The sequence below is a fragment of the Falco peregrinus genome, chromosome 6 (genome assembly GCF_023634155.1).
Source record: "Falco peregrinus isolate bFalPer1 chromosome 6, bFalPer1.pri, whole genome shotgun sequence".
Lineage (NCBI taxonomy): Eukaryota > Metazoa > Chordata > Aves > Falconiformes > Falconidae > Falco > Falco peregrinus.
In genome coordinates this window covers 76,937,750-76,999,254 of record NC_073726.1, presented here as the reverse complement: position 1 = coordinate 76,999,254, position 61,505 = coordinate 76,937,750, and the positions used below count along the sequence as shown (strand labels likewise).

The 61,505-nt window shown below is 41.5% G+C and overlaps 1 protein-coding gene across 2 annotated transcripts; it reads right to left on the bottom strand.

The window, feature by feature from the left end:
- Positions 1-8,695: 8,695 nt before the first annotated feature.
- STK38L (serine/threonine kinase 38 like) lies at positions 8,696-59,407 on the bottom strand. Of its 2 annotated transcripts, none has more exons than XM_055808087.1 (14): positions 59,256-59,407; positions 30,152-30,296; positions 28,333-28,384; positions 26,955-27,077; positions 26,292-26,375; positions 23,521-23,644; positions 22,797-22,951; positions 21,877-21,979; positions 21,020-21,081; positions 19,298-19,415; positions 18,764-18,887; positions 15,907-16,002; positions 14,163-14,254; positions 8,696-12,605 (listed from the first exon to the last, which is right to left on the bottom strand). In XM_055808087.1, the coding sequence occupies exons 2-14, from the start codon at positions 30,283-30,285 to the stop codon at positions 12,478-12,480; spliced, it is 1,395 nt and encodes a 464-aa protein (XP_055664062.1). In that variant the 5' UTR covers positions 30,286-30,296; positions 59,256-59,407; the 3' UTR covers positions 8,696-12,477. The 2 variants fall into 2 exon arrangements, with proteins under 2 accessions (XP_055664062.1, XP_055664064.1); XM_055808089.1 differs by lacking the exon at positions 59,256-59,407 and adding an exon at positions 58,902-59,123.
- Positions 59,408-61,505: the final 2,098 nt, after the last annotated feature.

Sequence of the window (61,505 nt, the reverse complement as noted above, 5' to 3'; positions counted from 1 at the left end):
GGGACAGGCCAGGCCACGCCACGCCACACCAGGTGTGTTGAGTGTAATGGGGGTGCCCCCGCACCCTTCTGGCATGTTGGAAGAGCCAGGGTAGGTGTGGGCCGCTTCTGACCTTTGCAGTATGAGGGGAAATCTCCAAATGGCTTTGCCTTGGCCTGTGTACCTGTTACATTTTCAGGGTGCTGTACAGAGGACACCTTGTCTGAGGAAGAATCAACATCTTGCCATCGTTCTGGTGGGGAGAGGCCTCTCTGGGTTATTGGGTCCAGTGTGTGGTCAGAGCAGGGCAGAGAACAGGCACACATAATCAGTAAAAAGCATAAAAATAGGTTAACTTTTACCAGTATATTATATTGTGGTAATAGACCTGGATTACACTAGATGCTGAGGCTGTAGCTATGTATTTTGCCAATAGCAGGAGTGCAGTTTTGAAATGAACCTACCTATCATCCGCATTGGGCCTTGGTTTGCATCCTGGAGTAGTCTTGGTATGTGCAAAGTGTATTCCTTTGCCACAAAGAGCTCAAGATGCGATTGTAAGAGGTTAATGTATTCCAGCAAACCTCACTAGAGCTAGTCTGAAATGAAAACTTCATCACATGCAGTGTGTGCACCCAGGCCCGTTCAACTTGGCAGAACCTCTCTTACTGTCCTGCCCTGCTTGCTAATACTGATGTAGCCGGGGCTTGCTCGGTTCCGGTTGTAGGTGTGGCAGAATAGGCTATTGCCTAGACTCACGCACCCTTACCTGTGCCATCTTCATGGGCTGCATGTGTGTCACCTTCTATCTGTCGCACTTGGGTATGAGGGAGCTTAAATGTACAGTGCAGCTGGTATTGCTCACCAGTAAGGCTGGATCTAGGTGATCGGTGATATGTGTGAAGAAAGCTACTTCTGCAGGTGTACTGTTCAGTGGGCTTTCAGAGCATCTGTCTGTTATTAGTAATGGGGGGTCCTTCGGAACTAATAAAAGTAGGTGTAGTATTTTGGAAGGTATATTACATTCCTTCATCATCTGTTCTAGTGGTTAATATCTCAGTTGTCAAAACTTACATCTTTGATATGCAGACAAGTGATTGGGTTTTTTGAGCTATGGACATAATAAAATTACTCAAGATAAAAATAAAACCATCCTTTGCTAAAAGTTAGTAAGGTAGTGTGACTAAATACACAAAGATCCATGTGGTTTTAATGAAAGCAGGAATATTATTTACAGAAGTGTTTCCATCATTGACTACGTTATGCTGAGGGGAAATATATGTATGGGAATGCCAGTTATGTGTCCAGGTCAAAGGAAGTTGCAAGCTTGCAGTGGCTTAAACCAAACGTGGGTTACAAAATTGCTCTGGCAGAAATAAATTGCTTGAAAGATAGTTTTCTGACAGGCTGTTTTCTCCAAGAGGATAGTCACATGCAACAGCAAAATGGGTCTGGAGCTGTAGAAACAGTGCAGAGGAACCTTTGCAGTAATGTTTATAAGCATGTTACCACTGGTGGTAAGACTAGAAGTGATCATGGTTATTTATAAAATTACAAGAGACTGTTTACTGTTGACTCTCTTTAAAAAAAGAAAGCTTTTTTCCTCCTTCAAAATTAAGGAAACTTTGAAGTCCTACTAAAGATTCTTACTATAGTTTGATCTACCTGGACAGAAACCTCCTATGTGTAAAACAGCTGTTTCTATGTCTGTTTTCTCTGTGTAGGAAAGTTAAGTGTTTTATCTTGGGAAAGCTAGTACCTTGGAACCCAAGTCTCATCAAACCTTTGCTTCTCTGCTTCCATCATTCCATCTAAGACAGCAGTTCAGTACTGGTTTTACTTTAATTATGTATAAACATCTATGTCTGCCAAAACACTCTCTACAACTACTTGTAAGGAGGTTGTAGCAAGGTAGGTGTCAGTCTCTTTTCCCAAGTAACAAGCGATAGGACAATAGGAAATGGCCTACCATTGCACCAGGTGAGGTTTAGATTGGATAATAAGGAAAAATTTCTTCACTGAAACGTTGTCAGGCATTGGAACAGGCTGCTCCGGGAGGTGGTTGAGTCACCATCCCTGGAGGTATTTAAAAGACGTGTAGATGTGGTGCTTAGGGACGTGGTTTAGTGGTGGACTTGGCAGTGCTGGGTTAACGGTTGGACTCAATGATCTTAAAGGTCTTTTCCAACCTAAATGATTCTGTGATTCAATGATTCTAAGAACCTGAGAAAGTAAATCCTCACAAAATTACATGGCCAAATGCATTTGAACACCTATGAGTTTAATGTATTGTGGTGGAAGATCAGTAACTTGCCTACTCAATGACAGAGCTGGGAAACAAATCCAGAAAACAAGGATGTGTTTCCTTCATAGCTTTCTGAGATTTAGGCAGAATTTACTTGCCTGAACTCCAGACTATAATCCTGAGAATGATTACTCTTATGCAGTCCCAAACTCCATTTGTGCCATCTTTTATACTTCAAGCTCCCAGCACATTTCACACTCAGCTGGGAAGCACCCCCTCTGTATGGGAGTGGGCAGCTCAGGGTTCAGCCAGGCATATGGAAGGGCCAAGCGGGTGAACTGCTCTTACAGAATATGCTTACCTGGCCAGGGAATTGTGGGTTCCAGTTGGGGATGTTGCTGAAATATAAATAAGCTACTGCAACAGTCTCAATGCACACTTCTTCATAAGGTACTTTCCTCCCCTTGCAAATTCAACTTTTCATCTCAGAATTTCAAGTTATGTGTAATCCTGCAGTTACCATTGCAGTGCTATATGTATTCCACCATGCTGGGTTCAGTTAGTCTTACAGAATTTGTATCGGACAAAATCAATTACAAACCATTTCTGCCCAAAATGAAATAAAAAGCAGCAGGAAGAGCTAAAACCCAGAAGTTAGACAGTGTTGCCATCTTTGAGAAAATCATTGTCATTAATGCATATTTGTTTTATTCATATACTACAAATTATATTGAAAAAAATTTCCAATAATTTGTTAACAGGAAGCTTAAATGTCATGTTTGGCCCTGCTAAAGTACTCTTTTGGCCCAGTTTTGAAGCTAGGAGCTCCCTCCTCCAGGTTTGCATCATCAGTGGACACTGAAATGTTAAGGAGATTTCAGCAGAGTGAGTCAGCCACATCGACTAAAAATGTTTCAGAGACTCAGTAACCACAGAAAGTTGCAGATGGCCATTGTTACAAAGCTCAATGAGTTAAAGATTTAAATAGCTCCAGAAAACTGTTCTAACAACCTTAATAGCTATTAAATACAAACCCTCTCCGTATGGGAACATTCAATGAGGATATTCGAAATGCAATAGTTTTGGGTTTTTTTAATCTGACTCACTAGAAACAGAGCTAATGCACCTTATTCACATTTTATCTCATATTTTTTAGTGTAACAATAGAAGTACTTGTAATTCAATGAAGAATTTTTTGGCACTTTATGATATGTCTAAGTCAGGAAATCAGATCAATCTCAGCAATATTTCTGCCTGTCATGCGAAAGCATGTGTACTTCTCATCCATGGTCAATGTCACATATCCTGGCACTTAGAAAGTTCTTATAAACATAATGCACTGCCACTTCATTAACACAGGTTTTAAACACCATTTATTATACCGGTTTCTTATTCCAAGGCGATGATTGGTCTCTTCACTGATAATTTCATACATTTCATGTAAGTCATTAGCCTTAAACCTTGGCAGAGCAAGATCCCAGTTTATGTAAGGCACCGATTTTGAGTAGGCCACACCTGATATTTTTGCCCCATTTTTAGGTGAGCACTTTCTCTTGAGTAGCTTTTAGCTATAAAATAGAGAACAGAATGCTTTATGTAAGCAACAGATAGCCTCTTTTTTCCAAACAACTTATACAACAACTTGCTAAAGGGGTAAAAATAACAATGAGACCTCAGAGCAGTTAAATAATAGCCTGAGACAGCAGTGAAAGAAAGGTGTCTGTATTATTACTCCTTTTTCTTTTCAGTAAATGATTAATGACATCAAAAGCATGTCTTAGCTGTTACAAAGGACATGAAGAGCATCCAGCCAGCAATTCTCTGAGATACCATCCTGAAGAGGATGTGGATTTCTGTGTATTTGCTGGTGCCAAGCTAGGTTCACGCACGCCACGCTTAAGAGACCTGTTTCAGAACTGAGAGCAGCTGGACAGAAGTACTTTCCTCCTCTGAGGGAACACTGAGAGTCACTATGTTATTAGAGTGACTTGTATTGCTTCACGCTTAGGTGACTGCTTAGGGTGAGCTAGCTAACTTTTTCCTACTGAAACTTAATAGCAGTAAACTGAAGTTACTTAGCGTACTTGTAAATACAAATACAATTTTTTCACAGACTTCTCTTCCAGAACGCAAGTTATTTATGGTTTCCTCTCAGGCCACAGCATTACATGGCTCAAAGTAACGTGAAGAACAATACCAGTATCCTGAATCACTTGTGTTTTTATAGATTACCTGTGAACAGGCTAGCTAGTTCGAAGAATGAATAAAATGAATAAAAAAGTCTGGTTTAGTCTGTGGTTTGTGCTTGAAAGTCACTGGATTATTTTTAAGGGCACCACAAGCAATTGGTTGACTTTGCTATAAATTCTGTGTCTGTGCATCAAAAACCTGCTACCCTTTTAAAGCAAAAGTTCCTCTCCCAATCACAGAGTCTTTTGCTTCAAAAGTTATATAAATAGCATAATTACACTGTAATCAGCCAATAATAAAAATAAACTCCTTAAAGTTATTTCTACTCATTAATTGGCGCAGAAGCCCTTTGAAGAAGAAAAAAAAACCAACAAAAAAAACCCCAAACCAAAACAAAAAAAACCCCAGCACAAAATAATTCAGGCTTTGCCAGCAGTGAGCTGTGCTATACTGACACAATACAGTGAGTGAAGTTGTATGGATTATGATATGCAGTATGTCAGACTGGATTGTGATAGTGATATAGTCTGGCCTTAAAGGTCTGTGAGTCATGGACAAATTCCTTGCATGATGAAACAAGTTTAGTTTGAGAAAGAGCTTCCAAATCCTACTTGCTTTCCCTCTCTAATCTCAGTATTGGAACCAGTACGATGACCAATTTACTGTGTGGTTTTCTAACAAAACTAAAACCAGTGAAAAAGATCAGCATTTTCCGAAGTGCCTGCTTTATTTTGGAGTCCTGGCTGATGAGATTTGTGCCCACAAAGGAATATGCTTGCTTGTAAATCTCTTACCTAAAACTCTCTGTGCTTGATGATGCGTGCCACTTTTGATTTGAAAACAAAGTAATTTTCTGTTTTTAAATAGCCATTTCATTCTTGGCAGAAACTGGTATTTCCTGAATGCCTAACAAGAGCCTAATGTCTTTGAAAAACAGTATTGCTGTTACAAATCTCTACACAAGGATAAATAAAGCTGTTTAAGGGGCCTGTTGAAATGAAAAGCAATTGAAATGTGCCCATGGTGCACAAGGGGCAGCCCCCAAGCTGAGCCCTACCTCTCCAGGATCAGTGAGACCCCACCCAATGCCTTTTCTGCTCTGGCTAAAAGAGAACAAATCCAGCTGCGAGGGCAGCGTATCTCCAAGGCCAAAACAGCTTTTCTTGGGTTTGCACAGAACCACTCTGTGAACCTCCTTCGCTGCAGCTGTCTCACCCATCTTGCCTGCAAAGGTCCTGACAGTGCCTTACATCACTGCCTGAAAGCCTTCGCCTTGGTTAAAGCAGACTTGTCGCCCCCAGTACAGATTACTGGTCTTTTCAAATGTTAACAGCCTCATATGAAACAACTGGTACAGGAACAATGCAAAGATACAGAAATGTAAGGCACCTTCAGTCTGTGCCACTACTCGAGGCAGAATTAACTGAAAAGAGAAACCAACAACTGTTGCACAGAGTGGGCCCACAAGATGTGTAACGTTACTCAGCAGAACCGTGCCAATTGCAGGTGTCGCATTCGTTGTTCACTACCTGTGAACTTCACAAATCAAGAAGTCATGCCAATCTGGTTCATAGAATATGAAAAATCCATACTGGGGCCCAGTAACGTACTATGCTACTTCAGAAAAAGGTATTTAAGTAAATTGTATATTTTGCAAAGTTTCCTTGAAGTATTAGTTTGTTTATAAAAAACCAGGTAATACCTTCTTCTTTAATAGCGTAAGTACCATGCAAGTTTCTCACCACTGTATTTGAAGCCAAAAGGCATCCTCTTCACGTACTGCTTTTCAACCAATTGAATCGTACAGACAGTAAAATCTTTTTGTCTCATTTGTAAAGACCACAGAAGCATGGCATCAGCAAACAGCTTGCTTTTGAGACCATGCTTGTTCACTGGTTTCTTTGGGCTTTAGATAGGGATCTTCCGCTGACGTCAGTGGGAGCTGGATGAGACCTCAAAGGCAGTCTGCTGGATTGAAAATCTTGACACGTGTCTGGTTTTACCAGTGATTCACTCAGTCATGACCAAAAAGTCACTGAAGTTCTCATCTGATAATTCGTTATTATTAATTAGATATATTGAAGTCAGAAGCAGACTTAGTATGGGAATTGTCAAAGACTAGCAGAGCTATTGCTGTTTCTGAGTAAGCCCTAACACTAGGGAGATGCCCGTTCAAATCGGCACTCCCATTTCATGTCACGAAGCTTTGTAGATGGCTGCACATGCTTAGACGTAGCTGAGGGGAACGTCTTGGCACCTGCTTCCTCTTGGAGCTCCATTACCTTCATATTCCAGGCTGCACACCCACACTGAGGGGCAGATTCGGCCTGCATCCCTGGAAGGAAACAAGGTGTTACATAGACTTGGTGTTATAACACTTGCTATCTGTAGCTGCCGTCTCTTTTTCAAAATGTGGAGCAGGGGCTGTGGTTACGCCATTACACAACAGCTTTAAGGTCACAGCACTTAATCTGCTGATAAGCTGCCCTCTCCACATCATTTAGTTTCGCGGGCTGGAAACGTACAGGCAAGGGCAAAGATTTTGTCTTTGGAGGGGGGAGGATGGGCAGAGACATCTGGAGGGGAAGGAACCGCTACCAGCTGAAGGTGCACTGCCGGGGGACAGCACGCATAGAGAGCACGTATTCCTGGAAGAGAGAGAAGCAGCAGCAGATGGTGGCTCACTAGGAACAGATTAAAGCAGCTGGTATGGGAACAAGATGTGGCATCAAGGGTCGGTTCAAACCAGAAACAAACTGTTCCTAGCAGTACTCTGACTTGATTGAGAAATTTCTCTCCTCGGCATGGAGAGGTTCAAACCCACATGCCCCATTTCCCCAGAGAACAGTAACCTCCATGCTACCAAATAACCTGGCCAGAGGTGGTGGGAGGAGGTGGCGGCAGTGAGATCAGTTCTCTCTGCACGTATAAAGATTCATTTCCCCTTACACCAATTGTAGAAGTGCTCCTGTGCAATGAAGTGTACAGATCTTGGTGCCATTACTATTGGCAGTAAATTCATTGTATTATATAGACATTAACTTGCCCTTCAGCTGTCCCAGTAGGGCCACTTCAGGTGGCAGCTTCTTTTAGGCAGAAAGGCATTCTGCGGCAGAACCCAGCACGGCTGACAGGTTACAGCCTGCTGGCACCCGTATTTAAAACCTGCTTTCATCTTTGAAATTCAGCTATGGGACAGGAATTTTAGAACCTCTGTGATATTTAAAATTTACATGCATGATAAATAAAATTACCTTAAAGAAGTACATTACACACTTCCTGAACTGCAAATACATCTTTGTCTAGTCCACAGCTGGGAACCGCTATTGTCATGACTCCCAACAGCAAGACAGACTGTTTCAAATACTCCTCCCTTCTCTTTCCATAGGACGATTGTCAGAAGACCTTTTATCATCCAAAGCATAATTGTTTTGCTTATGTACAAGGCACACTGTGCAAGAATAAATAAATGAAAAATGCACAACAAATATTTGCAGTTTTACAAACACTAAACTGTAAAATATTATTTAAGTGGTTGATTTAAAAATATTCTGCACATGGTGAAGGCATAGCCTTTATATTTGCCGTTAAAGTGCTGTGGTTTTGAGGAACAGCTAATTTGGTAATGCAAGGAGATAAGGAACTAAGCCCCCATTTCCTTATGATATGTAGCTCTGAGATATAATATATATGGTTACTGGAAGACAAGTGTAATCCCATTAAATAAAAATTGTAAAACTCTTAAAATTGTATCATTCACTGAGCTCAGCAATTCCCAAGTGGAGGGAGAGCTGTTGTTCACTGGAGGGCTCCAGAGAAAGCCAGTCGCCAGCTGCTAGCTCCCCTTTGCTTTCAGCTGCTCAACTCTGTAATAATTTTTTTATGTGACTATTTCACAACTGCGTCTGCTGCCACTACTCTGAACTCAGCAAGGAACAGGGAAGAGCAGGACAAAATTGTTTCTATTCACTATATAGTGAATTGAAGGACACAACTGGCTGTGGAAGCCTTTCTTGAATAAATTATGGTCTGCAGGGAAGGCAGCAAGTCTCTTGTGAACAGCAATAACCGTTTTAGAAGTAGCTTCACATGACGGCAGTTGGTACAAGTTAAGCAATTTTTGCGCTCTCCTTGGATTAGAGTAGCAACACCGGGGTTTTCACTGTCTGTGGAATTCAAGATGAGAATACACAAAATATTGTCTCAATTCCTTAGACGTCTCCCATACCAGAAGATAAAGAGATCCAGTACACTGGTGTGAAAAAAAATCAAACTGGCAACTTTAAAAAAAAATGCTACTTTTATTTTCAAATGCTGTAAAAAGCCTCATATAAATTTTTATAATGCTTCTATGTAACTTTCCCAACCACAACTAATGAAACAGTCTAGGAAAAATATAGCAGTTGCCATTTTGACTCCAAGAACGAGCTGCTGTAATATATCAACATTAAAAGGACAAAGTACAGTATGTTACAATGCTTGTAATTGCTCGTATTATTGAAAAAGTGAGAGCACTTCCTAAGCATTAGAGTATAACCGGGCTAAACTGCAGTATTCCCTACTTGCTGTTGCAGAGGAGGAAAATCACCTCTTTAGAAAGAGCCGACACAACACCCTTTGTACTGCTTATGCCCATTTATCTTGGTAGTGTGGAGAGCTTTCAGCAAGCCCCTTTGCACTTAGGTGAATTCACCCACGTCAGATGCTATTATTCCATACTGTATCCAACGGCTCAGGTGTTTAACAATTGACCTATAAAAATAACACTTATATAACTCTCCAGCAAGGCAAATTTAACAGTGCAAATGCAGTATCAACAATATTTGATTTCTGAATGCTGGCAATTTTAACTCCTTTTGCACATGGAACAACCTCTGCTGATGTCCTGTACCTAAGGCCACTCACTCATGCTGATTGGAGATGGAACAAAGTGCAAAAGCTCAGCTGCATTTCCCAATCCAAGCTTCCTCCCCAGTTTCAGGGTATTCAGGTCCAGAATTTGGATTCAGGCTTACCACTTCCATCGATGCACTCAAGTTTTACCTGCTGGAATAGGTTAACTTCCCAGCAAACCTCTGGTAACAATTTGCATACACAATTCCACATTTTAACAAAAGTTAACAAAACATACTTCCAGAAAATAAATTTTCACATGGTTGCAATCATCAAGCCATTTCAGGATCTTTGGTACTCCAAGAATAAGAAAAATAAATGGCACAGTGACAAACATTGCCAAAGGAAAAACCACAAGCATCCAAAGGTATGAGGCAAAAATAACAAAACAAAAGATATGCTGCACTTCCATTTTTTGAAAGCCAGTGTAGATTAACCTTCTGTTCTCTTTAATTCATTACAGTGTCACAGTTTCACCTTTAAAAAAAATTCTATCATCCTAAAAGCAGTAGTTAATACTTTGTTTAACTTGACTTACTGATTAAAATAATGCTATGTTTAAAAAAAATTAAAAAATCAACTACTACCACAATACAGGAGTTTATGCTAAATAGGCTGCAGGCTGTTTCCCTATGGATATAACTCCTATGTGAGCACTGATATGATTAATCATCCGCAATTTTAAATGAGTATTATCTTTAGTGTTACAGATATAGGGTTGAGCTTTTTCCCCAAGTTTGTAAACCAGTGAGTATGTACAGACATAGTTGTTTAATAGATAGCTTTAAATTAAGTGTGTATTTATCTCCCCTCCCGCCAACCCCACAGGAAAAAAAATAATAATAAAATCAGCAGTATTACTGAGCATTTGCAGTTTCCATGAAACTTATCTTGTCTTGGCAAGTTCAAGCAAAGACTTCTTTTAATACTACACCAATAGGGTTACTGTAGTCTTTTGAAATGTGCTGTTCGCAGGAATTCCACTTCTGGTGTACACAGTGCCCCATGAGTGAGACTGGAAAGCAAAACTAATAAAAATTCTCTTTTCCATAGTGATGTCCTTTGAGGCCAAGTTTGCATCTCAGATGTTTTCTGCCCAGGCTCCTCTGTCTTGGTAGAATGGATTGAAGCCCTTAGAAAAGGAACTTCCTTTCCTGAGAAGCCTCCAAAACTGCCAGGGTACTGGCAGAACAAAGTATGAAAGTGTAAAGGTGGATTTAAGTGAGTGACTGCTTTGGGACAGTCTTTGGATGAACACAGGTTGAGCTTTGCTACGTTGACAAGGTAAAGAACAACACCAGAGAATTTCTGAGGGATCTTGCCTCAACAGCAGTAAAGGGGTGCTAATTAGTGTAAGGTCTGGGAAATAAAACTGGGAGATCAATAAGCTGTTCCCATGTAAAGTTCAGCATAGCCAACGTTCTGATATAACTGTATAAATTGGATGGGCCCTGAGGCACTGGCTACTCCTCTTTGGTGAGCTGAATACTCAATTTTTTTGTAGAAATGCAGAATAAGTAACAGATATCAGGTGCTTGGAGAAAGACAAAATATTGGAGGAAGGACATCACTGAAGTCCTTGAGGAAACTAATAGCTGTTGGATCAGGGAAGACTACATGCACATATGCAGCAGATGAACATCCCAGTGTGTTCTTCAAGCATAAAAATAATTCAAAACAGCTGATACCATGGTGCCCAACAGCAATAAATATTTCTGTAATGGCTTCATAAATAGTCACTTCCATTTTGCTGCAAAAGCCAGTCTAACGGCATCTTCCCTACTACATGCCAAAACATTCTCTGCTTCACTCCAACGGGTGCTGCAGAGGCTTTAGAGCGCTTTTCACATGCATTCAGAGGAGGAAGACTGCAACAGTGACTCTGCTTGTTCAATTACTGGGCAATTGGTCATTGCTGTAAATCTATTTTGTAACCAGAAAATTATGTCAAAGATCTCTACTGTATTGTGATAGATTCAAAGTACTGCAGATAATATGCTAGATGCTAGTACAGGCAGAAATATACACAAATTTTCGTGACCAGATAACTGTAAACTGTTCGAGAAGTGCAATTCAATCCTGAACTGCTGCTGGGCTGAGAAGCCAAACCATACTCTGCGTACAGAGGGATTTGTGCTTCAGTTTCCTCGACCTAGGAGAAGGAGACCTGTCTGCTGTCAGTTTGTCACCATCCTGCAGACTGGGGAGAATAGCATTTAGATGCCCTGCACAATTCAGTCGTGGTTCCTGGAAACTGGGCTGCAGACTCAGCTGTTCCTTTGTAATCCCATGGTCCATGTTAGATGGAGATTCTAGAAGAAGACAGAGCCAAGAAGAAGACAGGAGAGTGGGTCTAGCTGGGCACTCAGTTTCTTCCAGCTTGGCAGAGGCTGCTTTGGGATATTCTGGAAAGAAAAGGCTAGAGCAGGACCGCTTCTGCCTGGAACTTCTTAGGGAGACAAAAAAGAAAAAGCAGCAACTATCATTTAAAGCAGAAATGCTACTGAAAAGATCACAGGGACTGTCTCACCACCACACACAGTGGAAAAAGGAAAAAAGAGAAGGGATGATGAGCTGATAAAGCCCTCCAGTGGGGAGAAGTGAGGGTAGGCAGGGTACAAGTAGACCCCACAGGACACTGCTGTTGAAAATAATTCAGTGTTGACACACTCATGGGATATCTGCCGACCACAACTGGAATACCCTTGAGCAACTGCTCAGAGAATTTTGCAAATGTGGGCAATGTATTTTTTATACTGCGTATCTAAAACCCACCAGGTAAGCAGTATAATAACAATGCTGCATAAAATGATATGTTTTACTCCTGGGTGGATTAGATGGTTTACAGTACAAACAAAGCCACAGTACAGAGAGGCATCATTAACTGTTATACACACATAGGCAGTGCAGTTAAAGGGATGTACGTTCCTTTTATTCCAGTACCTTCGTATAATAAAGTTAACAAAAATATTCAAATATTTAAAAAAAAAAAGCGAGCTGGCACTGCCAACTAATTCCTGTAGTAGTCTTAGAAATCCTAATCCTGTAGAATTTCCTTGTGAAATTGATGCGCACCAGAGTCAATGTATTGATAACTAACGCCAAGCGGGTCTGGTGATGCAGCTACCTGAGGTTTGTATTTTTATTTCTTTTGTGGGTTTGTGTTTGTTTCACAACTTCCCGGCTTTCATGTATGAGGGGATTGAGCCACGCTGTGTGAGCCCTTCAAATCTCTTGTAGGTATAATTGAGGAAAACCCAGTCTTTGGATTTGTAGTCAGGTTCTGTTGTGTTTGGCACTAGAATTCAGAAAAAAAAAGGAAAAAACAAAACAAAACAATTAAAACCAGAGCTGCTTCTCACAGGACTTTTAACACTGCATTGACATACGCAGCCCTGAACTCTTACTTCCCTAGTCAGCAAAAATTCCTTGAAGAAATCCTGTTTCTAATCAGGTCAGTCACCTTTTGTCAATGGTCTGAGAAGAATTATAATTTCAGCTTGTACCACTGAAGTGGAAAAAGGGGGTTTTTGTTTGTTTGGGTTTTGGGGTGTGGATTTTTTTGGTTGTTTTTTTTTTTTTTACACACCGTAACAGGCTCCCATACCTTGACAGGAACTTCTAACACACCCACAGGGGATATACCATTACAAAAATCATAAAGTTTGGGATGTTCCATGCACAACAAACGCATGTACACGTACTATGTTATCCTCACCACAAAGAGAAGAAAAACATATATCCAAGTTTTCCTGTGAGAACTACACATATCATGCACACATTACTCTTCTAGGACTTCCTCTTCACTTCTGGCTTCAGCAAGGCTCGTACAGCCTCCTTTTATATTATGAACAGCCCACATGACCGGTGTGCTGCACATGGACACTCACTGCAGTGGGCTTCTATATTTAGCTCTCTGGTTGCTGCTTTTAGAGTTCTAAGCAATATTTTCAACTCAAGATGCCAAACACACAGACAGAAAAGTTTGTATTTAGGTATCTAGATGTACAATAATATTTTCATTGGGTCTGAAATGCCAAAACCAATACAAATGTACTTGGCATTATCCAAATATAGAGTTATACAGCTTAACTTAGGCACTGGAAATTGATTGCTTTTGCATTAAAAGGACAAATTTCTTTGCCATTAAACAAAAGCCATTTCAGAAAAAAGAAAACAAACCACCCAGCTTTTTGATAATTCTTACGGTAGTTCGTGCATCTACACTTATCTGTCATCAATTAATCATTTTTAAATATCTGCCTATCTTTAAGCCATTAATAATTAAATGAAACAGTGGAAGCTGGGAGAATCCGGCATGTCAGAGAATCAAGGCTTTTATGTATAAAAAATTCCTACTACTTGCCAATAAAAATGAACAACTAAAAAAACCTTAAATGACTTGCAGAGCCACTGAGGTTCACAAATCATTATGTTAAATAATCATCTGTCTGAAAATTTTTGCCCACAAATATGTGAACATTTATGTTTGGCATGAAACTCAAAAGTCACTAAAGATCAAAAGCAAACCAGTGCCTAACGTTTTACTACAATTGGGGTAGACAGAGTGTGTGATAGAAAACTATATAGGCTGACTACATAGGCAAACCATTTTTACCAATAGATTTAATTGTTAAAATCAGTGGGCTTCTTTTCCCTCTAAAATTCTAAGGAAGCAGAAGTTATGAGAGATCATAGGTTTACATTTCTATTTGAAAAAGTCTCTAGAGCAAGTCTGTATATTACCTTGATTAGGGTATCAGAAAAACTAATATAAACAACAACAACAAAAGCATCTGTGGAGTATTCTAGCATGTCACAGACAGAAATTTAGAATTTATAATGGCAGTCTCACCTGGCTGTAAAATATCAGATTCGGGAAATTCATCAAAGTTAGAAGTATCATCAATACTTTTGATTTCTATAGGGATTGCAGCTGGTCTTTCCCTGTGAATAGAAATAAATGCCAGCCTAGTGAATACTAGGAAAACATCCATTTAAGTTCCAGTTTTGTTTAACTTAGTTTTTCAAAGTTACAACATCCCTTTAATTTAAAGCACAAAGTTTCCACTGAGTCCATCAGAGATGTATCTGACTCGCCTGTTTGCTGACGCCACGAGGAGATTTTTTGGTTCCCTATCTAGCATTAGTATCTTCTTGGCAAACTTGAGGAAAACATAATTTTCTCATTAACTGAAACAGCATTCCACACTTAGCTGCCATACAGCTATCACTACAATCTTGGCTGTCACCAAGAACTGCTGTGGTTACCTTCCTTTCATAAACCCAGCCTACCCAGCTGAGCAGGATTCTACTCGCATTTGGAGCCATCAGATGTGTTGCTTTACAATTCCAGCACTCAACAGCCTGGACCTCATCCAAATACCTTTTGACTATAGCTCCTATTTCTGACACTCAGTCACCAGCATCTCTTGTCCAAAATAGGCTGGCTCTGACATGCTACTGCTTTATCAGCTCAACAATTAGGCAGCCCTTTAAGAAGTTTTAAGGTGGCTTTCAAAGTTTCTTATGTGATCTGTCCCATGAAAGCATTCAAACTGGAACATGGCACTGTGGGAAAGTCATTAATTAGCACCTGTAAACTTAATACTGTTGTAATTATTACAATTAAATGTACTTATGGGCGGAACAGGGAAACCATTTTGCCAGGTTGCCAGATGCAGCATGAATAGATATGTTACTGCTCTTGCTGCTTATTACTGTCTCCCACACTGATAAGTTAAATGAGGCTTTCTGCACCAGAGGAAATGAGAAGTACAAGAGCTGGACAATCACACGCCCACAGTATGGATGTTCATGTAGAAAACTGCAGTATTGCTGAAGAAGCAGATCACCTCAGACCTTAAAGACAGCTGAACAGTAGCCATCATTTCAACTGAAAGTATCTGTAGGGCCATCAAAGTCTGCTCTAAAGGTGTTACCATTTTGGATACATGCAGATGTTTCTCAGCATCTGCAGGCACAAGTTCAGGTTGGAACTGGTACAGCTGCCTTGGCCAGGCCCTCTACCCAGGCCTGACCCAGCAGAATTTGGCCACAGAGGCTACGACTCTGAGGTGAGTCAGTGCCTCTGCCCAGCACTCTGTAGACATACCGGTTCACTCAGGTGTAGTATCTGCAGCGTGCAGTAAAGACATGCCCTGTGTTTTCCTCCTACTTGCTGCCTCTCCTCTTCATTCATCTATTTCCCCTGCATTTTTGGAATAGAGTTTGCTTTTCTTGTGCTCCTATTATAAAAAAAGTCAATTATAGCAATAGCTGCAGAGCCCACTGCTACTGGAAGAGGAGCTCTCCGATGATATCAAAGCATACATCAGGAATAACACAGCCATCCTACCACCATTTCTTTCCATCCTGGGCACTCTGGGGCAATCTGAGGCATCTCAAGGCAGTTAAACTCTGATCACATCTATGAATGTCAGCAAGGCCTGAAAACCTTTGCTGTCATGCACCTACTGCCAGTAGCTGCCTTTCAAAATAAAAAATGAATGGAAATAATTATCCTTGACTCCATAGTACATGAAATTCTTGCTTTTATTCTCTCTATAAAATGTGTATATCTATATACACACACATACCTGATATGTCCCCAGTCCACACCTTCAAAAAATGGATGACTTTTTATCTCCTCTACTCCATTACTACCAATTCTATTTTCTGAGTCAATACAAAACCTGAAAAAGTGAAAAAGGTAAGGGGAACGTTACAATAAATGTAGACAGAAGCAACAGCAAATAAAACTGTCACGGTATCCTACATCAGGAATTTGAGGAAGTTCTTTCAAATTGTTCCATTACTCTGGGTAACGTAAGAGCAGCCCATTGCATGTAGAAGAAAAGGGAAATGGAACCAGAATATTGCTGGAGTCCCAGAACAAAAAGCTATGATGACAATAACTTGTAACTTCTTACAGGTTTGTGAAAAGCTGCTGCAAGTTCTAGCCCTGCAAGATTAGCCTGGAATTGAGGCTTAAGTCCCTACCACTGAAAACTCCTCTGCATGTTCTCAACTAACAGACACACCCAGTGAAACAGGACCACTCTCTGATGTCACATTTTGGAGCTACAATGAGCCAGACACATTCAAAACATAGCACATCCCTATTCTGCCAGCCACTCCCTCTCCCCACTCCTTAGAGGCCCAGGTGCTGGTGGTACCGAGACCCAAGGCCTATTTCTGATATGGCCCAGCTGCATAACCTCAGGTCATACTCCAGAAGAAATTGCCAATTTATGAGAAGCAGCTGTGGGAAAGCCCGTAGAGTCAAGTAAGAAGAAAAAGGTGAAACTGGAGACAGATGGAATTGTTCAGATGGAGACAGTTACCTGCTCCAGTAGGCAGGAGGAAAAACACCAACCAGGGAAAGTATAAAATCCGAATGAAGAAAAACAGGGAGGTGGAAGCTCTCTGACAGCAACTTGGGGACATCAGGGATTTGTTCCAGCGAGCAGCAGAGGCTGACCCTTCTTCTCTGGAATGATGCCTGCCAGGGCCAATGCCTAGCTGGCTGCAAAAGACTCTGAAGTATCTCACCAAGGAGACGATGAGCATACCCCAATGCTTAGCCTAGAAGTTCATTAAATCCTAGCCATCCTTTCTATGTGTTAGCAGAGACGTAACTGCTTTGTATTTTTCGCTGTCCTTGCAATCTCTTTGAGGATGGCAAAAGATGTCAACGGTGACACGAAGAGGGAGTTTACAGAAACAGGAAACAATGCCCATGCCAAAAAACCTGCTTGGTCTTGCCAAGTGTGGAGTCACCCAATGACCTCCTGGCAATGGGGAGTACCTGGTAGCATGGGGATGTGGGCCTCCTGTTGCTCTAAAAGTCAGCTGACCTTTGTTAAATGAAATCCTGTTTGCCTAGATGAGCAAAGCCTCTGGTTGTTGATTCAGTTATCCTGAACTCATAATCTCTCCACACAATCACGTCATCCAGATTTGAAGGCACTCTCCACATCAATGCATTGCAATACAAAAAAAGGTCCCCTTCTTGATAGTTCAGTGAAATTTTCAGCAGGTAATTCAGTAACATAGCAAGTTAGGCTATAAACTGTCTCCAATTAGACTGTAATGTTCTTTTACTTGTAGCTGAGTGTGACTTGGGGAAAAAAAACAACCTGATTATATTTCTGTTGCAGCCCAGCCAGTTGGTTGATGCCAAGTACTAATAATAGACCTCAAACCTTGTAACAACAGTTAGACAGACTAGGTCTCAGGATTTGTCAAGGCTATGTCTGAACTTGAGCTCATTTTAGTTAAAGAAACTTTAGCATTGTCTGCAACTTCCTTTAACTGAAATATATTTTAACTCGTCCAAGCTGCAACAGACAAAGGACCCAATGGCCAGGTGTTTGTTGCCTAACCTGCTGTTTTGACCTCATTTTAGTAAACTGTAACTAAACATGTTTTACCCTAATGTAAATCCTTCCATATAGGGAGAAAATCGAATAAATTCACATAGTCATTGTCTAACTAAATTCATGAGCAAGAAATGTTAACAAATAAACTGCCTGGAATATCTAAAAATGCCCCAAACTCAGCCAAGACTGAGGAGGAAGAAATCCTCAGCAGCAACACTTCCGAAAACTTTCCAGCTACTCTTTCCAACAAAGAACGCAGGATACTGACAACACACAGGAGAGGTTAAGCGTAATGCTAGTGAAATAGATACTGAAAACACAATAAAACTGTTATACACTAACTTATTAATGAGGATTAGCAATAATCAAATAATTTGAACTGTTAGTATCACTGGATTAAGAATAACAGTTTGTTCTATTTCTTATGTTTGTTGTATGCTACTGGAGCACTGCTTGAAATAATAATAAAGTTTACTACTTGGCTCTGACTACAAAGTACATTCCCCTTTTTGCCTTTAATGAATTTGTGTAAGCGTGTAATTTTTTTTTTTTTGGGGGGGGGTGTCAAAGCCGAAAACCACATCCTCCCCAAAACCTCCCAGGTCAGGAGAGCACTTCTGCCTGATCTTGATCCCTAAACCCCTCACAAAAACTTCAGTGCAAACTGAATGGACTAAAACCTACCATTTTGGAAAAAGTGAGTAAATCCAAAACATCCAAAGATTTCTGTTCAGTGCATTAAATGCTGGCGAGCAGTTATTTTCTAGTTCCCTCTGAGAAGAGGCAAATTGTGTGTTAATAATTTTTTCCTTCTTTTTTTCCCAGTCTGCTCTGTTTCTCCTAACACTGTGGTACAAATCAAGATCATTACAGCTTATTCCTTCACGTTAAACAAATGGCAAAGGGAAAAAAGACTTCTTTTTTTTCTTAAAAAAAAATCCATGAAGGATTGTGGCACAGAAGAAAACAACCTTCCCTCCAATCTAAAACTTCTTTCATGTGGAACAAAATTAACCTAATGGAAGATAAGACTGTCTGGGTGAGTGGCCAGAAGTGAGCTTTTGTTACTGACCTTAGAATTAAATCCTTTGCTTTCTCTGAAATGGGCACCTCTGGAGGAAATACCAATGTTTCTTTCCAGTTCATAACTTTCCTATAAGTTTCTTGTGGTGTTTCTGAGCAGAAAGGTGGATACCCTGCACAAACAAACAGAAAAATCAACAAGCTTTTCCCAGAAAAGGAATGTGACCTGGGCCTCTGCTTTTGCCAGCATGGCACCCAAATCTAACAAGGAGTACTAGCCAAAAGTTTTCTTTTGTAATGTAACATTAAATGGTATTCCATTACTTCCAGGTAATAAGACTGACCCTCAAAAACATTTAATAGTGAACAATTATTCACTGAAACAACTAACTGAGGCATCATCTCTTGCTGTCTTCTTGGAAAGGTGGAACATTTCAAAGCTTTCTGGAAGCTGAATTTACAGCTTACTTCAGGTGGAACTGAATGAAATTCTGGTACCTCCACTAGGCAGGGAATCAGACTCAGTGAACTAATGGACCCTGTTACCTTTGAAGTGATTCTTAAGTCAGGGTCTTTAACATACCTATTAGCATTTCATACATAATCACTCCCAAAGACCACCAGTCACACAGCTTGTTGTACCCGGTCTGCATAAATACTTCTGGTGCAATATAGTCTGGGGTTCCAACAGTAGAATATGCCTGGAAAAAAAGAATAAACTCTTTAAAAATAGTATGATTTTACACTTTGGAAAACCTTTTCCTGGGGATTCACATATAGGGTACCTTGTTATTTAAGAACGCTTAATTTGAAAATTCACAATATCTAAAATCCCAAGAACATTATTATTCTACATGGGTAAGCACAGAGAACCTTGAAAGTAAATGGAAATCACCCTCCCTAAATGTAATGAAATCATAGATTATTCCCACTGCAATATCAGAAGGTCATCTTAGCTAAAGTTTCAGGTAGCCGCATTACTAAGATATGCAAGATCTGCTGGTTTAGTTTTGGTTTAGGTTTGTTTTGTTGTTGGTTTGGTTTTTTAAAAAGGGATAACCAGTGGTGATCCCTTGATTTGTGCTCTTAATTAATTTGAGCTCTTACTGGACCCAAGCTCCATGCTTTTAACTTTTACAACATGCAGCCCAGATGGTTGTGGCTAATAACTAAATCTTGAGCTATTTCTCTTTACTGATGGAAAATTTGCAGGGCCGGAGGGGATGACCGAAAACCAACAAAAACACTCACAAAAGTCCACCAAGACCAGTTTGGCTAGAAAAAAAAAATAAAATATTTCACCTCTGTTTGTCTGATCAGAAACAAAACACTTCACTTGATTGAACGAGGCCAAGACATTTAGTTTTAAGCCAATAGAAAACCAAGAATATGGCTCCTTCTCATTTTGGCCTCTTATTCTCTGTTGGACTGTTTATTGATTCACCTAGCTTCACCACACAGTTCTGCTACGTCAGTCTTTATGGACCTGGAGATGTAGACTTTTGAGGGATTTGACTCCAAGCAGAAGTAGTAAGGGTGTGAAATACAGCACCTATGAGGCACCATGACTGCAATGTAATCTCATTATATCTCACAAGGAAAGAAAAAAAACCACCCAAAAGCTTTTTGGGAATACTGCAGCATATCACTTCTTAAACAGGGCGTGTAAAACAAAAAGTTCAAAATTTGAAAACTGAGGGGTTTGCAACTGCTGTTTGGTAAAGATCAAGAGCAGGGCTGAAATTCTGAAAACTCATGAATGACCAGATACTTCGCCTTGAGTTAATGCCAGAGCTCCCTTTATTACTTGATTATTCTTCATTGCAAACCCAAGCTGCAGCACTCCAGTCCCAACACCCTCCACTGCCTTTCCATCATATTCCTGTTCACCAAAAGGGCACAGAAGTTTTGCCCACAGTTCTCTGAAAAAGAACTACACAGCTATGCATCTTCTTGTGCCACTGAACCGCAGGAGTTAAACCCAGGAGTTCACACAGGGTGCCAATACCAGATCAGTCTAGAGACAAACACAAGAAGGCACAGAGAAGAGCAGGGTCTTGATAGTCACAGCTCTGGAAACAGACCAGACAAAGCAACCCTGGTCTCTGAGCTATTCCACAACTGGAGTCACTAGACCACCTGCTTTTGAGTTATGTGCAGTTTGGGGAGCTTGAAGAGAGCGACATCTGTAAAGAATGATGGTCTTCCAGTTTTTTTAAAACAGCAGCATTAATGCCATGCTTATATTTAACTTTTCTTGCAAATAGTTTAAAAGCAAAAAAAAATGATAGTTTTATTAACTTACCAGCTGTCGCCTGTTCTTCTTCCACGTTTCTGCTTTTCTCTTTGAGTTCATATTCTGAAATGCTAATTTACAAAATAGTTATTAGATAATAAATACATTTTTAAGAATTAAAGGAAAAGGTTGACAGCATTCTGTTTTCAAAGAATAACTATTTTATATCCTTAGAATGCTTTAGTCTAGAAACAATTACAACTGGAGAGGGGAAAAAAAACAGTAATGAGTAACTACTGTCCAATTTGCAGCTGAAACTCATGTAAGTAGGACACATAATCTGCAATTTTAAATTAAAACTTGATATAAGTTTTACAGATCGATTTGAGATCAGCAGCACTTGTTGTTGCAGCCGGCAACATATATTCAGATACGGGTGATGTTTTTTCAAGCAACAAATGAAGAATCCAAGAAGAACTGCAGAGAAGTTTTACATTTGTGGAGTAAGACAAACGTGGTGTGTCACTAAGGCATGTTGATCAACAACTTTACTTTTACAAAAAGGTTCATGAGATTGCCCCTGACTTCAGTTGGCACATGAAACCCATGTTCCTTCTGAAAGAGCATTTCTTTAACTTCACTAACATTGTTATGAAAAGTACATTAAAGTACATTAAAACATAGATACATTACATTATGTGGATTTTTATATGTGTATGAATGTGCAAAAATACATTAACATTGCAGAAATCATAATTTCTTTCCTGTGAAAAGCTTCCATGTCCCAGGGAACATGCATTTCCAGTTTTCCAATTACATGCAATCAGCCTGACCAATCTTGCTTATCCCAGCAGAACTAAATTACGATGTGGCATAGCTGCAGTTCAGAACTGTAGAATTGTTTAACTAGGACACCTTATACTTACAGAAGTCACTTGGTGGGTTGTGTGTAAGGTTCCTGTAGAACTCAGTTCTGTGAGCTTTCTTTAAACCTGTGCATAGCCCAAAATCGGAGAGTTTTACATGACCCTAAAAAAAAATAAAAATCAGAAGATGAAAATGTAATTTAGAAAGGTAGTGCTTGAAAAGGGAAGTTTTAATACTGCACGTGCCTCCTCAGGCCATGATGGACTTGCACAGGACTACCTAATCCAGGGCAAGTAGGCAAATAATGTCTGAACCGTGTACTGCGGGAGCGTGTTTTCTCTCAAACAGGTTATTGCCCCTGGGAATGGTCTACAATTCTGCAAAAGCTGAGGGCAGCTAGTTTGCCTGGTTTTGTTTTGAACTGGATACCACTGAGACTGAGTAAGCCTCCAGGATAACATTCCTTTGTTTTGATGGTAACCTCGCTTTAACCAGGTTTCCAGCCATCAATACCAGATAGTCCACAGACTTGTGTACAATACTTACTGAGTGTGAGACTCACTGTAGTCAGTCTAACAGACAGAGTGTTTCTGCTGGTGACTGGACAGTAACACAAATGAGATAACTGTAGGAACTGAACTGATTATTTAGCATTGCTCGAATGTTTTGTGCTTTCATTTGTCTTGAAGTAACTGAGTGTATCAGTTTTTAATATGCATGAATATGAGCATTTGGATACCCTAAGTGGGTCAGGCTTGACTTAAAAGGGTTAAAAGCTTTTCCAACAAAAAACAAGGGCAGTTTTGCTTTAAGTATATTGGTACAAGGAAAAGATAGTTAACACCACTTTCTGTCTTTACTCCAGCTAGTTTAAATCACTGGTGTGGCACTACTGGTTCCCACCAATTAGCACCACTCTAATGGCATCATCTGCAGACAGATATTTAAAGCATAGGCAATTTACATGCACATGACATGCCTTAGCATCCAGCAGAAGGTTATCTGGTTTAATATCTCTGTGGATGAATCCCAGTTGGTGAATAGCATCTATGGCCAACACAGTTTCAGAAATGTAAAACTGTGTCTCCTCTTCTGATAAGGTATCTTTCTTCATTAGTAAGGTCATCATGTCACCTAATCAAAGAGAAGAAAACACAGCTTAGAAATCAGAACATTTTAATCACAAGACTAATTCTACATGAAACCCCAGTAGAATCCAAATTTAACCTTGTAACTGGCCTTATAGCTACTAATTATAGAACTATTACTGTAAGGACCTACAAACCCAACATACTTTTTCAGTAAATTGGATGTAAAACTGTTGAAAATTCTAAATAGGAATTTTAGTTGGACAGCCCAAGAAGATAATAGTGAATTGTAACACATAATACATGAATTGCACAAATAAACTGTTTAAACAAGAGGTTTTATTTTGATTTTACTGTTAATAGCTTCAGCAGTATAAAGCAGAACATTGGATTACAGTAATTATTTAATCCAAGTCTATTTTAACACCCCTTCATAACCTTTCTCTTCCCCTAAAAATCAGGAATGGTTACATTACTGTGACATCTTTTCAACAGCATTAAATTGTTTATTATCACAAATCACACAGCATCCTTGTTTCTAAGATTTTATGAAGCTGACAACAAAAACTAAGGAAGAGGTACTTTTATCACCTGACACCACAGCATACAGCTTACCTCCAGGTAAGAACTCCATGATCAGGTAAAGGTTTCTTTTATCCTGAAAGCTGTAAAACATTTTCACTACCCAGGCTCCATCTGCTTCAACCAAAATATCTCTTTCTGCTCGGATATGGGCCACCTAGATTTTTTTTAGAATTACCGTTATTAAAGGACAATTTAAGTATTTCAGCAACAAACACCACATTATATTCCTAGTCCTACGATCTATTTTAACGATCTTTACTAACAAGGCTATTTTTCATGCTCTTTTCATATTCATATTTTTCATAATTTTTAACTAGATCCTACAAAGTCCTCAGAAAATACCCACCAGAAATCAACTTAATGTTGAAAATAACCATTCACACAACTCTGCTGAAGCAATCTCTAGAAACACAAAGCACAGACTGCTAAGCAGGGTTTGGTTTTTTTGTTGGAAAGAACTCATAAAGCTGGTGGAAAAGTGCAATTCCCTTCTTTACTACACCCTAACATGAAATAGGAACATCCAAAAAAATTATAAAGCTGACCATCACAGAGCTTTATATGGTAGTGTCCCTACTGCAAGCTGAGACAAAAATTTAACATGCCATTCAGTGTGCAAATACTGACAAAAACATTGGAAAAGGCCAGAGCTGGTCTTAAAGAATGCAAGAACCAAGAGGTAAAATGGTAGATGCATTATGATTACTGTCAGAAGTTACCAGATTTCTCATATAAGTATACAAAGAAACAGAAAGCTAATAACCACTTCTATATAGATAGTTTAAACTGAGTTAAAACTCACAGTTTAAACTTGGCAAGATAAGCCTGGGGAATCTTCTCTAGCAAAAGTGACACTGTCTAAACTAATTTCTTCCTGCAAAACCCAATTCCTTCATTGCTGCGAAGAAGAAATGCCTGACTTACAGGGAACTGCTGTCTGGTTCCCAAAGCCACATTGTGCACGCCACCGATGGTGCGTGAACCCCTTCCAGATGGTACACGTATGTATGCACATACAGGGCATACCTTACTTGAACTGCACGGTAAGTGCCTTGGCCAAGTGGGAAAAGGACTGGGATGCATTTCAGGCCTTAGAGATGATGGCAGGTAGCAATGAGCTCAGCGGCCAGTATTAAAGCAGTGCAAAAATGGTAAGGGTCTTGGGTTATTTAAGGGTGGGGGGTGCAGGGAGAAGATGGAGCCATTCCTCCAAATGATGTGCATGAAGCTGACCCAGAACTAATACGGCCATGGCTGCTGCTGATGTTGGTCCTGGGCAAGTGAGTTTGGGAATGTCTGACCTTGCCCAGGATACTGCAGTCCCAGCTGAGGCTTTGAAAAATATACAGAGAGCTGCTACCCCATGAATTCACTGGAAAATAAGAATAATAGAGATTGGAGGAGGGGTGTATGTTTCACTAGAACGTACCCTCATCCTGAAGAAAAATGAAAGACATATGCATGGAAAAAATATTTCTTGACAGCTCTAAGAGTTTCATTATTCATACACTAGAAGGCAACTTCTGGAGAGAAAATATGTACCACTATTCCAGCTTTGAGGGCTATTACCAATTAACAGCAGTCTTCTGCATCTCTTCACCAATTCTACTGGCCAGGAACATCTTCACATGTGTATGTTCTTTTCACAGGGCCATGGGTTCTCTCTCTGCAGTAGGCACTCCAGCTTTGATTTATCTAGCTCTGTCTATTGTTATTTCTTTCTACCCTCTGCTCCTCAATGTAGCTATAAAACACAATGTTAAAACCTTGCTTAAAGAACAGCCAGGTTATCTCCCAGTGCTATCAGGCTTGAAAAAAAAAAAAAAAATCTCAATTTTCTTGTATTTGTGCCCTGTGTTGCTTTCCATTGAACAAACCAGGCAATGAAAATTACAGCAGATAAACACTCTCCAAGGAAGATTACTGTCCCGAACTAAATGGAGAGTGTGAGCTAAGCCTCCTTGCCACATCAGGTTCTGAAATGGGGGCAAGGCTTCAGAGGGCCACACACATCCTGGCTGCTGTGCAGCACATGCTGCTCCTCTGGTTCCCTATATTCAGGGCATGGGCTTGAGAAGACAAAAAGTCTGTGCCAGGGGGGAAAAAAAAAAAAAAAAAAGTATGAGTACCAATGCAAAGAAATGTAATATAAGATCAAATGATGGGTAAGGTTTGCACTGGTAAGAAGTCTTCTTTCATCTGCCCTTTCCCTTGAGACATTCATACTTGATTTCTTTGCTTTGTGTTGCTACAGTACTTGCTGTGTCTTACGGGGAATTTGCAGTGAATTACTAACTAAAAAGTGAAAGCAAACCCCAAACCAAACTAATAAAAACAAAGTAAAGCAGAACAAGACAAGAGCTGATTAAAAAGCAAAATAAAGGAAAACAAAGCCAATGAACAATGTGACATCTGTCAGTATCTAACCACCAAAAGAAAACATCAAATAATCTCAGTTTTCACTATGGCACAGTATTACTTTGCAAGAAGCATCTCCTTGAAATGCAGTTTTACAGATTAAGTACCATAAGGTCTGCATTGATAAAGGAAGGGAGAAAAAAAAAATACTTGTCACTATTCCAAATAAAACATTTTTCAAAATGCTATTACATGACCTTCTTTCCTAACTTCTGCTTATTCTTTTGTACTACGGTAGCAACTCCATAAATGCTTTGGGCTGCTATATCATCATTAGGGCTTTCGAAGTGGAAAAAATGGCCAAACAGTATCTGCCACAAAGAACTGTGGGAATTTTCTAGACAGTGTAAACTTGAAATCTAGGGGACTTATCCAACACAAACCTGCTCTTTCTCCAGCATATCTGCTTTTCTTAGTATCTTCATTGCATAAATGTGACCAGTATCCTTCTTCTGAACAAGGCGTACCTATAATGAGAAATATAACCCAAACAATTCTCTACCTCAGAAACTAGACCCCAGCATGGAATCTACTGGAAGGCTCTACTGGGCATGGAACAGTTCTTTTGTTAAACGTTCAAAAACACATGGAAAACAGAAATGTTTCTACACAATGTACAACACTAGTACTAGTGATGAAGTTTGAAGTAGTTATTTTTTTAGAAAAGTTAGCAGCCACTAACTAAATTCCAGGTAGCCGTGAGATTGTGTACACTAAAATTCAGGAGCAGATACAACTGTGATGTGACACCAGGCAGGCAGGACGTTTACAGAGAGGAGCTCTGCAACTGCAAATCCATCATTTCAGAGGGCCAAATGGACAACAACAGTTTGGGAAGCTGTGGGAAACTAAGGGCCTTCCCAGAGGCCTTGAGAAATCAAGGCACATAATTCATTACTGGACTTACCATACTTGCACAATTACTCCAATAGCTATTCTTCTGCAATAATATTCCCCAACTGGAACTTTTTATTCCATATTTAAAAGGTTTCATTTTAATATTAAATCCAATTTTAATATCCTATTCAAGCAAGAATGTCACAAACCTCCCCAAATGCTCCTCTTCCTATAACTTTCAAAGATTCAAAGTCATCCAAGCCAAGTCTAGTCCTCTTCAGTCGCAGAAACTCTGTTTCTTTGCGAGCATGCTGTGACCTGCGCAATTTTTTCTAAGGAGACACATACGCATACATTTCTGCGTTATTGGACAGTAGGAAATCAAGATATACAATCTACCTTCCTGTGAAGCATTCTCTCTCCCATTAGGATTACAGAGAAAATGTAGAAGTCGTCTTTCTGAATATCTCAAAGTATGATCCATGAGCACAGTCTTTTATATAGAGGCCTCAGGCCCAGTTTCACTTGGGCAGGGGATGTTGGTGTTGGGTTTTTTTTATTACTTAAATAAATAGTTATTAAAAAAATGAAAAGGAAAAAAAAAATCATACTGGTTCCAACAAAGTACGTCAGTCCTAAGGACAAAGTCACTAGCTGAGGCAGTTTTTGGGTAGGGTGAAGGATCAATAAAAATTGAAAATTGCATCCCACTGAAAAGCGTGATGACAAGGAGACTCACAGGCAGCAGCAGAGACCCACCTTAAACCAAATGGATTTTGCTATAAATAGTGTATGGCAGGCAAACACTCTTATTTGGAAGAAAAATCTGTCCAAATCCTGTCATGTCTTTTGTTCTATAAAAATGTCAACGGGATTCACCCTGAGAGAAGGCACGTGCCGACCTATGCTCCCAAAGATGCTGAGAAGATCTCAGACACTGCTAACGAGTGCCATCGCTCAGGCACCTGCCAGGTTTTGTAGTAGCATGACAGCGTCATTTAAAACCACAAGATGGCATTAGGCACCCACACTCACTTCTCCCTCTTCTCAGAAGTTACCAGGCGCTGCTCCTACTTCCCTGCCTATCCTGAAGGCAGTACAGGCAGCCATGGTGTGACAGACCTCAGACAGGCAATTTACTGAGCAAAGTTCTGAGAGATGCCAACCGGACAGAGATCCCTTTTCATCTGTATCCGAATGGAGAAAAGGTGTGCCAAATTTGTTGTTTAAATCAAGAAAAAATGGTTCAGCATTTTGCTTTCTACCCACATCTAAAAGCATTTCACATTTTTTTCCTGCCAAACATAATGGCAAACTACTTTAATCTTTGAAAAGCATGTCATTTACCTGCTGCAGCCATATGTGTCATAAGGACTAAGGGTGGCTTGAAAAGCCTTAGCTATTACAAGTATCATTCAAGCATACTCACAGCTTCCCTAATAAGTTATTTACATTGGCAATGTTCATTTACAAAGTAAAACTTAATGTCATGCTAGCTAATGTTTCTGTAAGCTCCTCAAATGCCAATTTGAAGTAGTGGAACAAAAGCAAAACAACCCCTTCAAAGGTTACTTAAGCAGTATTTACCTCCTCATCTGCGAGGCCTTCCTCTTCCATAGCCACTTCTAGCTTCTTCTGCCTGTGAAGGGGAGAAACAGGAGATTGCTTTTATTTATTAATCATATATTCCATATACCAAAGAATATGCCTTAAATGGAAATCTGAAGACGTAACTGCACACTCCACCCATTCACTCATTTGTGACCAAAGCTGTTGAAAATGCATACGCAAATGTAAGACCATACTTATGTATTTGCAGAATTAGGCATTAAATGTCCAAAGGTATAACCACTCTCGTGGCTTATATTTCTTCATCTAATCTTGTTGAAGTAAGGCTGTTTTTATCAATTAGGATTACAAATCAGAATAAACATGTTTTTTTCCACCATTTCTATCCCAGCTCTACCTTCAACCAGCTCCAGCTTTCACCGCCAGCCCCAGCCTTGTTGACCTCTCTCTCCCTGGTCACACTCCTGGTCCTGCTCCCCTTGCTCTCATGCCAACTAACTCTACCCACCCTAGACCCATCATCATTTCCTCCCAGTGTCCTACCTAGGCCAGGGCTCACTGTCCCAGGACTCCTCCAGCTGGTGCTGTGCCAGGCTGGGAGGGTCTGAGCAGGGACTGAAGCCTGGAAGTACCCCACAGATGGCGGGGGCTCAGCATGTGGCAATGTGTCTACTGGGCCCTTCTTTTTCCACCCATGGGATGCTTCTTTATGACCATCAGGGTGCAGCTTTCAGAAAGCCAGCTACCCACTAGCAGTGGGCCAGGAGTTTGAAGGCTGGGTGCCAAGCTGTGGGTGTCTTTCTGCACTTTGGGAAGTACAGCAGGATCCCCTAAATTAAAGCAGACAGTCTATTCTCCTAACTAGAAGCAACTCAATTACACGGGATAATGACTAAATATGACGAAGAGAGAAACCTCGCTGCTTGGCTGAAAACTCCTCAATTAAAAACATATTACCAGGGGAATGACAATTTCACATGCTGATGACAATCTGAAACACAACATTCATTATAATCAAATGCTTGGTGCGTTGACAATTCAAGTAGCACTTCACCACTTTGCAAGCAGAATTGGGCACTGATGAGTGAAGTTGAAGTGGAGATGACCAATGCATACTCCTATGCAAGGACTACCACTCAAAACCACCCAAGAAGAATTTAAGGGTGGGTATTACATTATCCCCAAAATTCTTCCTGTCCACCCAGGAGCCTCTCAAACCACCCATCACCAACCCTATGCTCTTTGCTGCCCCTTATTTCCACTCCAGGCCACCCCCAGCTTTCTGCCTCCTTTTCTTACCCCATATCCTGTCAAACACCTCTCCATTGAGTTCCCTACCTCCTATACACCCCCTTCTGCAGGGTTTGAGTCTTGGCATGAGCTCCATTCTGCAGAGCACAAATAGACACCACAAGCCAGTGCCTTACACAACACCAAGTTACCACCCATCAGCAGCTCTGCTGCATCTGCCTCTGTAGTTTATTCCCTCAGGCACACGTGGAGGAACCTGAGGTCACCAACCCCACACATGCTGTACAGTAAGACCCTGCACAGAGTGGTTTCTGCAAAGTAGAAATAACCTGATGAGGAGGTAAATTGTACAAGAACATCAGAAGTGGAGGTCCTCAGTTTCTCAGTGACTGCTTGGTGCAGTAGCAGGGGATGTTCCCAGGCCTCACAGCAGAGCCAGCAGCTGAAAGGTAGCCTGCGCCCTTTGGGGATTAGCTCCTTACAACCAGAATGCTCTGTGCATGTGGATCAAAGTGCCCTTAAACACACACTGCCAAAAGCCAACAAAGAAGAGCTCAAGAGGGGTGAGAGGAGGCAGAGCCAGTACCTGGTTTCTCTCTCTTCATGCTGTATGATTAGGTTGCTGTAGAAGTTCTCCAGTGTAAGTTTGGCAACCGTCACTCTCTCCCGGGTGTGGTTACTCATGGGAAAGGATGTTGTAGTCCCTGCAGTCATCGCCATGGTAACATGTACTGAAACAGCATGTCAAATGGTTACTCACTTGAAAAAAAATATCTATTTAAAAAAAAATACTCCTCTTTCCCACTCCCCATCTCAAATTCTTAGACACTACAGAATTCACAGGAAAGGTACTGTGGATACATGATATAAGAAACTCCATTAAAAAAACCTGTACTATAAAATTATCCCAAGATAGCAGGAGGACTTACTACCCACTCTCTAAAAAAAAATAACGACATGTTGGCAAAACAAAGGGTGAATAATAGCAAAGAATGATGCAGGCTACAGGCAGCTCACTCAGCACGCTCGTCCACGAATGAGGAAAACATACCTCTGGCGGACCTGAGCCCAGCCCGGGGGAGGGAAGAGGCAGCAAAACATGGAAAGGAAAAGGGGGAAGTAAGAGAAGGACCAGACAGCTCCCACAGCTGGACACGTCACAACTCTACGACAATTTCGGACTGCAGAAATCTTAGATGGTACCAAAAGGACAGGTTAAAATGAAAAACTAAACGGGCAAAAACCCTAATCCCATTCAGAGGAGAAGCTATTTCACTCACGGCTGGAAGATAGCCATCAAGTATTTTCAGATTTTAAAGCTGCTCAACAAAATTACATGTGGACAGCTGTGGGGTATTTTAGAAATTATCACATGAAAATGAAAAATGGAATTGCTATATCTTAATTGGAAAACTGCTGTTTCTGGGTTTTTGTTTAGTTGGGTTTTTTTAAAGCAGCAACCAACCACCAAAAATAGAAAACCCTTCCCCACCACAAGACCATTAGGCAACCAGTCTTTCTGTTTGTTTCCTTTGCAACCATCTCTGTGCCATGCCACTGATGAATGAAATGAGCATTTTCTGGAGTGGCTGTTCATTACAGAGCTCCCTGTGTCTGGATTCTAAAATTTGCAAGGGGAGTAGTCTTACACTGCTGTAAATAACGTTACCCTTGTAGGTGAAGTACTTAGAGGTCAGGGCACGTGGTCACTGAGCAGTTGAAAACTTGGAAGAGGAAAGGAAGGTTACTCTCTTTGATAGCTTTCATCTTCAACCCAAAGAACTTAGATGTACTAGAACACCACTTTTGATGCTGGGAAAAGCCATCTTAGGACAGTCCTGAGTCCCTTGCAGCTGGTCTAGGGAAGACAGGGGAGATAAAAACCCAACCCAACTGAACCCACCAACCAACCAAAAAATAAAAATAATAATAATAAAAAAAAAAAATCACAGTTTGCGCAAGGACTCATGCCCTACCTGGAGGCGCTTTAGTAGAGCCTCACAGAGGGGAGCCATGAACAGCAGCATCTCAGCCCCATGCTCATTTGTTCAGGTTGTTTAGGGGTTGTTTTTGGAAAATGACACAGAAGTACATGCAGTCCCTTTGATTATTTACGTAACCTTCTATATCACCAGGGGATTTTGAGGAAGACAAATCCCAAATTATGATCTTCCAGCAGATCCTAATACTTCTTAAGGTGAACCGATTAAAAGTTTCATACAGAAGGAAATCTGCACGTCCACATCAGGACAGGAAGATTGCTTAACCCTGCTCTGGATTTTTTGTTTCAGATTTGTCTGCTGCCCTCCGGGAGGATGGTATTTTATCTTGTGGATTTGTAATTGGATTTGTTGCAACAATAAGATATTTGTTGCCAGAAACACAGCTGCTGTGTCACAAATAAAGGCTTTTTATAACATTATGTAGGTATTATTTTAGCTGTGTATTTTGCAATGCACAAGACGCCAGAATTCTGAGAACAAAAATGTATCTTTCTCTACATATACAAAGAGGTTTTAATTACAATACAGCTGCTTTAAGATGATGTCAATATTTCTATTTTTTAATGAGTCTTTTATCCCCTTCAGTTTTCTACTATAGGAATATGAGAGCTGTCAATCTTAACAGTCTTTACTAAAAATTAAGGGGTTCTATTCTTCACACAAAGACATACCCCACACTGGACACTGCTCCAAAAGTTGGCAGAACTTAGCACTGCTCTCCCTATCAAGTCTGTTGTACAATACCGCACTCTTTCTCTCCCTTGATAGGTGGGAAAAGATAAATTAACAGGTATCTGAGAGCAAAACCAACAGCATGTTGACACACGCAAATCAAACAGAGCAACTACTGACCACACACTGGTATCTGTGATTAAGTTATTTCAAGAAATGACCTAATAGAGTAAAAACCTGCCTTCTGATCATTCTGAAGTGCCAGGATAACGTAGCATTAACCCAGGCTTGAAATGGATTAACCTTTACTTAAGGTATAATGAGCACACTCTAGCACTAGCAAACAACAGGGTATTCGTCTTTTCCACGTCTTGTATTCCTGGTAGGGGAAAGTAAGACTGCAATTTTATTTCCTGTTAATTTGTTTTTCCATGCTTCTATACTCACAAACTCACAGACGTTACCAAATAGCAAATCTAAAGTCACCTGATTTTATTAAGCCTGTAAAAAGGAGATAACTATTCTGGCAGCACAGCACACTATAAATAGCAGGGCTGACCCTCACGATAGTTCTACAGTAGGAGAATGCAGACAAGAACCCAATCTGTAAATTAGTAAGCTCAGAGAAAGCTGTTTACCAGAGAAGAAACTTGTACCGACTTTACCATCACACCATGACATAAGCTCACCAAAGCAGGAGGGCTACATCACTAGAAGCAATTGCTTCCAGCATCCCATTTATCCTACACACACCCCACCAGCCCTGCCTCCAGACCATGCTGCACCACAGCACATTATTTCCTTGAGAGAGAATTTACCTTACATTTGCTCAGACTGCAACCAGTGTCCCCAGCAAGCTCTGTCACCATGGGGAAAATAAACAACTTTGTAAAACCAAGTGGTGCCCTAAGCTCTCCAGGTTCCCCAATGTAAGTGGAAAAGAGCACAGACCCATGTCAACTCACAGCCGAGAAAATCTCTTCATCCTTTTTCCTCCTGCCTCTCTGCTTCCACTAGAAAACCCTCAAACAAAGCACAAATCCACATCTCAAACAAAATATTCAGTTGGGAGTAACCAAGTAAAGTCCTTGAGCATGACCTTTATAAACAAATGATACCGGAGGGGATGCGGGTGGAAAGGAAGAAGCTTCAAAATGGGGGCTTTTATTGACAGCACAGGCTATTTCTACTGACCTCACCACATTAACGGGCATGTTTTGAAAAGGTGCCACCCATAGTTTCTTGGAAATGCCCTCAAAAACCTACTAATTCACCCAAATTCATTCCATTTGCATAATGGAACCATTCTATTCCTGCTGCATCACCAGCCCTGCACTAGGCTCCCTGGACCACAGAGAAGGTCATGTTAAACCAGCCAGAGGCATTTGGCCAAAACTCCTCTGGCTGCTGAGGACCAAAGATCTTTCTTTCTGAAGGGCCTGTTAATTCGGAAAAAATGATATACCACTGGCTGTGAATGAGAGAGACATCAAACCCATCTAATCGACAGAAGACACTGAGCAGCGCACAGCCTGCAGGACATCACCTCAGAGCTGCCAGAAGCAGAGATGCCATATGTGCTGCTTGGCCCAGAAATCAAGCCTGTGCCTCCTGGATGGATGGCTGAACTCACAGCATGAGCCTTTCTCCTGATGCCTGCTCAGCTCAGCAGCAAGCACCTACTCCATGGGGATGAGGAGCTACAGATGTGCAAATCTTGCCCGCAGAGGCAAGTGGGACAGCAGTGTAGCAGGGAGGAGTTGAAGGACGTTCCTGAAGGATGAGAGCAAGGTACAACAGCAGAAAGGGGACAGCAGGCCCAGTGCTAATAAACTGGAATTTTCAAATGTTTCCTCTAAGCAAGTCTCTCCAAACTCAGCACACGCTATTTCAGTTGGAAGGGACCTCTCCTTTCTGCTAGAAAAATGCTGCCTGGTCAAAGCATACATTTGATCTTTTTATTCCCAGATCTTTCCTGACTGGGAAGCGGAGAAAGGCCAAGAAGTTTACTACAACTTTAATCCTACCTACCTACCACAACAGCTCTAGTCAAACCCTTGATTGATTTTCCTGACAGGAGCTTCCAGCTTCTGCTACACAGCTGGTAACTCAACACTCATGTCCTCTCTGGGGCACTTCTTGGCAGCTCCCACAGCCTATCATTAATGTTTTTATATTAGACTATCAGATTAAGACTCCAGTTAATGAGAACAAAAATCATTGAGGCAGGCATCCAATCCCACCTGCTACAACTCAGAGGAGGAGAGATGGAAGAAATCAAGGCACCTGGAGAACCGTTCTCCCCTGAAAGAAACACTTGGCACTTTGTGGGATCACTTTCTAATCAGGAAGGGATGAGAACACAAAATTGAAGCCTCTTGCACATTGTCTCCAGCTTTCACAGCTCCAGCTCAGGGCATCCAGGATGTGTGAAGGTGAGGGAGAGCACAGAGCTGTTGTTTGGCAGGAAGGAAGGATGGAGGTTTGACACCCTCAGGAATTTTAGAGCCTGTTTCTACATCTCCAGGTAGCTCTCGCCTTTAAAGACACAAGCATAATAAGGGATGAAAGAGGATCCTGCAACAGATGTGCAACAAGACCTCAAGAAACTGGCTTTATTACCCCATGGCATACTTTCCAGCCTGTAAAATGAAGGAACAGGACATGGATGTGGAGTAGAAAGCACAATCATAACACTTCACATCATCAAACATTTGAACTGTAGTGATGATGAAGATTCAAACACTTGGATAGGAAAAAAAACACCACCACAAAATCAAAACAAAACCAAAAAACCCAACAAAACACACTAAAAAACAAACTCCCAATGCGGGTAAGTTCATAATTTCAGATCCTTCTAACATATTCTTCCAACTGTTCACATTTACTTTTTCAATGATTTCTTATTTCAGTGAGAATTAAAGTATGTGACAGTATGCCACACGCAGTGAAAACTGAAACCAACCTTTCCAGCTATCTTCCTTATTAAAGAGTTTCACATTTCTCAGGATACTACAGTAATCTATTTGATCAATTCTTGCTTTCTCTTACACAGATTGCCAGCAAAAGAGCAAGTCTGTGCCAGTTAAACAGTGGTATCACGACTGGGCTTCTGTAAGAACGGGTTTGAAGGTGTCAGTCTCTTTATGCACAAATCTTCTGCACAACTGTGTTGTATCATACAGCTTGTTCTTACTATTAAATAAAGCTGGATCTATACTACCAAATTAATCTGGACCTAAGTCACACAATGGAAATATCATCCTCATTTTTGAAACCGTGAGTGTAGTATAATTACACAGCAGCCCTAGAATAAATTTACTCTGGACTCATTACTTAGTGCATATTTAAGTTAGGGAGCAAACACCACATATAACTCTCAGAAAGAAAAGCACAGTTTTTTCCACATGACAGAACGATGCTACTTACATCAATCATGCCACTGGGTCTCTCATTTGGATTTAAAATGTAAAGCTACATACACATTCAACAGGACAGGGAACACCAATCCTTCCTCCCAAAACAGCTACGTCATTTCATAGAAAGGCTGATAATAATTTTCATTTATACACGCAAGCATGCCCCTAAAGCCCAGCAATTAGGAAGGCTGTTACAGTAAAAAGGGTAAAACTGCAAAGTTTATAAAGTTTCCTTTTACATTCCAAGGAAATCTGTCTCTTGAATGAAAGCCTCTGGGTAAGGCAGATACTGAAACATATTTCTGCCTTTCAAAGTTCCCATTTTCTCAGCATAACACATTTTGTCATTCAATTTGCTTATGAAGTATACAAATGGTATTTTTCAAGAATTAGAAGGTAAAAGAGAAAGGAGAGAGAGGCTTTTAGTGCCAGACCTGTTCCAAAGTAAACGCATACGGCTCAATGAGTACCTTCAGAAACGCCAGCTATCACCACCGTGCGTAGTGCGGGAGGGAGCTCTTCTGGGTGAGAAGCTAGAGCAGACTTAGTAACGTTGCTTGGCTCCTTACAGACAACACAGCAAAGCAACTTGCAAAACCAGGCACTAAAAACTACTGCTGACAAGGATTATATTTAAAAAAATGAAGTGCCACCTAGAAAAGCAGCATGGATACAGCAAGGCTTCAAGTATGAGCGCCAGCCCTGCTGTCTCTATAAATTGTTTGGATTCTCTTAAAGAGAGACAGGATATATATACACACACATAAAAAAACCTACCCACCATACACAAATAACAGTATGATTCACACCAAAAGGCAGAGGGCAGGGACAGATGAAGTAAGCAACCAAAGGCTCAGCAGGACAAGGTGGTGTGACATACCAGCAAGAGCGAGGGGAGGAGCAGCAGCTGGAGCAGCAACCACCCAGGCACCCTGAGCAACTTCTGAGACATGCAACTGTACATGGTATGAACTGCAAAATGGCAGAACTGAATGGCAGAAAGCAAAAATAAAAATGCTATACAAGAGCTGATAGTTCCAGTGATGAAACAGAAGGAGAAAGTGGTCATACTGTGGTATCAGCCTGGGGGGAAATTGCTTTCTGCACTACAGTTCTGCTAGCACAAGTGTGGCAACTGCACCGTGCATATTTTCACCATCCAGTTGATTATACTGAACCTCCTCGTGGAGAGGTTCCCTGCCTTCTTTTTCTATAACCCACTTTCAACTTAATTCCAAAGCTTTTGAAAAACCAGAAACAAACAAAACACTACAGGATCCTGAAGTCTTGGAGCAACAAACAAACAAGAAAACTCTGCTACTCCAATCTACATCAATTTATGGACCAGTATTTTTTAACTCTTGCAGCCTGATCTTAATACTTGTGTTATCACTAAAGAGAGCTTTCCATATTAAGAACAGAGCCTTGTTCATTTGTCAATAAACCCACCCCCCCCTCAGCTCAATAGGTTTTGACCTAATATTCCTGTGCCGGCATCTAGATGATGTTAGCTGCCCTACTGCTGTTACTGAAGTTCATAGTTATTAGATCAGCATGTTTGCCAAGCACTGCTCTGGGGTGTGTTTCAGAAAAATAAATATTATGTTCCTACATAATTCATGTTTTCAGTAGTATCACCATTCATAAGCCCCTATTTTATTTAATATGCTACCTGAGGGAAGCAACATTCCCTGCCAAATAAAACAAATCAGATACTTCAATGCAGATTCCTCCTCTTTGACATTATTGCCAAGACCAGATCTTTCCGACACCCTCCAGTTTTTACAAGAGTTCCCACCTGAGAAGGGAAAATGAAACAAGACTGCAATAACACATCACTGACACTTTAGCATTTCATTTACCTCATTTATAGACTTCATTTCCTTTAGCTTGTTATTCATTCCCCAATGTGTGTTATGTTCTACTAAGTTTTGCTAAAGTTACAGAATGAATTACATTTGTTCTATTTAAAGGAGCACTAAGAAACTGAGTAAAATTAGCCCTGTCAGAACAGGCTTTGCTATTTAAAAGCAAAAGATGTTCAAATGTTTTAGCCATTTTAAGTCATTCTTGCTTTCCCCATGGAGCGTCTGGGTGAGCTGCCCATTATAGTCACAGCTAAAAGCAGAGAACACTCCATGACTCGCCTGGCCCTAGCTCATAAACCAAAAAGGGTGGACACTCCCAGTGCTCGACCCCCACAACCATGAGAAAACCTTGAGGAGACATTCACAGACACACAAGACTTGGGCATGGAAACGCTGCATGGGTCCTGCAGCCTTAGCTGCTGCTGCACTTCTAGGACCGACACCAGGGAAACCCAGGGGACAGCAAGGTCCAGAGAGCAACTCGGAGCATCAGTGGCTGGCTCCAACATACCCCCTAAACTCCAGAAGAGCTTTTCACCCAATGCACCCAAGTAAAAGATGCTTTTAAAAATGGAGAAAGTTACTTTCCTACCTTGAGGTAGACTCCTAAACCTCTACGTACCCAAAAATGTCAAGGAGGGGCTCTGAGTGGACCAGGCAAAAAACCTCTCAAAAAACACCACCTGGTTCCTCCCTCAGCAAAGGCCAGGGCTGTGCGCACACTGCAGGCTGGCATGAGCCGGTACTGTTTCTGAAAGAAGCCGTCCCACTTTCCATCAAACCATCTGTTTGTTTCTCTCCTGCTGCCACTCGACGCTTTGTGCCAGCATGAGAAGCTGCGTAACCCAGACTGAGGAACCACACCAGGCTGAACCAATTTCTTTTAAAATAGTTTTGGTGACGCTGGTTTCACTTGTATCAGCTGAAAAGGGCTGCCCTTCCCCAGGCTGAGCCTGTTCATGCCTTCCCATGGAGTCTGTCCGAAAGCGAGAAGTGACAGGGCCCCGTCTTTTAATTTGGCTCACAGAAATTAATCTCACAAATCATTCCAACACACCCGCAGTAATGATAAGGAAATATTTCCTAATATGGAATAAAACCTGAATATTGGAGTTGTGCTGCACTCCAGGATTTCCTGCTATTCAACGAAGCTGAGCAGCAGAAGTCTCCCATGAACAGCAGCTGTGATTCAGTTCTCTGCTACTTTCAGCCAGCAGCAAGCACAGCTGGCAACACAAATTCATTTCCCTGACGGGAAAAGATACGTGCTGGGTGACACTGTGTAAGTATATACAACAACTTGTATGTATGTGGGTATAAATATAAACTGTGTAAATCTACACCTATATAAAACACATGCCTTTGTTTTCTTCCTTTTAATCTTTTGTCCACTTCAAGTAGCAAAGAAACTTTTGATCCAAACATCATAACCTTTGCTGCCACTAGCACAAGGAGACTGGTTACCTAAAGTTTAGAAACAGAAATGACCACTAATAAGGTCACTTCCATCTCAGCTCCACTTCCCTCAATCTCTGGCAATACAATTACATTCTTTATGCTTTACTATCAATAGCTCTGTCCCAAAGTTAAGAGTACATTTTGAGACATTCTGTACTTGGAACACTCACACAGCGTTGAATGACTTGCAATGACATACCAAAATCTTCATGAGCTCAGTCCTTTCAAATAACTAATTTTATTTTCTTTACAGTGGGCTTTTTAAGACAATCCAGTCATTTGGGGTTTAGCAGTACCCACTCAAATTGCTTTACTGTGCATGTGTGTGGCTGGAAGATAGGACTCACCCACCCACTCCACGAACCTCACGTAGCGGGAGAGAGAGAGGAGAAAGTAAGGGAGGTTGTACTTCTGCTCCATCAGCAAGGATACAGGGCCAAAACCTGGAACAGGAAGGTAATAGAGATGCTGGTGTATCCACACACTGTGCTGTCTTCCAAGGAGTGCTCTAAATGGGAGGTCAGCTGAGGACAGCACTCTGGGCAACTAAATGAAGCACAAGACGTGATGCAGAAACTAGACTTACGGTCCCATGCAGCCACCCCTCTCTTCCAGGTTTTACCACAGCATCCGAATTGATGCATTTTAATTTACTGGCGATGAGAAATCAGTAGCTTGCTGAAAAGCTAACAATGTTGTGCAGTGAAATGGCATTTCATAGCTTGCTTTAGCTCATTTGTATCTTCCCTTTCTCCTGACTCTCCCCAAGTTTCATAGAGCTGCAAATCTTTGTCTTCTTAGAACTGTCTAAAAACAGGAAGCTTTTCCATCTACTGAAGTAATTGCATTCCTGCACACTTCAGCATTTTCTCAGCTTTTAGCAGGTACTTGCATCAAGGCATATTCAAGACAACAGTGTTTTAAGATCTTCTAAATTAACTGGCATAAAAAAAGCCCAAGCTAACTATTCCCCTGCAATGTTTTGGATCATGAAACAATTACGAACAGAGCAAGGTCAATGACAAAAGTCTGCTTTGTCCTTAGTTACTGAAAGATATGCCTCATTCCAAAAAACATACAGCTGTCCAAAAGTAAGATTCAGATGCAGGGGATTTCTCTACACCTGGCTTTTTCACGGCCAAGAGACACCACTTAGGACAGATGAGTAAGAGGAGGAGCTTCTTATGTGGCACCTGCATAAAGTTTCCTTGAACTAGCAGCTTTGATCCAAGAATCTCTACTAAAATTTTAGGCATGCTGTAAAGCCTGTTTTCTAAGGAGCCCAGGGAAGCAGGAGCCAAGTGGGGCTTCACCTTCGGGAACTAGGAGGGACTTTTGCATTGGAGAATGCTGGAGGAGAAGAGGGCATTAAGTTTGTTTTTCTTTTTACTGATATTATGTTCAAATCCCTGACTCTTGCTAGGCTCTTTTTAGATCACACCAATCAAATTAAATATTGTAATTACACACGGTAAGTCCATGGCAGCAAAGGAGCTGACTGCTAAATCAGATGCAGAACATCAATGACTGGCTATGGTCTGTGCAATGCCTCTGGTCAGGGTTAATGAACACAACAGATCCCTCTGGCCTCAAAAAGCTGCAAATGCAGGTAGTACATCTTGTTAGTACATGCAATGCTGCAGAACAGGTGTCTACCCATTAAAATCCCACTACAACAATTAATTTCTTTAACTGATTTTTGCAGAAAACAGCTGTTGGCACATAAAACAGACTACCTTGATAAGGTCAAGGATACAGAGATATGAAAAGATGTCTGCAGTCTCTTGATGTAAGAGAGGAATACATGGTACCACTTTCCTAGTGCCTGAAGCTGGGAAGCAGATTTGGAACACTACGGATGGAACTGTGCCATACTCTTACCACCAAGCCATCAGGAGTTCTGGCCATCATTACCAAAGGTGGAGAAAGAAATATCACCTCATGAAGAATGTAATGGCAATATCTGATCCCTACAGCGATAACAAGGACAACTGCAAAGAGAAAGCATTACCATTCTGCCTTATTATCAGACTGTTTTTAGGGCAGAACAGTCAATACAAATGTGGTTTGGCATTTCAACACTTATATCACTTTGAGAACATACATATCACTGTATCCATACGTATATAACTTTGAGAACAAAAATATACTGCAAGTGGGTAGCTGGGGCTTATCCTTCTGAGATTTACAGGTTTGGGTATAGAGCAAAACAGCCTTGCCTTCATGAAATCCAAGAATCTTCCTGCAGCCTATTGCTTAAGATCCCAACTGCTCATCTCCTCTAGGGCTAAGAGTGACCAGAGGAGTGCTTTGTAATGGCTATGCGTATATATACATGATCCCTCCTACACAATCACATATCCACTCTTCTAGGAAGATAAGAGAAGGGTAAGAAAGGAAAAGAAATAAAAAAATTTGCCCTAGGTGAAAGATTATTATGTTTGTGATGGGCATTCGTTTCCCATGAAACATCGGTCTCCCATCTTGGCCTGGGAAAGCTCACTCAGAATGGGTGGTGTTTTCCTTTACATTAATCTCAGAGATTTGATTCTATTATCAGGTTTCCTAGTTAAAGGACAAGACAGGCAAAAGCAGGGTGTGGGTAAAAGCTCTGGCTATATCCAGCTGCAAGATAAAGCGAGAGGGAAAGGAACAGAAGATATCTGCTAAAGTTTCTGTAAGATACTAAGGCTGTACATAGCTGCTATACTATAGTTAATCATGCAATAATAGGCAAATTTCCAGATTTAAAAAAACGTATCTTAAAAAGCCCAGTTTCATGCACTTTCGAGATAAATTGTATGAAAGAAGAAGAGAACAAGATGACACCTTCTCTAGGAGAAAACCTTTCCCACCAAGAAAGCCTTCAGAACAGTCTTGCAGCATGCCCTGAGGGCTACGCATGCTCTTGCCCGAGAAAAGGAGCAAGACTCATCAGCAGAAGGACTCTGCATGAAACACAGATCAGCTCATACAAAGGTATGGGCTTTACAGGAAAGCAGAAGGAAAAGCAACACTTGTGTTCCTGCAGAATGGCTCTCACTGTCCCTTTTCAAGGCCTAAGTTTCTATTGCCCTGTAAGGTGACTGTCACTGTGCTTCCACTTCTTTATCTGCCAAGTGGAGACAAAGATGAGTGGAGTTACCAGCAGGAAATCTGAATGGAAATACCAGTTTAGTGCAAACATTGTGTAAAGATGGAGACTGGTGGAGCGGCAAATAAAGAAGTCTTTCAGGCAGTGACCTGAATTGCTTGACAAGCTGGATACAACCAGCTATTTCCCGTAAACAGTAACCAGAGAAAAACCCAAATAAGCCATAGGAAGCATGAGATAATTTCCACTCTTGAAATATTATTTAACATTAATGTTTCCTTGTGAGGATGGGCCCCATGCACAAGGCCCTTACACAAAAAGGGATAGACATTGCTGCCAAGTTCTGTTTCAAAGAGTGTCAATGCAGGTCTCTCTCTTCTTAGAGAGAGGGGTCCCTCCCTCTCGCTTGCACTGATCCCTCCAGTCCTGGCCATGTAGTCCTACAGTTTTCCCAACAATGCAGCTGCAGGCACAGGTGTGTTAGGTGAACTCAGCAGCTTGACAAAACTAGAGCTACCAACCAGCCCCATGCTCTTGTCAAAAAGAGCACCACTCTTCCATAAGATCGGCAAGTTGGTTTGTCCCACCCTCCAACTACACAACTACTAAATCCAGTGAAAGTGGAGTAATGAAACGTGGATGGGTACAGAGGACAAGGGGGAGAAAAGCACTGGCCCTTTTGCCAGCACCAGAATTTGAACTACATCCAAGAGGGCCTGGATACGCTGGTAGCAGTGGGAGGACAGGACTCTTCACAGTGGCCAGTTTTATCGGATTGGGTACAACATACAACCCAGAGTCTAATGGTAAGAACTGTTAAACAAATGTTAACTCTTACTAATAAGTCACATTCTTCTTGCACTAACTTTTGCTGGCTCCATTTGGAAGTTGGCTGATGGAGTAGACAGCTTTGCCAAGCTTTCAAAAGACAGGCTATAACTAGATAACTAGTTTCTCACATCTCCTTTACTTCAGGCTGCAACAATACCGAACATAATTAATTTGATTTTGATGAAAGTCGTTATGGTGAGGCTAATTGTGATGAACAGGTATCTCCTAGACAGTGTACCATATGCTGCACTCTTCATGAATAATCCTAGCTATATTTACAGAGACCAGGAAGGGTTCCTACTACATACTGCTTTCGCTTGCTTCAGAAGCCACACCAAGTGGTCCTCCTGGAACGCTGCTTGGTTCCTGTACATTGAACAAAGACCAACACTGACAAGCAAGCTCGAACAGCAACGCTGACATGGAGCAGAAGTCTATGCTATGCAGTAGACAGACATAATTTGTACTTGAATTTGAATAATTTTATGCTCACCCAAAGAATGCCAAGAGCATGGACTCAGAGCAAAGTCTGGTACCTGATCTACAGTAACACACCAAGAACATCCGCCTAAAGGCCCACTGATTTCTCACTCATTCCTTAACATGTCTCCTCTCATTCTACTCAATGACTCTACCAGAATAGCTACCAGCGAAGGTATCCTTAACACAACCTCTAATGGTGACTTGAGGTGAACAAATCTTTCTGCAGAACAAAACCACATTAAATTCCTGGTATTTGCCAATGATGCAAGCACTGACATCGTGAATATTTTGAGTTTTCTTTTTCTAATTGCAGACTACGTATGTACAAAGGAAGGATACTCTTGTGGGTACAACACAGGAAACTGCATTAAGTAACAGAGGATCTGGATTCTATTTTATTTCCCATGCGCAAAAACAAACCCTACAGAAAAAAAGAAAGAAAAAAAAACATACTTAGGGTGTGCCTCAGTTACCCTACATGAAAACAAACATATCATTTCTGTACCTAGCAGGTCATGTTAGGAGGCTTAATGAGTTCACATGCACTGAACCTGGGCTCTTAAGAGGAAAGATGCTAAAGAAGTATTTAAAAATTATTTATTAACTCATTCTGAAAACTCATTATTTAACCTGGTCCCAAAACTCAGGAGACATGTGGCCCCTGCCTTGTCATTGCACTTCTCTGTGCTGCCCATTCGATCAGACTGGATGAGATAACCACTACAGTCGACTGCAGAAGAGGCATTAATCTGCATCTTGTGGTTTGAAAGGGTGTGTGGCAAGATAAGCAACCGAAATTTTTTCACTGTTCCAAGGACAGGGTTGAAGTCTAATTCTGATTTCAGAAGCTGGAGGAAAATATATGGCAAAAGGCAATAGAAAAGACAAGTAGATGTTAATGTACTGCAAGTGGCCAAGTTTGGTGATAACTTTTCCAAGTTGAGCTACACTCAGCCTTGGTGAAACGTTGCTATTGTGAATCCAGCTGAAAGCATTCATTTGAATGACTCCCCAGTCAATGTTTACACATTCTGTTGCTCATATGCAAATAACATTAATCAGCTGTCTTTTAAAACACTGATAAATAGACATTTGGAAAGTTTTACCAGTTCCCGGGTAAAGCCACACAATGTCAGGAATGTAGGCTGTCACACTGATAAAACACAGGGTAAGAGAGAATTTCACCAATCACTAGGAAGCTCTGCTACATTCTCTTCACCTCTGAAAATATGAAGGGTATTAGAAAAATAAAGAGAAAGGAGGTAATGTAGTATTAGTACAGAATAAAAGACATTTACATCTATAATCCCTCCGATGATTAATTATTGCTTTAATTGAGTCTTAAAAATACATTTCAACTTGTACTCATTTACAGAAAGCAAACCAAGTGAAATCCCTTATTTTAGAATATCCCTTGCAGCCAGAAAAGGTCTGTGCAAAAACTAGCTCTTTTTATTCCACAGATTATGCCTCAATTGATACCTCCCTAGCCTAGAAGCATAATAAAAATTTCATTACTCTCCCCAGCTCGAAGATGGTAACACAGCAATGGAAGCAAGATCTGGAGGCTAGTCTATTTTTTTTTCCGTCCCCTTGAGTAAAATCTTGCAAAGTAAATCAGTAATAAAGTAAATTATGGAAATTTCAGCAAACCCTGGAGGCACAGGGAAGCTGCTCTGCTGGCAGTCGCTGGGAGGGAAGGTGTGCCCTCCCCCTTCCCAGCATGCCCAAAGCTGCAAAGGGTCTCTTGAGGCTGTTCCTCAGCCTCAAGCTGCTCTCCTCCTGTTAATGCCAGAAAGCATCTTCATCTTCCAACGAACTGGAGCTGCAAGCTTTATTCTGCTTCCCTATGTGATGTACCTTCCTTCCAGCCTTGAAGAAAATTATGTTTTGCCATTTTAAAGTATTTTCCACCCAGACCTTGAGGTACTTGCAAAACTGAAACTTAACACGTTATCTTGGTACGGAGAAAGTCAGCAACTGCATCACTATTGACTATGAAGGAAAATAAATGAACCCAGGCTTAATCCTGGGAAGACTTTGAAGGTGAATGACCAAGGGAAGAACTTGACCGGAGAACCCTGCCTTATAGCAAGTATCTACAGTGGCCTGGGGAACAGACCCCTTCCAGGTCCACATACTTAGTAGCAGAAATAGATCCAAGATAACACAGAGGCTTACATAGCATCCTCCACATAGTTCTCAAAATATGAGGGCAATTTCAATCTCATTTTAGAAGTGGGGAAAATGACGCACAACAAAATTATTCAGAGCCACCAAAATAAAAAATAATTAAAACCAAGTCAACTACGCAGCACCTTACCAGCATCTGAAGCATAAAGTGTAATTTGCAAAAGCTGCCAGAAACCTGAAGGAAGAGCAGAGACATGGAATTGCTGCATTAATGTCAACTCTTACCTTGAGTTTAGTATTACAGTCAGATCAGGTCAGCACTGGGGAAAGACAAGCTGTTTCTCTGGCAAGCCTTCATACAGATACACATTTGAAAATTAAAATGTGCACTTAAGGAACATAAAAATGTTTTATGGAATCTTATTTTTAACACTAAATGGCACAATGAAGCATGGGAAAAAACTAGAATTACAGCAGGGAACAGAAAAAAAATCTTAGTTGACCTGAGCCCAGGGTTTTTCAGAAGTGCAACTGCAGAGGAGCTCTACCTACTTACACTGTCGTTTACATGGGGCCCTGGGGCTTTCACAGCTGCTATTGAGGAAGCACATTCTTCACACTCTTCTGGAGAAAAACAAATGGATTCTGACTAGCTGTTGGCAAAACAAAAGGAATCTGTGAACTCACAAGTTTTTGGATGCACCTGAAGGGATATTTTACTAAGGTGAAGTTAGCAGATTTCATTGTCGAAATTTCAGCTGCCATAGGAAACAACTCAGAAGTCACACAGCAGTTCCAGAGTGTTTACGTGCATTCGAGGCTGCACAACTGGAAGTCAACCAGGGCCTTGTTTGTACCCATCTTTTTCTCCTGAAAAAGATGTTAACCTCTGTTCTACCAGCCGTGGTGGCAGAGTCCTAAAATTGTCACCCTTGCAGAAGGTAGAAGCAAATATCTCCTACTGCTTTTTCCATCTCCATTGACTACAAAGGATGGTTAAGATGACTGGCTTGGATGGGCAATTTTCAGCACCCAAGGCTAGGTAGATGAACCCTGCCTGGCAGCTAATAGCATGCCAAGTCTCATTATGGTACAGGTACCTAGAATTAACCTTTGGATTTAGCAGTCTGCTTTTACTGATCATCTCAAAAGCACGTAACTGTTGGCCATGTCTATAACAGGCTTCTCAAGCTGTTTTAGAAAGCCAGCCTCATCAAATAGTAGTCCTACAGCAAACGGACTTGTCTTACAGTTAAAATACGATCCAAGGGCCAAATGAAGCAAACAAAATAGGTGGCATCCGTCCTCCAACCCCATCTGCACCACAGAGCAACTCCAGCACAGGAAGACCAGGCAACTGTCTAATGTGGATAGACCCAGCTCCCACCAAACTTAAGACAATTTGAACCCAACTGTGGTTTGAGCATCTTGTGATTTTTTTACATCCTTTACTTCTGGGCACTTCACAGTAAAAAATATTCTCCACAAAGAAAAAAGATGAAGATCTGAAGCTCTCTATATAGTGTTTGCTAAAAATACCTCTTTGGAGACATCCTTTGCCAAGTAAGTGCCAAAACTTCACAGGCTGTATTATAACATTGAAATATTTGTAATGTGAGTTTGTTGTGCTTCTTGTGAAGCATGGCTGGCAGTTAGAGATGGCATCTTTCAGCTGAAAGGCCTGGTCCAGGCAATAACTGGAAATAGCTTGTTGATGGCTTACATGAAATGAGTCAATGGATCTCAGTCCAGCTCTCAATAAATTAGGAACCACATCACAAAAGCATCTGTAAGAGTCACTTCCTTTGTTGATACCATTCTAAAGGCCAAGGACTGAACAAATAAGACTAGGCAAAATGAATTATCCTCCCTAAAAATAGCAGGTTCCTTCAAAACATTAATTGCTTTTACCTAGCATCTTTGGTGAAAGTATCCCAGTGTGCTTTTACAAAATATGAACTAATCTATGTATATCTTTAAGGAATACATGTAACCCCACACTTTCTCAGTAGGAAAACCCAAGACCTACTGACTCCCAACAAGCCAGAGCCATGCAAAAGAAAAGCAGCCAACAGGAATATTCCTGTCCCACATGCTCACTGCACTTCTGCTTTCCAGAGCCAACAAAAGTTTAACACCTCCCAAGTATTCTTCTTTAAGAAAATTTAGCATACAAACATAGGCTGACCTTGAATAAGCCACTCAATTTCCTAATAATCACGTCATTAGGAATATTTGCCTTGTCTCTTGCCAATAAAAGGGCATGAAGGAAGTAACGCAAACTCAGAAAATTAAGAAAAAAGTAACAGTACTTTAGACTCTGCTTTAAGAACACAGAGTAACTTGAAGAGGACACAGATAGTATGTCAACAAAATCTTTGATCACAAACATAAATCTTAAACATAAATCTTAATTAATAATAAATCCCCACACTCACAGAAAACATCATATAGATCCCAGTGAATCAAGTTTGCTAGAAAGCAAAAGCATACATGTCACAAATACAATTCAGAGCAATAGTTTTGGAAAAAAACCCAATCAATTACATTCATTATTGTGAACTTTGTTGCATTTGGATGGCACAGGGTAACTGAATATAAACACAGTATTAGGGGACTGGTACTGCTTAGTAAATTTAGAGATGCAAAGTTGACAGAAAATAATGTTTTTCATTCAAAGATGATGAAAGCCTTCTGGATTTTGGTGGTTTGTAAACAGCTGCTAAAGTGACTAAACCATGGCTCTGAAGTATGCAAAGTCAAATATGGTTGGTACCTCAAAGAGCACCAGATCTTTCAATATTGAAAAAGGCACTTATAAAAGGATCTTGGTACATTCATATATTCTCTCTGCCTATCGCTTAAAAAAAAAAAAAAAAAAAAGAAGTCCTAGGTATCCACAAATGGAGGCTGGATTATGCTTTATCAGTCCCCTCTCCCTCAAATTGGTGAGCATTTTACACCAAATTCAATGAGTAGATTTATCTTTGTATCAACAAAAGAGGCTTCTTGCCTAGAAGCAGCATTGGCTGAGGTACCAAAGGAAGCCAAGAATTTAAAAAAATATTATTTTATCTATACATTAGTTATCAGCAAATATTAATTTAGATCCTATTAATCTGGAAAGCCATGAGAATTCATTCAGTGCGGCTTTCCTTGTAAAAAGTAAGGTTTGCCAAATTTTATTTCTGTTACAAACCCTACTCTCTTGGTCAAGCACAAACTACATGCCCAATCTACCTAGAGGGGAGAAAGTAGGAGGAAAAAGCGTAAGCAGGTGTAGCAGTTGTTATACTACAAGGAAAAAAGTCCTTATTTCCCTCCCTAGATGAGCATATATGATGAGAGCTTACTTCTGTAAGTGACTTCATCTTGTAAACCAGATGCTTTGTTGACAAGATGATCACCACTCCTGAACAGAAGGAAGCTGCACCCAAAGCACCGATTCAGATGTTCCAGACAGAAGTCTGGCCTTCCATCCAAGACAAATATGGAGCTTAATCTGCACTGCTCTTACTGTGGTTTATTAGTCTGCAGTATCTGGAGAGGATTTACTTTATGATTCAAAGAGAAGGGGTTGGGGGGGTGGACCTTACTTAACCAACATCTTTCTGGTGAAGTCCAGCCTTGCCTTGGCAGGCAAGAGAGGGAGGAGAAGGGCTTTAAGATTCCACAATGACAGAAGAAAATCTCATCATGCAACTGCATTCTTCAGCTGCAGAGGCAGATGCAGATTCACTATCACTCTCTAAGGTCCTAAGTAAGAATACAGAGCTTTCCTCCTCTTAGTCTGTATGGCAGCATTCCTTAAAGATGACTTGACTGCTTCAGAGCACTTAGGCAGAAGAACCAAGAAAATACATTTACGTTCTGTTTCTCAGACTGAGAAAATTACAGTAAAATAGAAATAAGATACTGTCAGGACTAGTTTCAGAAGCAAGCTTCTACATGGAAAAAAATACAAAGAACACTTAACAGGTTTCATTTGTGGGTTTTTGCCCTTTTTTTTAAAAAAAAAAAAAATAAAGGAGAGAAATAGTATAACCAAAGTCATCATCACAGTTCTCTTGCAGCCTTTTCTCCCTAAACACCACCAGCTCATCCCACACCTGGGGGTCAAAATCTGAAACTGACACTGGACTGCAAACAAAACCGAAATTTGTTTTCTAGATATTACTGCATTTAATAAAGAGGGCAGAGGGAAGATTAGCTAAAATTAGTTATCTTTACTACAATATAACAATTTTCCCCAGTTACCTCATAATGACTTCCTTTTTGATTTTTTACTTTCCACTAGTCTTTCAATCCTTTTAAATGCAGTGATCAAAAGTACGCATGAAAAAAATGGATGTATCTATTAATGTTTTTTCTCTAAATGTTGCTTTTGATTGTAAACATTCTTTTACAAAGCAGAATGTCATTTTGCTTATTTAAACAGATAATGGGCAAGTACCTTTTTTCCCTGCACCCTCACCACAGCCAGAGTTTTGCATCTTGGTGACAAGCTACGGTGAAGGCAACGGCACTTTGGCTGGCTCCAAGGAACCTCTTTGCTGATCTCCAGCAAAGGTGTTCAGCAAAGTTATTCTGTCAGCCAGGCTGCAGCACGAGCCGTAAGCAGCAATTGAAATCAGTAGTGTAGGTCAGGTTGTATTCAGAGACATGAAATTCTCTCAGGTTCGGGCGATACAACGTTCATCTATGGTTTTGAACACTGAAAGGAATTTGTTCTTCTTTTTTCATTTACCACTACACAATTGGTTTACATGTCTGTAAGCAAAAGCAGTTAGCATCAATCAGGTGCCCTTTGGGATTAAATAGGGCTTAAACATATCCAAGTGCAAGCCTAAGACTTTGGAGTTCTGAATGAACCACAGCTGTGAGAGACAACGCTTTCAGTATCAACTTAGAGCAAGTGGCACTGTGATAGCAGGGAACACGGCAGGTTGTATTCAGATGCCTCCTGAAGAACCGAGTGGAAAGTTCCTTTAGGTCACCCTACAATAATATCAGCACCACTGATGTTGGATAAAGGAGTTGGGATTGGAGCTGCAATATATTGTCAACTTGAACATCCACATATTGGTTAGCCCACTAACACATCCACAGTCTGAGATTCACAGCACCATCGGGGGGGCCTGATTGTCTGAGTACAGCATCCATTTCACACACCTCATCATGACAAAGCCCAGAGCAGTAAGTCTTGGAAGACAAGAGGACACACCACCATTCCTGTCACAAGAAACTCTGATACAAGTTTATTTGCATCTAAATTACACCCCAGGTGTAACCAACCCTCTGGAAATGCCAAGATTTACATGCTCAAACTGATTAGCTGGTAAACATACTATGATCCTCACCTGGACAGCTCCATCCTTCCACATATTACTACCATGCCAGCACAGCTGAAATCCAAGTTTTCACCTGATGCATTTGTTCTGAAACACTACCTTAGCTACATGGCCTCAACTCTTTGGAGACAACTTCGCATTTCCTTGTGCACCTGGGGCTCACAGTGACTTCAGTGTGTTCCTTCATGTTGAAGGAATGGATGAACGCTGCCTGTAAACACTGCTTATTACTGAGAACTAGAGCTGGTCAAGAAGTGGGGGCATGCTGCAACGTAACGAAGAAGCTAAAAAAATTTCCAATTTTATTGAAGGTTTGCCAGCAAAGTTTGAAAATCTAAAGCATTCCACTTTGTTCTTTTCCCTTTATCACTGGCTCATGAGAAAAAGGCTGGGAGAGAAAAGGAGAGGAAAAAGATTTAACAGAGGGAAGAAGGAATCCCCTTTCTCTACTCCTTTCATCTTCCAAACCAAAATAACTAGTTTTGTTTTTCCAGATCTTTATCTCCCTTCATTTAAAAGCTGTCCTTCTCAAAATCATATAATAAATTACCTGCAATTAATTTTCTTACCTAGAACTATTTCTGGAGATTATTGTTCCTAATACCACAGCTCATTGTAACTTAATGATTTCCAACCCGTGGTCCACAGACGCTGTCAGCAGCCTGTGGCTGGTCAATGGGACAGAAGTGTTTTTTAATCAAAAGTGCATGGTTGTCTGGGAGTGTTGTGGCTTGACAGTAGCCTGTGGTTCACTGGACTTGAGAACCACAGCCTCAACTTCTGTTGCTGTCTAACCCCTCCATGGCTTGTATAACTTAACCTCAGAGACAGCTGTAACACTCAGATTCAGCTGAATATCAGGGGGAGCTTTATTTGACTTCAGTTCCACATGTATCTCTTTAAGCAGATACTAAAGGTCAATTATATTCATGTTTTATACTACACACACATTTTTATTTTCCCCATGAGGATCCCCCTGATTTAATGTCTGTATTCTGCACTTCAGGCTTTTCAAATACTTCAAAACAGTCTCTGCTCTACAGGTTTTTATTCACCTTATTGTCATTTTGCCTGACAATAAAGTTCACTCAGTTTCTAGTTGGAAAAAATTCAAAGCATAATCAATTTACAAAAGATTTATTCCAGGTGCTCTTAACATACAATTACTTTTTTTTTATAAAGGAGAAAAAAAAAAACCCAAACACAACAAAACCAGCCACAAAAAGGTTTCTAATTGCTACTTACGCAACTGAGCAGTGAGGCCACCATACCAGAGCAGCAGTGGGCTAAGATGCTCCCATAATATGTATTTTATATGAACTCTCTTACTCTGTTCAATGAAACTCCTTGAGAAAGTGAACAGTACAGAGTTGGGAAAGAGTCTCCATACAATAATTAACCAGAAGAGAACCTGTTCCTAATACATTTCAATAGAAAATGGTCATGTATATACTTTGCTCACAAGAGATTTGAGAGCTGAATTTATGGAGAACTCCTGTTTTAACAAACCTTGCTTATCTGCCCTTAGTCATTACTTTGTAAGATGCTACCTATACCTGTTAAAATTGTGAAAGGACTGAAAAATCGTAGTTATAATATAATCAGGGTTGGGTTTTTTGCCCTCCCCCCCCAACTTTAATGTGAATAATTCCTTTACTACAGCATTTCAGCAACCAAGATTCATGCTGTAACTAATTTCACAAAGTGAAGGAAATAAGTTTTAAACTGTAAGCAGGAAGCTTAATTTAGTAAGAGAAATTTTCTTTAGGCACACAAAATTTTTGATGCACCAAAGTGAAATATGGCAAGTCAGTCACAAAGCGTATCAACTCGCCTGCTCAACCAGAGCTCTTCTCACTTTAGTGGACTAACCAAGTACAAACAAACCCAACAAAACCCAGTGACAAAGATGCATGTTAATGACACCAGAAGCGACAAAATTGCTTTCTTTCACTCATCTTGACAGTTGGAAATCACTGTGATATACTCAACTGCTTTCCAAGACACTCCACTATTATGATCTGTACCATAGGATGACCTTACTTGACAAGTAAAGTCTCAAAGTGTACTTGCTACAAATACCTGTTGACCAAAAGCCATTACTCCACTAAATAGGAATGTGTTTTAACAGTTTTTAACAATTGTTACAAACATGTAACAGCCATGTCTTTCATTGCTGTATGATTGCCTAGCGTCCCACAGAGCTCATGCACAGAACACAAATTCCCTTATAGTTCCAGATGTTAGAGCTTGTTAAATTATGCTTTTAATTATTGTTAAGCTGACTTCATTCTTCATATTCAGTTTCTACAGTTTGTAAAAACAGGTACTCCCATTAAATCCTTATCCTGTGATTGAATTTGTTCTCCTTTCCTGCTCTGCCAAACACCAAGTACCACAAAACAGAATAATCCAGTTATCTTTAACTTCAAGAAACAACTGCCTTGAAATAATGCGGTACAACACTTTTGTCTGTGGAGCTACTAATACAAGCTTTCTTCTTTGTACAGGACTCAGCATGCTAAAAATGAGTGACGTTTTAAGTGGAACAATTCTTTCATCAGGCTGATATTTGGCTGGCGTCCTGGCTACCTCCCTTATAAGGCACCAGTGAGAGGGAAGGGCTGGAAACACATCATGCAACTATTTATTGCAAAAACATATTTAAAATAAATTTTAAGAAATATCTGTGGTAAACACTTTCCCACCATACAAAGCAAGACAAAAGCAGCCTGATGCCACTGGACTAAGGTCTGCTATTTCTACCTGGTTAATCTGGAAAAAGGGAATTTTTCCTGAAAGGAAAGGGTTTTTTCAGTTTTTATGGGAAGGAGTAGAACACTTAAGCCTGCGAACTGCTCCTGCCTTCTCCACATCTTGGTTCAGACCTAGCTAACCAGCCAAAGAGGTAGTTCTGCACTGAGAAATAAAGGGGAGATACCAGACCACACCTATGTCCTGTCACCCTCTACTGTGTGCTCAGTTGTGACACATGGAAAACTAAGATGGCTAATCTTAAATTCAGCTTCAAAGAATGGTAAGCGGGTTCTGTGGCTAGGTAATCCACATATTGGCTGGTTTGTACAGAACAGCTCTCCTGAAGACAACGAAATATTACTTGGAATTTAACTATCCATTCTTCTTTTACTAGTGCACTCATAATAACACTGAGGCTTTCTACCAAGTGAAGCTATAGCTGTGCTGATGTTACATGGCAGCTTTGTCAGGCCTCTCCATATTAGATTCAGTTCTACTCATTCTGGAAAACACGTAGCAGAAGACAGTGATCTGCGGGAACAGTCCACTTTCAAGTGGACCCCCACAAGTGACTGAGCTCACGCTGGTAACAGTGCCAGCAAATTCAAGGTTTGCGTACATGGCAGAAGCAAATCTACCTTGGAAATGAACACTGTCCCTAGAAAACCCTTTTCCCACAGAGCACACTCAAAAGTCCCCAAACTGGCACTGGTCTGGCAGGAAGAGGACATCTGTCCTCTGTGCAGGTTCCTAGTGACACTGACAGAAGTTCATGGTAGAGCACAAGCTGTGCTAGGTAAGTTGTCTCACTCTCTCTTGCATCAGGGACAGGGAGATGGAGCCTAACCTTGGACAACCAGAAGAGCCCCCCTAAGCACACACAACTCCCCACCTGTAGCAAGCTGCTTCCGCCAAGCAGCTTACATTTGCTGTTTGCATCCTTCTTAGCAGTAGCTTCAGGGTAGTCATGTGTCTCGCCACAGTTACGGTTAATTCCACTCCCCCCTCAGTTTAAACTCCTGCATATGGAGACTGACTATTTGTAACTCCTATGGCTTGGTGTGACCCAGTATCTTCACTTTAATTGCACCCAACTTAAGCAACACCGTATTTCTCATAAGCATTATTCTACTATAGCACCTCATTAAAAGGGCCCTAAACAAAGTACTTATTTCCAGTAAGGTAGCCACTTGACTAAAGTTTTCTAATCATCTGGGGCATGGTTTGCTTGGTTTTGTTTTACTACAAGGAGATTTACCTGCTAAAACATCTTGGCACATTTTATATATGCACTAGCATTGCCCTACTTGATGGGACATTACACACTGTACTCTCAAAGAACTGTAAAGTGCTATCTTTATTACACACGGTGAGACCTTTTGCTATTGCCTTTCACCTGTCCAAAGATAACAAAAAGGTTTTTTGTTTCCGCTTCTGTGGAAGGAAATTTGACAAGTTCCAGTATGCCAAGATCTTTGCTAAGTCTGCAGTTCCTCTACAGCTTGTCAGCGATCACAGGCTCAAGCTCTGGAACATAAAAGACATAGCTAATCTAAGTTGCAATACAATAAACTCTCTTCCTTTAAACACAATTCCTCTCCCCATACTGACCTGATTTATCCATTTACTTCCTCCCTCCCATTCATTCTGCCATCTATAATAAACTCAACTTGTTTGCGCACCTGTTCACACCAAGCTATTACTTAATATTGTCTGCTCCTTGTTACTAAAAGGTGAATGGTTGTGTCTCTTTCTACTGCTTCAGGAGATTCTCACTCTTGTGCAATCCCATAAACCCAGAATACCATGTTCATCAACCACTGTTCCCTTCACTAGTAAAAGTAAGGAAGTCAACTGTTCCTTTGACAAACAAAATCTCATGTAAGTAGTCTTCTGAAGCAAGTTTATTACATAAAAATTCTAGATATCTGCTTTCCTCATATTCTATTCAGTTGCAACTCCCATAAAACCATATGTCGGCTAACAAATTGCAAGTCTGTAGATATAAAGACATACATCACAAACTAAGTTCCAAATCTACAGTTCAAACCAGAATGTAAAATCTGATGCCAAAATTACTAAGAAATCAGAAAACAAGGTATTTTAAGCATAAAGATTAATACACTTTCCCAATCTGTTGTTTGCCTTTGGCTTTCTAAGTCTCTACAAAGTGTTGAGATATTAATGCTAGCTTCACAAAATCACCTGATTTCACAAGTAAAAGACAGTATTAACTGTGACAACTGCCCATTTTAATGCTTCCCATACTGATCAAATAATTTATGACAATGAAAATAATTTTTTTCCAATAAATTAATTCCCGCCTCCAGTTCCTGTTTTGGTTTTATTGTTGTCAAACAAAAACATTGTTGTTTTCTCATGCAGATGCAGGAGCAGTGGGACTGCCAAAATTTATTCTGCAGTTTTAGACTGCAGAGCTGTGGAACTTTTGGTACCAATCAAGTAGTGAGTTCTACTCTTCTGTGTTTAGCAACAACTAACTTCTGATCCTTCATGGAAAGATCTCCCACCTTAAATACAGTTCACCACATAAATTCACACCATGCACTAAATAACTCTTCCTTGAATTCATACCCTGTAACATTAGATTGGGTTACCCTCACTGTTACTTCTTTTTGCATAACAAAAGACGTTATTTAGTCACCAGACTTTGAAAAATCCTGCATTGACCCATCTTGAAGAATTAGACTTCAGTCATTTATCAAACCCACATTTTCATGCTACAGTAATGCAATTACTACTGGTGACAGGTACGCTCTAAGTGCAGCTATATGTTGAAATGAACTGTGAACAAGAGGAAGATTAAGTGATTCTGTAGACAATAATATGTTTGATTTATGTTAACTGTCATTACCGTAAGATACATAATGCCTCTTTCTCGGGGACTAAAAGCAAACCATTTACCATATAATATCAGCTTAGCAGTCTTTGTGCTGATGAATACTGTATTCAGAGAAGTAATTCTTTCACTTGTAACTTACATGTATACCCTGCATCTCCTAGAACACGAAGTTTTATCAGTTGGCTTTGCATTTTTAAGTAACTCTCAGCTTTAACTTGGTGGGAAGAAGAACATTTTTACTAGAATAAACATGGACTGAGTGAAAACCTAATTTATAGGGAGAAGATAAGATTTAAAACCAAGACAAACCCATTGCCTAGACAGTTACAGTGGACAAAACCAGTGCTTCTAAAACTATGAATAAGCCCCTTGTGGTCACTAAAGGATTCAAGAGATCCCAAACTACAGCATGTAACTCAAATGATAAAAACTTCTACCCACCATTCAAGCTTCAGGGGCACACAGACAGATGAGCCAAAAGGAGGCTACACAGAAGTCCTGAAAAACAATAGCTACGCAAACCCCACCCAAGCGTGTGAGAAGCTATACATATACTGAACTCCATTCAGCATACCATCCCCTATCAGTCCAATCCATGACAGGCCCACAGCAACTCCACCAAGAACAGGATCAGACCCTCAGAGGTCAGTTCCCGAAGGCTTGCTTGCACAAGCAAGCCCACAATGGATCATCTGACAGAAATCCAAAACTTCTGTTCTCCAAGGAACACTCCCTCACTGCACATCAAGAGCATAGGGACCTGGTCCAAGTCCACCAGAAGTTAATGACAGGGTATGGGGTTTCTTTTTTGTTTGGTTTGGGTTTTGGTTTTTTTATTTATTTATTTTAAAGAGTAACTTCAGGGGTGGGGGCAGTTTCCTACCCACTGTAAATATTTGCTTCTGAATTCTGTTTAGCTAGTGGTTTGGGGGTTTCTTTTCCCCTGAAGTATTTGAGAAATAAAATGTTTATAATATCAGAAAATTTTAAGCTGTGTTAGAATACAATATTTAAATTGAACTTATACGTCCAACAAAACAGCTGAGTTCCATTTCACAGAGCTACACAAATTTGACTCTTCCTAATCCTAGACATCTTTCAACAAAAGCAGGAAAACATGCCTACATATAGCACAGAAGGTAAAACTGCATCAGTTCTACTAGATACAGAAAGAAATTTATCATATGCAATGAGCATGGCCACTGCTCATCACCTCTCAGGTTAGTAGCCTATAGGCTAGCATTTCAGTTAACTGCTCAGAGTAAAATCAACACTGATACTCTTTCATCCCTAAGTTCCTAAAGGATAAGGAATGAAAGCAGGTTTTAACATTTCTGTGTATATTCAGACATCTTTTATGGAACATGCACAACAATTGAGCGAGATTTTTTAGCATTACATATGCTCACAAACAAGATCCCTCTACTTCAAACCGTAATCAAAATACTGAACCAGCGTACATGACAAAATCCAATGTCTGTGGTCTCCAAAATAAATTTCACTGCTCTTCAGCAAAGAGCAAGTAAAAGCAAAATAACAGGAGTATATCCCACCACACATCCTGGAAGATTTTTTTAAGTCAAACTTCAGTATTACTTTTTATTCAGAGGCTACATCAAGGCTCATTTATTCCTATTCTGGATTTTGCAACAGGAAATCGGGTGCGCGCAGTGCCAGCCTTTTAGCACGCATGTGAACTCTGTCGTTCTAAGCGGAGACGTTTCAAACGAATTAAAACCAAACAAAACCAGGAGACATGTCACAGTTCTTCAGTTTAACTTTTCTCTTCGTCACCGTGAATCGCCTAAAGACGCAGAGCACGGGCCGGGCCGTCAGACCGCGGGCCCGATCCAGACCCCCTCTGGCTCGGGGAAACGGTACAAAAGCCGGTTGTGGATTTGTTCGTCCCAGAGTGGAAACTTGTGAGGTTTTGTTTGCTTTTAAAGCGCGCATTACTGAGGTAACGTCGTCCCTTTGTTCGTTTATTTTTAAAGAGGGCAGGAGAGCCCGAAAGCCACGTTATCACCGCGGGTACACCCCACACCGCCTCACGATCGCCGGCCGCGCCTGAGCCTGACCCACGGCACGGCACCCACACCCCCCACCCTCGCCTGCCGCCCCGCTAAGCGCCGAACCCGCCCGCCAAGCGCAGCCCCTGCCCCCGCCACCCCGCGGGGCGCCCCCGGCTCTCCGCCAGCCCACCCGCCACGCCAGCCCCGCAGCCCACGGCGCCCTGCCGCCCGCTGCCTCGGCCGCCGGCCCTGCCGGGGGATGGAGCGGCGGGCGGTCGCGGCAGGGCACCCCCAGCGCCGCCCTCGGGGAGACCGGCGAACTCGGGCAACTTGTGCCGCTGGCGGGAGGCGGCAGCCCCGGCTCGCCCGCTGGGGGCAGGGGGAGAAGTCACCTGAGGGGCAGCGCGCCGGCGGCAGGCGGGCAAACTGCCCCGGCGGCTCCGGAGCCGAGAGCCACCCCCGATGCTCCCGCCTCCTCCCCGCGCTGAGCAGCAGCCGGGCGAGGGCTGTCCTCCCTCACACTCTACGGCTATGGCTGCTCCTGCTGCCTCACGGCGGGGGGGAGGAAGACGGAGAGGGAAGCAGAGGGAGATTTCCAGTCTCCAATGACGGGGTCCACTCTCCCTCCGCACCACGCCTGGGGAACGCCGCTCCCCCCCCCTCCGGCCGCCGCCAGGGAGAGGGCCGGGATGGGCCGAGGGGCGCCCCCGGGGCGGAGAGCAGCGGCGGCTCCCCACGGCACTCACCTCTCCGCGCCGCCCTTCCGCCGGCTCCCCACTCGCTGCCTGCGCCCGGCGCCTCTGCGAGCACTGCCCCCTCCCCCGCGCTAATGGCAGGAGGAGGAGGGCGGCGGGAGGGCCTCGGCCCAGGGATGTTTACTCGGCGGCTCTCGCGAGAGGCCGGCGCCGCCGAACCGGGCCGCCATTGGCTGCTGCCGCCGCCCGCCCGCCCGCCGCGGCGCGGCCCGGCCCGGCCCTGCCCGCCCCGCAGGCAGGTGCCTCGGGAGCCGCACCGCGACCCGCGTCCGCCGTGCGCCCGGCCTGCCCCTGCGCCCCCCTCGGAGCAGCCGAAAGTGCCCCAGGAGCGGTGGCCGGGAGCGAGCGGCCTCGCCTGCGGCTTCTCCCGGAGCGCAGCCGCTGCCCCGGCTCCCCGCGCGCCGAAGGGAGTGCCTGTCGCCTGGGTCCGCGCAGCCGGCGTCACCCTAGGCTCCCTGCAGGCCGTGGTGCCGAGGTTCACTGAGGAGACCCTGCGGTCAGGAGGGCACTGTCACTGTGAAGCTTGCCTTGAGTAGACATGGGCACCCCGGTGCTCAAGCAGAAGGCAGCAGAATTAACTGGAGGTCGTGCATTGTCAGGCCTTTTGCTTTTGTATCTGTCTGTCCCACTACCCAGGTAGGATGGTGAGGATGTTAACACAGGCAGAAGATCAGTGAAACCCCATTTTGGTTTTAGTGCTACCTGGTCACAAACCAAAGCGGCAGCGTTTAACGGGGGAAGCTGTTACCCCAGGGGTGCAGGGATACAGATGTCTTTCAAAGGCAGCTATGTAGAAGGCAAATCTCTAGATCAGGGGTCCTCAAACTACAGCCCATGGGCTGGATACAGCCCCCCAGGGTCCTCAATCCGGCCCCCGGTATTTACAGAACCCCCCGCCGGCAGTTGGGGGGGAAACCAAGCAGCCGCAGATGACTGCCTGCCACTTCATCCATGCGCCGGTCCCCTGGTTAAAAAGTTTGAGGACCCCTGCTCTAGCGCTCAGATTGGGAGAGTGACAAAGTACAACCATCTTACACTTATGTCACCACATGCAGCGTGTGGAAGCTAGTGAAAATTTGTCCTAGTGTCGTCACTTCAGGATAGATGCTGACAAAGAGGACTTATCTGGCAGTTGCGTTTAAGTTGTTTTACCTTATCAGTCTTTATATAGAGACGAGAGTCTTAGGAGCTCTGCGCATGAAAGCAGACTTCTTGCCCCGAGATTTTACAGTCTCAGGATCTGCAAGTGTATCTACACGTCCCCTTTGCCTGCAGGCAGAGCCAGGAAATTCATCATGAACCTCCCTGAGCACTGTGGACCTACCTGCTGAGACCAGTTTTCAGAAGCATTAGATTTGGTAGGTTTGAAATAACAGAAGCCTCAAATTAGCATGTTTTAACTTGAATGTTTCCTGGAGGGACTGCCCTTTGTGATACCTGAACTCCGTTTCCACATTTGGAGCCTGCAGTAATGAAGTTGTGCATTCACGTTTACCATGTTGCAGTGTTGAAAGTACAGACAAAAAAAAATACCAGAAAAAGAATTAGCAAGAGGGGAAAAGACACTCTACACTATGATTGGTAAATTAAAAATAAACCAGTTACGGACCTAGAAAAGCAGTGTTTCACTGAAGCACTCTTCACACTTTAAAAATCTGTAGCAGTAACAGTAACAATGGTAAATAGGAGTGACGGACACCCCTGCCCTCCACCAACAGGAATGGGACTGATTTTGACTGGGGGATTTCTGGTATTTCAGAGTTTTGGTTTCAGTATCTGGGTTCTGTCTGTTGCCCTGCTCTAAAGCTGTCAAAGGGAAGTTGGGGAGGCAAGGTCAGTCTCAGAGACAATGAGGACCAGCTGTGACAATGAAAACTGAATGAATATTCACAACATGACGTTACAATTCCTGACTTGCTGCTGCTACTCCTTTTGTGGGTCCTGCCAGCACAGCAGATGGCAGACACTGAAAGACCGTTGTGCCAGTGGAAAATTACTGAGTTTTGTTGGTGCTGTGTATGTGCATGTGTGAGGGGGGAAGTGGGGCAAACTTGTATTTATTTAATAATTTTCAAAAGAGAAAAGGAAAACAAATGGTTCCTAAGACTACAAAAATTACTGGCATGTAAAGAACCGGTCTTCTATTTTAGATGAATGATAAATGTCTGTTTATGCTATAAGTTTTCCTTGTAATCTCATATAACTTTCCTCTAAGGTCAGAATCCTGAGTTTTCCTAAATA

What these genes read in the sequence shown, in the direction of transcription:
- STK38L (XM_055808087.1), bottom strand. Translation starts at nt 30,285, where the DNA reads ATGGCGATGACTGCAGGGACTACAACATCCTTTCCCATGAGTAACCAC. An exon ending in AAGGCCTCGCAGATGAGGAG is followed by an intron (nt 27,078 to 28,332) that starts GTAAATACTGCT and finishes GTGTCTCCTTAG; the next exon opens with AAAAAATTGCGCAGGTCACA. An exon ending in GAAGAGGAGCATTTGGGGAG is followed by an intron (nt 26,376 to 26,954) that starts GTTTGTGACATT and finishes TTCTCATTATAG; the next exon opens with GTACGCCTTGTTCAGAAGAA.